This window comes from Triticum aestivum, chromosome 7A (genome assembly GCF_018294505.1).
Source record: "Triticum aestivum cultivar Chinese Spring chromosome 7A, IWGSC CS RefSeq v2.1, whole genome shotgun sequence".
NCBI lineage: Eukaryota > Viridiplantae > Streptophyta > Magnoliopsida > Poales > Poaceae > Triticum > Triticum aestivum.
Genome location: NC_057812.1, coordinates 177988520 through 178060608, shown reverse-complemented (window position 1 = coordinate 178060608; position 72089 = coordinate 177988520). Strand labels below are relative to the sequence as shown.

Below are 72089 nucleotides of genomic sequence, written 5' to 3'. Positions count from 1 at the left end.
GTCAGTCCGGGTTAGTTCCATTCAAATCATACAAGTTAGAGTCCAAAACAAGGGCAAAAGTGTTTGGAAAAGTAGATACGACGGAGACGTATCAACTCCCCCAAGCTTAAACCATTGCTTGTCCTCAAGCAATTCAGTTGACAAACTGAAAGAAAGAAAGAAAAAACTTTTACTAACTCTGTTTGCTCTTGTTGTTGTAACTATGTCAAGCCAGCATTCAAGTTTTCAGCATAGATCATAACTAACCACATTTGCAATAATTCTCAGGTCTCATGATTACTCATATCAATAGCATAATCAACTAGCAAGTCATAATAATAAATCCCGGATGACAACACTTCCTCAAAACAATCATAATATGATATAACAAGATGGTATCTCGCTAGCCCTTTCTGAGACCGGCAAACATAAATGCAGAGCACCTTTAAAGATCAAGGACTGACTAGACATTGTAATTCATGGTAAAAGATATCCAATCATAGTCATACCCAATATAAATTAACAGTGATGAATGCAAATGACAGCTGTGCTCTCCAGCTAGTGCTTTTTAATAAGAGGGTGATGACTCAACATAAAAGTGTTGGGGAACGTAGTAATTTCAAAAAAAATCCTAAGCACACACAAGATCATGGTGATGCATAGCAACGAGAGGGGAGAGTGTGATCTACGTACCCTTGTTGACCGACAGCGGAAGCGTTAGCACAACGCGGTTGGTGTAGTCATACGTCTTCACGGCCTGACCGATCAAGCACCGAAACTACGGCACCTCCGAGTTTTAGCACACGTTCAGCTCGATGACGATCCCCGGACACTGATCCAGCAAAGTGTCGGGGAAGAGTTCCGTCAGCAAGACGGCGTGGTGACGATCTTGATGTTCTACCGTCGCAGGGCATCGCCCTTAACTAGTCTCTGTTTATTCTGCAACTCCCGTTTCAGGTTACTAATCTTAGCAACTAAACTAGTATCAAATACTGAGGGGTTGCTATAAACACTAGTAAAGTACACATCAATATCATGTATATCAAATATACTTATGTTCACTTTGCCATCCTTCTTATCTACCAATCACTTGGGGTAGTTCCGCTTCCAGTGACCAGTCCATTTGCAGTAGAAACACTTAGTCTCAGGCTTAGGACCAGACTTGGGCTTCTTCACTTGAGCAGCAACTTGCTTGTTGTTCTTCTTGAAGTTCCCCTTCTTCCCTCTGCCCTTTTCTTGAAACTAGTGGTCTTGTCTACCATCAACGCTTGATGTTTTTCTCGATTTCTACCTTCGTCCATTTCCGCATTACGAAGAGCTTGGGAATCGTTTCCGTTATCCCTTGCATATCATAGTTCATCACGAAGTTCTACTAACTTGGTGATGGTGACTAGAGAATTCTGTCAATCACTATCTTATCTGGAAGATTAACTCCCACTTGATTCAAGTGATTGTAGTACTCAGACAATCTGAGCACATGCTCACTAGTTGAGCGATTCTCCTCCATCTTTTAGCTATAGAACTTGTTGGAGACTTCATATCTCTCAACTCGGGTATTTGCTTGAAATATTAACTTCAACTCCTGGAACATCTCATATGCTCCATGACGTTCAAAACGTCTTTGAAGTCCCGATTCTAAGCCATTAAGCATGGTGCACTAAACTATCAAGTAGTCATCATATTGAGCTAGCCAAACGTTCATAACGTCTGCATCTGCTCCTGCAATAGGTCCGTCACCTAGCGGTGCATCAAGGACATAATTCTTCTGTGCAGCAATGAGGATAAACCTCAGATCACGGATCCAATCCGCATCATTGCTACTAACATCTTTCAACACAATTTTCTCTAGAAACATATCAAAATAAACACAGGGAAGCAACAACGCGAGCTATTGATCTACAACATAATTTGCAAAATACTACCAGGACTAAGTTCATGATAAATTTAAGTTCAATTAATCATATTACTTAAGAACTCCCACTTAGATAGACATCCCTCTAATCCTCTAAGTGATTACGTGATCCAAATCAACTAAACCATGTCCGATCATCACGTGAGATGGAGTAGTTTCATTGGTGAGCATCACTATGTTGATCATATCTACTATATGATTCATGCTCGACCTTTCGGTCTCCGTGTTCCAAGGCTATATCTGTATATGCTTGGCTCGTCAAGTATAACCTGAGTATTCCGCGTGTGCAACTGTTTTGCACCCGTTGTATTTGAACGTAGAGCCTATCACACCCGATCATCACGTGGTGTCTCAGCACGAAGAACTTTCGCAACGGTGCATACTCACGGAGAACACTTCTTGATAATTAGTGAGAGATCATCTTATAATGCTACCGTCAATCAAAGCAAGATAATATGCATAAAAGATAAACATCACATGCAATCAATATAAGTGATATGATATGGCCACCATCATCTTGTGCTTGTGATCTCCATCTTCGAAGCACCGTCATGATCACCATCGTCACCGGCGCGACACCTTGATCTCCATCGTAGCATCGTTGTCGTCTCGCCAATCTTATGCTTCCACAACTATCGCTACCGCTTAGTGATAAAGTAAAGCATTAAAGCGCGATTGCATTGTATACAATAAAGCGACAACCATATGGCTCCTGCCAGTTGCCGATAACTCGGTTACAAAACATGATCATCTCATACAATAAAATTTAGCATCATGTCTTGACCATATCACATCACAACATGCCCTGAAAAAACAAGTTAGATGTCCTCTACTTTGTCGTTGCAAGTTTTACGTGGCTGCTACGGGCTTAAGCAAGAACCAATCTTACCTACGCATCAAAACCACAACAATAGTTTTTCAAGTTGGTGCTGTTTTAACCTTCGCAAGGATCGAGCATAGCCACACTCGGTTCAACTAAAGTTGGAGAAACTGTCACCCGCTAGCCACCTTTGTGCAAAGCACGTCGGGAGAACCGGTCTCGCGTAAGCGTACGCATAATGTCGGTCTGGGCTGCTTCGTCCAACAATACCGCCGAACCAAAGTATGACATGCTGGTAAGCAGTATGACTTATATCGCCCACAACTCACTTGTGTTCTACTCGTGCATATAACATCAACACATAAAACCTAGGCTCGGATGCCACTGTTGGGGAATGTAGTAATTTCAAAAAATTTCCTACGCACACACAAGATCATGGTGATGCATAGGAACGAGAGGGGAGAGTGTGATCTACGTACCCTTGTAGACCGACAGCGGAAGAGTTAGCACAATGCGGTTGATGTAGTCGTACGTCTTCACGGCCCGACCGATCAAGCACCGAAACTACGACACCTCCGAGTTTTAGCACACTTCAGCTCGATGACGATCCCCGGACTTCGATCCAGCAAAGTGTCGGGGAAGAGTTCCGTCAGCACGACGGCGTGGTGACGATCTTGATGTTCTACCGTCACAGGGCTTCGCCTAAGCACCACTACAATATTATCGAGGATTATGGTGGAAGGGGGCACCGCACACGGCTAAGAAAATGATCACGTGGATCAACTTGTGTGTCTAGGGGTGCCCCCTGCCCCCGTATATAAAGGATCAAGGGGGGGTTGTGGCCGGCCAGGAGGAGGGCGCGCCAGGAGGAGTCCTACTCCCATCGGGAGTAGGATTCCCCCCTTTCCTAGTTGGAATAGGATTCGGGAGGGCGGAAAGAGGAGAGAGAGAAGGAAGGGGGGGGCGCCCCCCTCTCCTTGTCCTATTCGGACTAGGGGGGGAGGGACGCGCGGCCCAGCCCTGGCTACCTCTCCTCTCTTCCACTAAAGCCCACTAAGGCCCATATACCTCCCGGGGGGTTCCGGTAACCTCTCAGTACTCCGGTAAAATCCCGATTTCACCCGGAACACTTCCGATATACAAATATAGGCTTCCAATATATCAATCTTTATGTCTCGACCATTTCGAGACTCCTCGTCATGTCCGTGATCACATCCGGGACTCCGAACAAACTTCGGTACATCAAAATTCATAAACTCATAATATAATTGTCATCGAAACCTTAAGCGTGCGGACCCTACGGGTTCGAGAACAATGTAGACATGACCGAGACACGTCTCCGGTCAATAACCAATAGCGGAACCTGGATGCTCATATTGGCTCCTACATATTCTACGAAGATCTTTTATCAGTCAGACCGCATAACAACATACGTTGTTCCCTTTGTCATCGGTATGTTACTTGCCCGAGATTCGATCGTCGGTATCCTACACCTAGTTCAATCTCGTTACCGACAAGTCTCTTTACTCGTTCCGTAATACATCATCCCGCAACTAACTCATTAGTTGCAATGCTTGCAAGGCTTAAGTGATGTGCATTACCGAGAGGGCCCAGAGATACCTCTCCGACATTCGGAGTGACAAATCCTAATCTCGAAATACGCCAACCCAACAAGTACCTTCGGAGACACCTATAGAGCACCTTTATAATCACCCAGTTACGTTGTGACGTTTGGTAGCACACAAAGTGTTCCTCCGGTAAACAGGAGTTGCATAATCTCATAGTCATAGGAACATGTATAAGTCATGAAGAAAGCAATAGCAACAAACTAAACGATCAAGTGCTAAGCTAACGGAATGGGTCAAGTCAATCAGATCATTCATCTAATGATGTGATCCCATTAATCAAATAACAACTCTTTGTCTATGGTTAGGAAACATAACCATCTTGACTAATGAGCTAGTCAAGTAGAGGCATACTAGTGACACTCTGTTTGTCTATGTATTCACACATGTATTATGTTTCCGGTTAATACAATTCTAGCATGAATAATAAACATTTATCATGATATAAGGAAATAAATAATAACTTTATTATTGCCTCTAGGGCATATTTCCTTCAGTCTCCCACTTGCACTAGAGTCAATAATCTAGTTCACATCGCCATGTGATTCAACACTAAGAGTTCACATCACCATGTGATTAACACCCATAGTTCACATCGTCATGTGACCTATACCCAAAGGGTTTACTGGAGTCAATAATCTAGTTCACATCATTTATGTGATTAACACCCAAAGAGTACTAAGGTGTGATCATGTTTTGCTTGTGAGATAATTTTAGTCAATGGGTCTGTCACATACAGATCCGTAATTATTTTGCGAATTCTATGTCTACAATGCTCTGCACGGAGCTACTCTAGCTAATTGCTCCCACTTTCAATATGTATCCAGATTGAGACTTAAAGTTATCTAGATCAGTGTCAAAACTTGCATCGACGTAACTCTTTACGACGAACCTTTTGTCACCTCCATAATCGAGAAACATATCCTTATTCCACTAAGGATAATTTTGACCGCTGTCCAGTGATCTACTCCAAGATCACTATTGTACTCCCTTGCCAAGATCAGTGTAGGGTATACAATAGATCTGGTACACAGCATGGCATACTTTATAGAACCTATGGCTGAGGCATAGGGAATGACTTTCATTCTCTTTCTATCTTCTGCCGTGGTCGGGCTTTGAGTCTTACTCAATTTTATACCTTGTAACACAGGTAAGAACTCTTTCTCTGACTGTTCCATTTTGAACTACTTCAAAATCTTGTCAAGGTATGTACTCATTGAAAAAACTTATCAAGCGTCTTGATCTATCTCTATAGATCTTGATGCTCAATATGTAAGCAGCTTCACCGAGGTCTTTCTTTGAAAAAAACCTTTCAAACACTCCTTTTTGCCTTGCAGAATAATTCTACATTATTTCCGATCAACAATATGTCATACACATACACTTATCAGAAATGTTGTAGTGCTCCCACTCACTTTCTTGTAAATACAGGCTTCACCGCAAGTCTGTATAAAACTATATGCTTTGATCAACTTATCAAAGCGTATATTCCAACTCCGAGATGCTTGCACCAGTCCATAGATGGATCGCTGGAGCTTGCATATTTTGTTAGCACCTTTAGGATTGACAAAACCTTCTGGTTGCATCATATACAACTCTTCTTTAAATCCATTAAGGAATGTAGTTTTGTTTATCCATTTGCCAGATTTCATAAAAATGCGGCAATTGCTAACATGATTTGGACAGACTTAAGCATCGCTATGAGTGAGAAAATTTCATCGTAGTCAACACCTTGAACTTTTTCAAAAACCTTTTTCGACAAGTCTAGCTTTGTAGAGAGTAACACTACTATCAGCGTCTGTCTTTCTCTTGAAGATCCATTTATTTTCTATGGCTTGCCGATCATCGGGCAAATCCATCAAAGTCCATACTTTGTTCTCATACATGGATCATATCTCAGATTTCATGGCCTCAAACCATTTCGCGGAACCTGGGCTCATCATCGCTTCCTCATAGTTCCCAAGTTCGTCATGGTCTAGTAATATGACTTCCAGAACAGGATTACCGTACCACTCTGGTGTGGATCTCACTCTGGTTTACCTACGAGATTCGGTAGTAACTTGATCTGAAGTTACATGATCATCATCATTAGCTTCCTCACTAATTGGTGTAGTGGTCACAAGAACAGATTTCTGTGATGAACTACTTTCCAATAAGGGAGAAGGTACAATTACCTTATCAAGTTTTCTACTTTCCTCCCACTCACTTCTTTTGAGAGAAACTCCTTCTCTAGAAAGGATCCATTCTTAGCAACGAATGTCTTGCCTTCGGATCTATGATAGAAGGTGTACCCAACAGTCTTCATTGGGTATCCTATGAAGACATATTTCTCCGATTTGGGTTTGAGCTTATAAGGATGAAACTTTTTCACATAAGCATCACAACCCAAAACTTTAAGAAACGACAACTTTGGTTTCTTGCCAAACCATAATTCAGATTGTGTCGTCTCAACGGATTTAGATGGTGCCCTTTTAACGTGAATGCAGCTGTCTCTAATGCATAACCCCAAAATGATAGTGGTAGATCGGTAAGGGACATCATAGATTGCACTATATCCAATAAAGTACGGTTATGACGTTCAGACACACCATTATGCTGTGGTGTTCCAGGTGGCGTGAGTAGTGAAACTATTTCACATTGTTTTAACTGAAGGCCAGACTCGTAACTCAAATATTTTACCTCTGCGATCATATCGTAGAAACTTTTATTTTCTTGTTACGATGATTCTCCACTTCACTCTGAAATTCTTTGAACTTTTCAAATATTTCAGACTTTTGTTTCATTAAGTAGATATACCCATATCTGCTCAAATCATCTGTGAAGGTCAGAAAATAATGATACCCGCCACGAGCCTTAACACTCATCGGATCTCATACATCAGTATGTATTATTTCCAATAAGTCAGTTGCTCGCTCCATAGTTCCAGAGAACGGCGTTTTAGTCATCTTGCCCATGAGGCATGGTTCGCAAGCATCAACTGATTCATAATCAAGTGATTCCAAAAACCCATTAGCATGGAGTTTCTTCATGCGCTTTACACCAATATGACCTAAACGGCAGTGCCACAAATAAGTTGCACTATCATTATTAACTTTGCATCTTTTGGTTTCAATATTATGGTTATGTGTATCACTACGATCGAGATCCAACGAACTATTTTCATTGGGTGTGTAACCATATAAGGTTTTATTCATGTAAACAGAACAACAATTTATTCTCTTACTTAAATGAATAACCGTATTACAATAAACATGATCAAATCATATTCATGCTCAACGCAAACACCAAATAACACTTATTCAGGTTCAACACTAATCCCGAAAGTATAGGGAGTGTGCGATGATGATCATATCAATCTTGGAACCACTTCCAACACACATCGTCACTTCACCCTTAACTAGTCTCTGTTTATTCTGCAACTCCCGTTTCAGGTTACTAATCTTAGCAACTGAACTAGTATCAAATACTGAGGGGTTGCTATAAACACTAGTAAAGTACACATCAATAACATGTATATCAAATATACTTATGTTCACTTTGCCATCCTTCTTATCTGCCAATCACTTGGGGTAGTTCCGCTTCCAGTGACCAGTCCCTTTGCAGTAGAAACACTTAGTCTCAGGCTTAGGACCAGACTTGGGCTTCTTCACTTGAGAAGCAACTTGCTTGTTGTTCTTCTTGAAGTTCCCCTTCTTCCCTCTTCCCTTTTCTTGAAACTAGTGGTCTTGTCTACCATCAACTCTTGATGTTTTTCTCGATTTCTACCTTCGTCAATTTCCGCATTACGAAGACCTTGGGAATCGTTTCCGTTATCCCTTGCATATCATAGTTCATCATGAAGTTCTACTAACTTGGTGATGGTGACTAGAGAATTCTGTCAATCACTATCTTATCTGGAAGATTAACTCCCACTTGATTCAAGTGATTGTAGTACTCAGACAATCTAAGCACATGCTCACTAGTTGAGCGATTCTCCTCCATCTTTTAGCTATAGAACTTGTTGGAGACTTCATATCTCTCAACTTGGGTATTTGCTTGAAATATTAACTTCAACTCCTGGAACATCTCATATGCTCCATGACATTCAAAACGTCTTTGAAGTCCCGATTCTAAGCCATTAAGCATGGTGCACTAAACTATCAAGTAGTCATCATATTGAGCTAGCCAAACGTTCATAACGTCTGCATCTGCTCCTGCAATAGGTCCGTCACCTAGCGGTGCATCAAGGACATAATTCTTCTGTGCAGCAATGAGGATAAACCTCAGATCACGGATCCAATCCACATCATTGCTACTAACATCTTTCAACACAAATTTCTCTAGAAACATATCAAAATAAACACAGGGAAGCAACAACGCGAGCTATTGATCTACACCATAATTTGCAAAATACTACCAGGACTAAGTTCATGATAAATTTAAGTTCAATTAATCATATTACTTAAGAACTCCCACTTAGATAGACATCCCTCTAATCCTCTAAGTGATTACGTGATCCAAATCAACTAAACCATGTCCGATCATCACGTGAGATGGAGTAGTTTCATTGGTGAACATCACTATGTTGATCATATCTACTATATGATTCACGCTCGACCTTTCGGTCTCCGTGTTCCGAGGCCATATCTGTATATGCTTGGCTCGTCAAGTATAACCTGAGTATTCCGCGTGTGCAACTGTTTTGCACCCGTTGTATTTGAACGTAGAGCCTATCACACCCGATCATCACGTGGTGTCTCAGCACGAAGAACTTTCGCAACGGTGCATACTCAGGGAGAACACTTCTTGATAATTAGTGAGAGATCATATTATAATGCTACCGTTAATCAAAGCAAGATAAGAAGCATAAAAGATAAACATCACATGCAATCAATATAAGTGATATGATATGGCCACCATCATCTTGTGCTTGTGATCTCCATCTTCGAAGCACCGTCATGATCACCATCGTCACCGGCGCGACACCTTGATCTCCATCGTAGCATCGTTGTCGTCTCGCCAATCTTATGCTTCCACGACTATCGCTACCGCTTAGTGATAAAGTAAAGCATTACAGCGCGATTGCATTGCATACAATAAAGCGACAACCATATGGCTCCTGCCAGTTGCCGATAACTCAGTTACAAAACATGATCATCTCATACAATAAAATTTAGCATCATGTCTTGACCATATCACATCACAACATGCCCTGCAAAAACAAGTTAGATGTCCTCTACTTTGTTGTTGCTAGTTTTACGTGGCTGCTACGGGCTTAAGCAAGAACCAATCTTACCTACGCATCAAAACCACAACGATAGTTTGTCAAGTTGGTGTTGTTTTAACCTTCGCAAGGACCGAGTGTAGCCACACTCGGTTCAACTAAAGTTGGAGAAACTGTCACCCGCTATCCAACTTTGTGCAAATCACGTCGGGAGAACCGATCCAGCAAAGTGTCAGGAAAGAGTTCCGTCAGCACGACGGCGTGGTGACAATCTTGATGCTCTACCGTCGCAGGGCTTCGCCTAAGCACCGCTACAATATTATCGAGGATTATGGTGGAAGGGGGCACCGCACACGGCTAAGAAAACGATCACGTGGATCGACTTGTGTGTCTAGGGGTGCCCCCTTCCCCCGTATATAAAGGATCAAGGGGGAGTGCGGCCGGCGAGGAGGAGGGCGCGCCAGGAGGAGTCCTACTCCCACCGGGAGTAGGATTCCCCCCCCCCTTTCCTAGTTGGAATAGGATTCGGGAGGGGGGAAAGAGGAGAGAGAGAAGGAAGGGGGCGTCGCCCCCTCTCCTTGTCCTATTCGGACTAGGGAGGGAGGGGCGCGCGGCCCAGCCCTGGCCACCTCTCCTCTCTTCCACTAAAGCCCACTAAGGCCCATATACCTCCCGGGGGGTTCCGGTAACCTCCCGGTACTCACCCGGAACACTTCCGATATCCAAATATAGGCTTCCAATATATCAATCTTTATGTCTCGACCATTTCGAGACTCCTCGTCATGTCCGTGATCACATCCGGGACTCCGAACAAACTTCGGTACATCAAAATGCATAAACTCATAATATAACTGTCATCGAAACCTTAAGCGTGCGGACCCTACGGGTTCGAGAACAATGTAGACATGACCGAGACACGTCTCCGGTCAATAACCAATAGCGGAACCTGGATGCTCATATTGTCTCCTACATATTCTACGAAGATCTTTTATCGGTCAGACCGCATAACAAAATACGTTGTACCCTTTGTCATCGGTATGTTACTTGCCCGAGATTCGAACGTCGGTATCCTACACCTAGTTCAATCTCGTTACCGGCAAGTCTCTTTACTCGTTCTGTAATACATCATCCCGCAAGTAACTCATTAGTTGCAATGCTTGCAAGGCTTAAGTGATGTGCATTACCGAGAGGGCCCAGAGATACCTCTCCGACATTCGGAGTGACAAATCCTAATCTCGAAATACGCCAACCCAACAAGTACCTTCGGAGACACCTGTAGAGCACCTTTATAATCACCCAGTTACATTGTGACGTTTGGTAGCACACAAAGTGTTCCTCCGGTAAACGGGAGTTACATAATCTCATAGTCATAGGAACATGTATAAGTCATGAAGAAAGCAATAGCAACAAACTAAACGATCAAGTGCTAAGCTAACGGAATGGGTCAAGTCAATCAGATCATTCATCTAATGATGTGATCCCATTAATCAAATAACAACTCTTTGTCTATGGTTAGGAAACATAACCATCTTTGATTAATGAGCTAGTCAAGTAGAGGCATACTAGTGACACTCTGTTTGTCTATGTATTCACACATGTATTATGTTTCCAGTTAATACAATTCTAGAGTGAATAATAAACATTTATCATGATATAAGGAAGTAAATAATAACTTTATTATTGCCTCTAGGGCATATTTCCTTCAAAAAGTAAATGGATAGGCCCTTCGCAGAGGGAAGCAGGGATTTGTAGAGGTGCTAGAGCTCGGTTTTGAAATAGAGATAAATTGTATTTTGAGTGGTATACTTTCATTGTCAACGTAACAACTAAGAGATGGTGATATCTTCCATGCTAAACACATTATAGGCGGTTCCCAAACAGAATGGTAAAGTTTATACTCCCCCTCCAACAACAAGCATCAATCCATGGCTTGCTCGAAACAACGAGTGCCTCCAACATACATCAGGTCCTAGGGGGAGTTTTGTTTGCAATTAATTTTGATTTAGTTTGCATAAAGCATGGGACTGGGCATCCCGGTGACCAGCCATTTTCTCGTGAATGAGGAGCGGAGTCCACTCCTCTTGAGAATAACCCGCCTAACACGGAAGATAAGGACAGCCTTGGTTGATACATGAGCTATTCGAGCATACAAAACAGAATGATTATTTGAAGGTTTAGAGTTTGGCACATACAAATTTACTTGGAACGGCAGGTAGATACCGCATATAGGTAGGTATAGTGGACTCATCTGGAATAACTTTGGGGTTTAAGGGATTGGATGCACAAGCAGTATTCCCGCTTAGTACAGGTGAAGGCTAGCAAGAGACTGGGAAGCGACCAGCTAGAGAGCGACAACAGCCATGTACATGCATTAAAATTAATAAATATTGGATGCAAGCATGAGTAGGATATAATCCACCATGAACATAAATATCGTGAAGGCTATGTTGATTTTGTTTCAACTACATGCGTGAACATGTGCCAAGTCAAGTCACTTAAATCATTCAAAGGAGGATACCACCCCATCATACCACATCATAATCATCTCAATAGCATGTTGGCTCACAAGGTAAACCATTATAACTCATAGCTAATCAAGCATGGCACAAGCAACTATGATCTCTAATTGTCATTGCAAACATGTTTATTCATAATAAGCTGAATCAAGAACGAGGGACTCATCATATTTACAAAAACAAAAGAGGTCGAGTTCATACCAGCTTTTCTCATCTCAGTCAGTCCATCATATATCATCATAATTGCCTTTCACTTGCATGACCGAACGGTGTGGATAATAATAAGAGTGCATGTGCATTGGACTAAGCTGGAATCTGCGAGCATTCAATAAACAGGAGAAGACAAGGCAATATGGGCTCCTGGTTAAATCAACAATAATGCATATAAGGGCCACTTCCACAATTTAATTATGGTCTTCTCCTACTAACCCCCAAAGAAAAGAAATAAAACTATTTACACGGGAAAGCTCCCAACAAGCAAAAGAAGAACGGGAAATATTTTTGGGTTTTCTTTTTAATTATTACTACTACAGCAGAAAAATAAACTACTACTAATTTCTTTTGGTTTTTCTTAAGGTTTAACAAACACACAAGAAGAAAGTAGGAAAAAGAAAATAAACTAGCATGGATATTACAGTGAAAAAGTATGAGCACCGACATCTAGCAATGAGTGTGTGTGAGCATAAATGTAATGTCGGTGAGAAATACGTACTCCCCCAAGCTTAGGCTTTGGCCTAAGTTGGTCTATGGCCACGGCTGGCCTGGCGGATATCCGTAATAATAGTTGTTGGGGTCGTACTGTGATGAGGAAGAATAGTTGGGATCATACTGTGATGAAGAAGAAGACTCTGACTGCCACTAGCTGACAGTCATCTCTGGATCCCAAGAATAAACAGATTGTCGTGGAGGCTCATCTTGTGGCTCCTGTTCCGGGGCTGATGCAGGATTCTTGTAAGCTTGGACGGCAGCCCACGTAACGAGGTAGGGTCCTACAAAATTAAACAAAGAAGGAGCAGGCAGGATAATAGTCTCAGGATGATGTTTGTTAAAGAACAATTGATATTTAAGCTCTCCTGCCCTATTCTTAACAATAAAATCATGTGCCACCATACTTTTATGATCTAGATAAACAAGGGGCAGCACCTTTTCTTCCTTCTCAGCATGCCTAATAGGTATGTTAAAATGTGCGGCTAGGCGTGTGGCATAGACGCCTCCAAAGATGAGACCCTTAGTACGGTTCATACTTAACCGTCTAGCAGTAATACCGCCCATACTAAAAGTGTTATCACTGTATAAACCGTGGTGCAGAATAATTATATCATGGATACTAAGGTTTCCACTATTTCCGCGTCCAATTAAACAACGACTAGCAAATAATGCAAAGTAACGTCAAATAGGAAAATGTATGCTAGTGATTCGTGCATCGGAAACCTTTCTAGTTTCTCCTACAGTGATAGTATCAATAAACCCAGCCACATCATCATGATGTGGTTCTTCTCTCTTGCCCTCAAAAGGGATTAAACAAATCTGACAGAAATCATAAAGTGACATCTCCTTATGCTCATCATATAAATGAAACTCCACCGTAGGTGGTGAGTTCCTAGAATGAAAATGAAAGTTTTGCACAAAAGTATTTGTGAGTAAGAGATACTAATCGCATTGGTCGTGGAGGAAAGCGGTGAGGCCTGAATTTTGAGCCAATTCATGAAAATCTTCATAGATACCGGCTGCTCTCAAGAAATCTTCGGAAGGCCATTCACATGCCTGAATCTCCGCGGTGCGCGGCAAATTATACTTAGGCTTCGGTGCCTTTTCCTTCGAGCTTTGGCTCGATGAGCCCCTCAAAAATCTCCTCATTATTTTTCTGAAATAATCTAAAATTCTTAATAACTTCAAATAAAAATGAACCAACTTTAACAATATTGATAGCAACTACTCCTACAAGTGCCTAGAGCCTATATCAAGCATTAGAACTACTTGGAACCATATATATTTGACATGCAAGCTCAAGAACATGGCCACCTATGCAGCACAAATTTGCAAAGAATAAAGCACTAGAAAAAAAACTAATTGGACCAATGGAGGAGTCACATACCAAGGAGCAATCTCCCCAAGCAGTTTTGCGAGAGGTGCTTTGAGCAAGGAGATCGAAAATCACAGCAAAAGTGGCTGGAACTCGTGCTTGAGTTGGTTTTTCGGGTTTGTGTGAGACAGAGGAAGAAGATGGGTGCTGGGATAAGTGGAGGAGGGCCACCATGGGCCCACGAGGCAGGGGGCGCGCCCTATAGGGGGGGGGCCCACCACCCTCGTGGCCAGGTGGCAGCTCCTCCCGCGGTAATTTTTGCACAGTAAATCCTCAAATATTCCCAAAAAAATCATATTAAATTGGCATGTCATTCTGAGGACTTTTATTTTCGGGATATTTTTATATTGCACGGATAAGTCAGGAAACAGACAGAAAAACTATTTTTACTTTATTTCTACTAATTAACAAAACATATAGAGAGGGTACAGAAGGTTGTGCTTCTAATTTCATCCATCTCATGCTCATCAAAAAGAATCCACTAACAAGGTTGATCAAGTCTTGTTAACAAACTCATTCCGATAATCATGAAAACGGAGAAATTTTGAATAGCACTAAGTTACCTCAACGGGGATATGCACATCCCCAATAATAAGAATATCATATTTCTTCTTGACAGTAGGAAGAGGAAATTCAGAACCTCCAAATATAATCGATGAAATTTTTCCAATAGAGTTGATACTATGAACTTGAGGTTGTTTCCTCGAAAAGTGTACCATATTCTCATTACCATTAATATGAAAAGTGACATTGCCTTTATTGCAATCAATAACAGCCCCTGGAGTATTAAGAAAAGGTCTTCCAAGAATAATAGACATACTATCATCCTCGGAAATATCAAGAATAACAAAGTCCGTTAAAATAGTAACGTTTGCAACCACAATAGGCACATCCTCACAAATACCGACAGGTATAGCATTTGATTTATCAGCCATTTGCAAAGATATTTCAGTAGGTGTCAGCTTATTCAAGTCAAGTCTACGATATAAAGAGAGAGGCATAACACTAACACCGGCTCCAAGATCACATAAAGCAGTTTTAATATAATTTCTTTTAATGGAGCAAGGTATAGTAGGTACTCTGGGATCTCCAAGTTTCTTTGGTATTCCACCCTTAAAAGTATAATTAGCAAGCATGGTGGAAATCTCAGCTTCCAGTATCTTTCTTTTATTAGTAATGATATCCTTCATATATTTAGCATAAGGATTTGTTTTGAGCACATCAGTTAATCTCATACGCAAAAAGATAGGCCTAATCATTTCAGCAAACGCTCAAAATCCTCATCATCCTTTTTCTTGGATGGTTTCGGAGGAAAAGGCATGGGTTTCTGAACCCAAGGTTCCCTTTCTTTACCATGTTTCCTAGCAACAAAGTCTCTTTTATAATAACATTGATTCTTTGATTGTGGGTTATCAAGATCAACAGCAGGTTCAATTTCTACATCATTGTCATTACTAGGTTGAGCATCATCATGAACATCATCATTAATATTTTTACTAGGTTCATGTTCATTACCAAATTGTGTTTCAGCATCAGACATAGATATATCATTTGGATTATCAGGTGGTTCAGCAATAGGTTCACTAGAAGTTTGCATAGTTCTATCATTTTTCTTCTTCTTCTTTTTAGAAGAACTAGGAACATCAATATTATTTCTTTGAGAATCTTGCTCGATTCTCTTAGGGTGGCCTTTAGGATACAAAGGTTCTTGAGTCATTCTACTAGTTCTAGTAGCCACTCTAACCGCATAATCATTTTTCTTACTATAGATTTCATCAAGCACTTCTTTTTGAGCCTTAAGTACTTGTCCTACTTGAGTGGTAACCATAGAAGCATGTTTGCTAACAAGTTTAAGCTCACCTTTAATATTAGCCATATAATCACCCAAGCGTCTAATCATATAAGCATTTTCTTTTAATTGTCTACCAAAATAAGCATTGAAGTCGTCTTGCTTAAACATAAAGTTATCAAACTCATCCAAGCACTGACTAGCAATTTTAGTAGGAGGGACTTCAGCTTTATCATATCTATAGAGAGAATTTACCTTTACTACCTGTGTCGGGATATCGGGATCAGGAGGTTCTTCAGTAAATAAAGAATTGAGATCATATGTTTCTTCAACAGGCAGTGAATTAAGACCATGTATTTCTTCAATAGGAGGTAAATTATTAACGTCTTCAGCTTTAATACCTTTTTCTTTCATAGATTTCTTCGCCTCTTGCATATCTTCGGGATAGAGAAATAGAACACCTCTCTTCTTCGGAGTTGGTTTAAGAATAGGTTCAGTAATTGGAGCAGGAGTTGGCTCAGGAGCTGGTTCAGGAGGTGCCCAATTATTTTCATTTGTTAACATATTATTCAATAGAATTTAGCTTCATCCGGTGTTCTTTCCCTAAAAAGAGAACAAGCACAACTATCCAGGTAATCTCTGGAAGCATCGGTTAGTCCATTATAAAAGATATCAAGTATTTCAGGTTTCTTAAGAGGATGATCAGGCAAAGCATTAAGTAACTTGAGAAGCTTCCCCCAAGCTTGTGGGAGACTCTCTTCTTTAATTTGCACGAAGTTGTATATTTCCCTCAAAGCAGCTTGTTTCTTATGAGCAGGGAAATATTTAGCAGAGAAGTAATAAATCATATCCTGGGGACTACACACAAAACCAGGATCAAGAGAATTAAACCACATCTTAGCATCACCCTTTAATGAGAACGGAAATATTTTGAGTATATAAAAGTAACGCGATCTCTCATCATTAGTGAACAGGGCAGCTATATCATTTAACTTAGTAAGATGTGCCACAACAGTTTCAGATTCATAGCCATAAAACAGATCAGATTCAACAAAAGTAATTATATCAGGATCAACAGAGAATTCATAATCCTTATCAGGAACACATATAGGTGAAGTAGCAAAAGCAGGGTCGGGTTTAATTTTATCTCTAAGTGATTCTTTGTTCCATTTAATTAATAACCTCTTAAGCTCATATCTATCTTTGTAAGCTAAAATAGCGACAGAAGATTCCATATCAAAAAGATAACCCTCAGGAATAACAGGCATATTTTCATCATCACTATCATCATCGTATTCAGATTCAATAATTTCTTTTTCTCTAGCCCTAGCAATTTGTTCATCAAGAAATTCACCAAGGGGCACAGTAGTATCAGGCATAGAAGCAGTTTCATCATAAGTATCATGCATAGCAGAAGTGGCATTATCAATAACATGTGACATATCAGAACGAATAGCAGAAGCAGGTGTAGGTGTCGCAAACTTACTCATAACAGAAGGTGAATCAAGTGCAGAGCTAGATGGCAGTTCCTTACCTCCCCTCGTAGTTGAGGGATAGATCTTGGTTTTTGGATCTCTCAAGTTCTTCATAGTGATAAGCAGATATAAATCCCAAGTGACTCAAAGAATAGAGCTATGCTCCCCGGCAACGGCGCCAGAAATTAGTCTTGATAACCCACAAGTATAGGGGATCGCAACAGCTTTCGAGGGTAGAGTATTCAACCCAAATTTATTGATTCAACACAAGGGGAGCCAAAGAATATTCTCAAGTATTAGCAGCTGAGTTGTCAATTCAACCACACCTGGAAACTTAGTATCTGCAGCAAAGTGTTTAGTAGCAAAGTAATATGATAGTGGTGGTAGCGGCAACAAAAGTAAAGACAACAAAAGTAATGTTTTTGGTATTTTGTAGTGATTGTAACAGTAGCGGCGGGAAAGTAAATAAGCGAGAACCAGTATATGGAAAACTCATAGGCACCGGATCAGTGATCGATAATTATGCCGGATGTGGTTCATCATGTAACAGTCATAACATAGAGTGACACGGAACTAGCTCCAATTCATCAATATAATGTAGGCATGTATTCCATATATAGTCATACGTGCTTATGGAAAAGAACTTGCATGACATCTTTTGTCCTACCCTCCCGTGGCAGCGGGGTCCTATTGGAAACTAAGGGATATTAAGGCCTCCTTTTAATAGAGAACCGGAACAAAGCATTAGCACATAGTGAATACATGAACTCCTCAAACTATGGTCATCACCGGGAGTGGTCCCGATTATTGTCACTTCGGGGTTGCCGGATCATAACACATAGTAGGTGACTATAGACTTGCAAGATAGGATCAAGAACTCACATATATTCATGAAAACATAATAGGTTCAGATCTGAAATCGTGGCACTCGGGCCCTAGTGACAAGCATTAAGCATAGCAAAATCATACGTATCACGCACCTGATGCGGTGGAACTCGGTGTCTGTGAGGCACGTCGGTTGCGGCGGCCGACGTTGTCGGTGGACCACCTGGTGCGGTGGACGAGGGCATAGATGAGGTAGCTCCGGTGCGGTGGTGAAGCGCGATCATCGTCTTCGTCGTCGTCGTCCGGCACAGAGGTGGGGAACGGTGGGGAAAGAGACGAGACGAGGGGCGATTCGACGGTTGGCGGCGATTTAGGGATTTGAGCAATATGGGCGCGGAAGGGGACGGTGGAGAAGAGAAATTTTGCAGGGCTGGAATTGGGGCCGCCAGATATTTCAATCCGAAACGTGGAAGCGCAAACTTATATTGTCGTCGTCCTTTTTGGGGGGTGGGTGGCTGGGTGCTAAGCGTCCGTCTGACACACGTGACCACCTCGACAGGACTATGCTTCGGTGCCTTAAGGCACCTGCCTTTGTGTTCATGACATGTGGGCCCAAAAGGTGGCTGGCCCACATGTCAGTGACCCAAAGGCAGTTGCCTTTAAGGCACGGAAGCAGCGTCCACCCCGACACGACCCTGGTCTGCCTAGTGCACCTACATTTGAGAATGCAAACGAATCTTCTTTCATTTGCAAACGAATCTGTATGTATTACCATGCCCGTGTTTTCCTTGCAATAATTAGTCATTCGAAACGAGATACTCCATCCGTTCACTTTTGTAAGTCGTTTCAGACAACTTAAAATGAATTGTTTTGCACATTTTCTGAAATGTCTTCAAGGTCTTATAAAAGTGAATGGAGGGAGTACTATAAATTAATTAATGAGGAGTTATTTGAAAAAAAATTGAAATGGTACCCACGCTAACGTGGATTAGAGTGTGTGTCACATAATTAGTTATTTGAATTAGAGTGTGTGTCACGTAGTTAGTTATTTGAATTAGAGTGTGTGTCACGTAGCGATCTCCAACTCTAATGTGGATTTTGCATTTCACTGTATCCATGCTACTTTTTAATACAAATTCATATGTATATGATGAACACCATGGTAGTGGGAAAACTTTTGGATGGATTCAAACATATGACCTACAAAATAGCACAACAAACTGAGTTAATGTCAACTTTTTGAAACTTAGTATGGCACGAATTCGAAATAATTACCCGTATGCCTGGTCCTCGGTTCAAAACTTACAATGTACATCGAATTGAAACATCGATATTAAGTCTCGTACTATGTACATTCAAATGTTGTTTTTAGCCCCCCCCCCAGCACAAACGCTACATACTTCCTGTATCGGTCAATCTTCCTCTCCTAACCACCTTAGGAAGCTATCAATTTCCAACACAAGTTCATTCTTTCTCTCCATGTTTCGATCTCTAAGTCTCACAACTACACAACCCATTTTTTCACTCTGTTACCAAATGTATTTACCTCACACATCCGCCATTGCACCCCATGCCAAGCTCTCTCTCGCTCCCCCCTCTCCCTCTCACCCTCTCGCGCTAAATACATGCATTGCCTATCTAGCCCCCCAACCTCTCGTGTGCACGCACGTTCTATATCTAGGTCACTCCCTCGAGACTGTCTCACTCTTTCTTCCGCACGGCGGGCCACACTCGCTCAATCTCGCTCTCTTTATCTGAGTCTCATTTAACCTCGTTTTCTTTCACACACAAATGATATATCTCCCTGTTCGGGCCTCGATCAACACACTCTATACTCTCTCACACAGATTGTCTATCTAGGTCAGTCCATCCAAGCCACCGCCACCCTTTCGACCTCATGGTGGGCCACGCTCACTCAATCTCTCTCTCTCTCTCTTCGTATGTCTCGATTGACCTTGCTCTTTCTCAGAAAAAAACGATATATCACCATGTTTGAGCCCAATTCGACCTATTCACATTGTATACTCTCTCACGCACATCGTCTATCTAGGTCACTCTCTCCAACCCGTCTCACTCTTTCGATCGCATGGCGACCCTATGTGATCGGTTGACCTTGCTTCCTCCCACACACAAAATATATCTACACGTCTGTGACTGGATCATCTCTCAAGCTCTATCTTACAGCCCTCACCCTTGCCAAAAAGCTCAATCGGACAATATCTCTCCAGAGCATTATTATTTGTTCAATGAATGTCAGACCACACTCACTTTGTCTCTCTATCTATATGTCTCTCGATTGACCTCGCTTTCTCACACTGTATCTTCCACGCGTTGAAGCTACTACATCTCCATCCCTCACAAAGCCGGAGCTATTTACATTGCGAGGGCCACTCCAACCTTGGATTAATTTGTGTAGGCATTTGTTCCAGTCGGTTTAGATTATATTTTCGTAGCATTCGGCCCACAACTACTCCAAACATTGTTGCAACCCACGCAACTCCCCTAGTTGATTTCCCTCTGGCTCGGTCATCGCTCTCTTCGCACGTCCTTTCTCGCCTTCAACGTCGCACCATGGTATTATTGAAAAAACTATGTTGTTCTCTTTAATATTACAAATAAGCTACAAAACTACACACCGATAGTCCACTTGGAATGGAACAAATTTCGACCCACATATTAAAGTGCTACAAACTACACACCGAGGGGCCCACATGTCATGAAACAAATTTGGACCCATATACAAATTAAAAAATAAAGGACGAGGATCGAACATGCAACCGGGCCTTCAAGCCACACGTCAATAGGCAACATACGTAGAATAGCAATGTTTGTTGTACCCCCTTTGTTCACATAATGTTTTTATATTACCACAACCTAATTAATGGATAACATGTAATATTATTTTTAGTACTATTCGCCTTCACTTACTGGTGGGTTCCATGTGTGCTCTCTCTCTCTTCCCCTTCTGCGTTTAGATGCACGGGCAAACAGGAAGAACTCACGGGCGATGTTGCCGTTGACAATATCTGGACGCGTTCACAAGTCACGGCACCAGTTTCACGTACTAGCAGCACTAGTTAGTGTGTACGTGCAATGCCCGTTAATTTGGAAGTATATTAAGTGCATGCGGATATTAACTACTAGGATATTATTTGTGTATTGTCATGTGATTAGCACTATTTTTGGCATGAAATTAACTGCACGCTAAACGTGTTGAGCGCTCGACATTGAAGCAGTCTAGGTCGTTGGATGACAGGGAATACATGTGGCTTGATGACGTTTTATATTTAATTTGATACGGCTCTAGCAGAACATTCAATCGATCAAACCATACATTTCGTTCAATCTGACCCCGACTTTAAATTGTACGATGGTCGACATAAAATAAACAGAAATGATAAACGTTCGAATTTTAAGCATGGCAATCCGAACATTTTTCATGGCAAATTTAGATTACGCGGCGGCGGCGGCGTCTCGCGGTGGGAAGCGGCTCCTCTGTCGTGCTCTGTGTGTCGTCGGGCCACTGATCGACGGCGACGGTGGCGTCTTGCGCTGTTGTTGGGGTACTCCTGGACGTTGGCCTAGCTTCAAGGAAGGCCAAAATGTTCTGGACTACGGAGCGAGTCAACTGGCGGGAGGAGGCGAGTGGCATTGGTGCAAGGAAGCGGTCGACGGCGGCCATCCATGCCGTAGAGGGGGGCACTGGCACCCGCGCGGGGACATGCACTGTCAACGGCGCGGCGGAGACATTCGTGTGCACGGGCACCGACATGGGCGCGCATCTTAGTGCACGCACAGGCGCATATGCTGGCAGGTGCACGGGCACCGGCACAGGCGTGCGCGTCAGTGCATGCGCAGGCGCATGCGCTGGCAGGTGCACGGGGATGGGCGCTGGCGCAGTCGGGGCGACGGGAGCCGGAACGGGAGCGCGGACAGGCGCGGCGTCTTCCTGCAAGGCCAGTTCAATCTCGTCCCAAAGCACCTTATGTTCATGAAACTCCGGCTGGGTGTCTTCCACAGGAAACTGGAACACTAAGGGCAGACCATCGTGATGCGGCATGGCGTACGTTTAGGTCAGGCTAGTTGGAGGTAGACAACAGGAGAATCGGAGAGGAAGAGAGAGGATTGTAGCGATCCCGGGTAGTGCGGGGTTGATTTTAAACTGCGGCGTCGGCGATATTAAAAGTGGGAGCAGTTGGGACGTCGGTGGGCGGCGGAGCCTGGTCAAAGGGCTCGCCTCCCGGTGAGCCTGCACAGCGGTCTGCTCGCACGCCTCCCTGACATTCGGCGCAGTGGTCTGCTCGCACGCCTCCCGTCGACTCACACGCTTGCTCGGACGGCACCCGCCGATGAGAAGCTGGGATGCGTGGCGGCACGTAAACACCCACGGTTTCAATAGTGAAAGCGTTCGCCTTAATGTGACAGGTCTTTCTTTGTTCCAAAATACCTTGGCTCTTCATTTGTGCAACTTGTCATAAGCAGCTTGTCTCAAATTGAAGAAAAAACTTACGAAGTAATATTTGTGCATATCACGTGACCATGCTTAGTTTCAAGAATTTATGCTCACTTTTGGATTTTCTGAAATTTAAGATCCAGGATTCAAAACAATATCATAACCTGCATCATGCAATAAATTTTCAAGCCGTACATCTGTCATGTTGTATTTCGTAAGAAAGGATTTGGTCACACATTTTGCTTAGTTAGACTTCAGACAAGTTATATATGCAGAGTAAAAGGATAATCCCTCTATACCAGTGCATTGCCTGATATATTAACTCAAGTACTAGGCACGAACAAACGGGCTCAATTCTGTGCTCATCCTGGTGTAGTAGTAGTAGTAGTAGTAGTAGTACTAGGCAATGCAGTTGACGGGTGACCTTGACGAGCGGCGACCGAGCGAATTGAACCGTGGTCGACACGGTAGGTAACGTTGTCTAGTTACTAAAGCATCCCTCCGTTGTTAGTCATTATGGACCGGGGACATGAGGGGAATTTCCTAGGGCTGGAATTCTGGCCGCTAGATATTTCGACTTAAAACGCTGAGGCTCAACTGGTTGGGGTTGCCTAATGTGCGTACCACGCACGCCACCGAAGGACACGAGCCCAGTTTTTTTAGGATCAACACGAGCCAAGGTCTAGCTGGTACGCCGTTGGGTCCTACCATTCGATAATACGTTTAGGGTTGTTTAGATTATATTTGTCCCCACCCTCCCAACCACTGATTGGTTGTGCACCCCCACCCCTCCTCCCTGGGAGAATATCATGTGCCCCCATACCTTAGATGCTATATGCTGATACGAGTTGCTTGGAGCTTGTAGATCTGAGATATAGCAGCTCACATGATGTGTCCTAATATTTTTGCAGGAAACCTTGATGAGTTTGAGAATTGCACACAATTTGTACAAAAACTACTTAGATGCCCTTTGATCCCATATCCAACGACCTCGAAGCTCGTATCACTATAGCATCTAAGATGAAGGAGGACATCATATTCTCCTGTATGTAAGAATATCATGTGCTACCACACCTTAGATGCTTTGGTGATACAAGCTCTTCGGAGGTGTTGGATTTGTGACCCAACACCTCCTCGATGGTTCGAATGGTTTTTTGCAGAAAAGCCCCAAAAGAGTTCGGCCACTGCTTACAAGCACAAAGACTGCTCAGATGCCATTGGATCTCAGATCAAACAACCTCCAAGCTTGTATCACCATAGCATCCAAGCTGCGATAGCACCTTATGTTTTCTCGCACGGGAGAGTATGAGCTGCTCCCGCACCGTAGATTCTATGGTGATACGAGTTCACTGAGATCTAACGGCCCACAGTAGGAGGTTTGAATGTTTTTGCAATATACGGCTGATAGAGTTTGGGAAATGCGCAGAAAGTACAAGTAATACGCATGTGCCATCTGATCACTGATCATACGACCTAGATGCTCATATGACCGTAGCGGGTAATTAAGCTATGGGGAACACCTAATATGAGCACGGGGGAGCCGTTGGATCGAAGATGTAGCGGCACACACGAGGACTGAATGTTTTATTTGCAAAAAAAACTTTGGAGAGTTTGGAAATTGCGCATAATTACAAAGACTACTCCCAAGCCATTGGATCTCACTTCCAACGGTGTAAAAACTCGTATTACCATAGTATCTAAGCTGCGGGTGGATGTGATATTCTATGCTAATATCATTTTTGTTCGTAAACTTGCAAAATATGTGTAACTCGTGCCGTTACTTGTCTAACCGTGCAAAGTGTTTGTTCAAAAAAACCATCCTACACTAAAATATCGGAACAACACACGGGGGTCCCACTTGTCATTAATCAAATTTGGACCTAAAACTAACAAATCTGAAAGACGAGATTCGAACTGGCAACCTGGACTACAAAGCATAAGTCGATAGCCTGAAAAAACAAACAGTTGTTGGCTTTGTCCCATAACTTGATTTTATACAGTACTTGCGTTGAGTAGAGTAGAGGGAGTGCCTCGTCAACACGTGCATGACCGTTGTCTCACTTACTGGGGGTCCCAGGTCTGCGATCTCAATCTCTCTTCTCTCCATCGTCTAACCTTTGCACGGGCACACACGAAGAGCGGCGCTAGCTTGCCGTGGTGTTATTACAACTAAAAAAATCTTGGAAAATAGAAGAATCGCCTAGAACAAGAGACGTTGTGGCTGGTCGAGACGAAGCTAACCACGTCTATCCTCCGTGCCACGTTTGCATGATGAAGCTGTGTGGCTAGTGGGGTGTTTTCGACCGACTGGCTGGGTCCCGAGGTCAAACCATAGGTACTACGTCTGATACAGTATATTTTTACACGCACATTTTTCCTCCGTGCCGAGACGTGGCACACCCTACCGCGTGGTTTCGGGGTCCTCCCGGGTGGTGCACGCATATATTCTTCCTGACGTGGGACGCCCTACCGCGCGTTTTCTGGGTCCTCCTCGGTCGTAGCGCCGAAGCAAGTAAATGAGTCGTCAAATCACGAAAGACCACCTTTCCCGCCGAGTACATCAGTGAAGCACGGTGGCTAGCTAGTTGGGCTAGTTCGACCGATTAGCTAGGCCGCCGCCACATCTGTTTTTTCACCCCTTTTTTATCTACTTGCCGGCAGGTAAATTTAAATATCCACCGCGGTGTTGCTCTGGTGTTTGGGTGCGGCAGGATTTTTAATTTTTTGATTGACTGGAGCAGGCGCGGCAGGATTTTTAATTTTTTGATTGACGGGAGCAGGCGCGGCAGCAATTAGTCACGATGACTCCACCTGTAAAAACCCACTGCTCCCTCCGCCTTCCTGTAGATTGCATTGCCTTTCAGCCGTTTCGCCCCCTTTGCTTCCTCTCCCCATTGCTTATACCTGGTGCCATGGCGGCGCAGCAGATCACGGAGTCCGAGGTGAGGCTCCTGACACAGGAGCTCCATGCCAAGGATGCGGAGCTTAGGGCCAAGGATGTGGAGCTCCGTGAGCTCAAGGAGAAGAGGAGTGCCATGCTCCTCCATTATGTGCGGGAGTTCACGGAGCTTCAAAAGTGGCAGGCGTCCACCACAAAGATGCTCGAGGCGTCGGAGGCGTTGCTGCAGAAAGCGGGAGATACGATAGGCCGTCAGGGGAGCCGGCTGGAGCGCGAGCAGGCCGATCGTGACGAGGTCCAGGATCGCCTCATCCACTTGGTGAACCAAGTGGCCACGCACATGTTGCGGCTGCGCAATGCCTACCGTCGTGCCAGCGCGACGATGTCGGCCGTCAGGCTAAACCCGTTCGACCACCCGGTCGACTTCAATGAGTTGCGGCTTCCTGACCTGGTCTCCTTCTTCACCTATATCTCCGAGGAGCTGAGTCATCTCCGCGCGATGGTGGGTGCTGAGCTGGACAAGGAGGGGTTGCAGGCTGCCGTCGCCGTTGCTGGGCGAATCCTTTCAGGGCTCCATCACCGGAATCCATTCGTGCTTCATATGGTTCATGTTTCGTGGAGCACTGTAGCACCGTACTCTCCGTGCGTTGTGGACCTAGTTCTATTAACATTGATCTCACCGTTCATTCTCGACCAGACAGTCGAAAAAGCGGTACTATGTTACATATAGGAGTAGTTGACATGCGCACAACATCATTTGTTATCGTCATATCTTACTACACTAGCAACAAGATTGTGTAGTACTGACGTATGAACCACTGCACATGCCTAGTCATAGGAGCACTGTGTATGTTCAAGTGGCTGCCGTGTTTCGCACTCCGCCGTCGTAAGAGTGGAAACGCTTGCTGTAATCATTTTTTTCTTCAGAAAAACAATGGACACGCTCTACCGTGCGGATCCTCCTCCAGCCATGCGCTAAATTACTCACTTTCGCTGATGTGTGGGACAGCCAGCACCTGGGTCCACCAGCCATGCACTAAATTACTCCATAGTAGAGTGACGGTAGACTACCCCGATCGTACCGCCGCAGTAATGCCCAATGAGCCGTCAAATCACAAAACCCCCTCCTTTCCAGCAGTAAGTTGGACGGATGAAGCAACCATCATTTTACTCTTCTCTCTCAGCTTCCTCTCTTGAAGAAAACCCTCACTCGCTTCGCTTCTCCCTCGTCTCGTTCCTCCTTTCACTCTTCTCTCTCAGCTTCCTCTCTTGGATGGACACCGGAGCACCGGCCGACGTGATGTCTATGGATCTGGCCAAAACCGTCGAGGCTCATGGTACGAAGAAGCGCAAGCACCCCGCCGAGACTACCGCAGACAAGCTCAAAGCCATCGCCCTGTCCAAGCCCCCCTCTCCGGGATCCCTCATTAAGCAAGTCCAGGTAATGTCTCTTGTTGACGATCTTTTTCTCGATCTTGATCGTGTTTTTTCATCTAACACGTAGTACTAGTACTGGTAGTACAACTTTCTGGGTGATCTTGCATGTGATTTTAGTGTGCCAAATGACGGTTCTAAATTCCTCTTTTGACCAAAACATGCGAGAGGTTGACACTGATTTCTTATAGATTACTTTCAACTACTCCCTCTATCCCAAATTTCTTGTCTTAGATTTGTCTAGATACGGATGTATCTAATACTAAAATGTGACTTGATACATCCATATCTAGACAAATCTAAGACAAGAATTTTGGGACGGAGGGAGTACTTTATGAACATCAATGCTACCTTTTAAGAGGGTATATTTGCCTTAGTAACTTGTGTTATGGATATTGCATGTAATCCCTCTGCTCTCATGCCTTTGAAGACATGTTCTAGTGTCTTTGTTCACTCATTTTTGTGCGTATATGTAGTCATATATGGAGTATAATATCGAAAATCATCTTATATTTCTGAACGCAGGTAGTAATAAAATATGGTTCCTGTTTGAATTAGAACCAGGTCCGCGGTGGAGATGAAGTTCTCAAAGTCATGTCGTGTGAACTGGAAGACCTGATGATGAGTTCTACTGCTGAACTATCCAGTTGCTGTGTCCTTGTCGCCACGTGTCCTGAACTAGTGTTTTTCCTGTAGCATTGTTGTCAGGCGTGTTCTCGAGGCTGTACTTGACCACAACAATTTCCTAGTTGTGCCTTCGATTACGAATGGTGTGGTTCTTGTAAAGCTTCCCAACAAATCTGATGCAGCATGTCTTCATCATCATGTTTATGAGTGGAAAGACCACTCTGTTAGGTTCTCCAAGGTTGACAAGATGGTGATGGTGCATGTAGACATCTCGCATGAAGTCCATGGCCTAGTCAGTTATGCGGGGTTCATCCCGTAGGTCGGAGGCAAGAAATAGTCTGCAGAGTTTAGTTAGTGCAACTTTGCTTGTCTGCAGTAAGTACTATTGTTCAGTACTTGATCTGTGTTTGTGAACCATGTATTGTTTATTAGTACTGCCGCTTTTGGTGTGTGGTCAGTCCTGAGAACGGTCTATGTTAATGTCTGTCCACTCAATTCAGTCTGTATATTTTGAAGTACCCAGATCATATTTTTCATGAGGATGGTTTATCAATTATGGTTACACTCCAATATCTGTATGCATTGTAGGGTTTATCGCACCCACCAGGATTTCCAGTCCCATGGATGTTTGGTCCATATGATTTGTCACGACCTTTGGATTGTCCTGCTTGTGGGAGTAGGCGGGGCCCCTGCATGCCACGCGTAGTTGGACAATCAATCTTCTATTTAGTACTTCAACATAGTGATTTCCTGGTAAGGATTCACTCGTGTCACATCAAGTAAATATTATTGATTTACTGTCTAAATCTTATTAATTTAATGTCATGTTTTCTTTCTTTTCCTGCAATTTTATGATGCAGGTTTTGCCATGTGACATTCATCACAGAATAAACCGTTTGGTTTGCTCTACAATGGCTATTTTTGCAGGTTTCACTTCTTATGTCGTGTCAGTAACGAAGGCACCGTCCATCACTTATATTACTGGAAAAATTTGGATCAGTCTGTTGTCTGAGTACAAGCTGAATCCCTATGATGAACTGCAGTTTGGTTTAACAAAAACACCACAATTAGTCCTTCTCACATTTAAAAGAAATGAAGTAAAAAACTGGATCACCGTCACGGATCCTAGTCAAGTTAGAAAGCTGATCATAGCAGACCAGACACGATCACCGCTGTCTCACACAGATCGAGCACCGGTAGTTGCTCTAGCATTGACAACGGCAGCATCTCAATCTGATCCAGCTGAGGATTGGGCACCGACCGCGTCAGCGGATCAGTCTGATCTATCGAAGGATCGGCCATCGACACCGGCACCTGCTCCGACACCGGCACCAGCTCTAAAAGGAGCACCATCTCCGGCAGCAGCGGCGGCTTCGGCACCTGCACCAACACTTGCACTTGCATCTGCTCCGGCCCGTGCAGTTGCACCTGCAATAGACTGGGCTGCAGTTCGCACTTCATATACCAAAGTCCTTACAAAAACCGACATGTCCACCTTCTTGGTAAGCATTGGCCGCCCAAGTGCTTCGTTCTTTTTTCTTTCCATGTTGTTTCACATGATTCACTGTGTTGATCTAACTGTTTGGGTATGTCTTCTTGTTTGCAAACAGAGAATTCCTAGAGCAACGAGGGAGTCGTTCAACAATCCGGGCGACCGCGGCCAAGTTTCTCTTACCATGCGCAGCCTTGGTGTGAATGAACCTGCTCAATATACCGTAAGTACAAAGGATGGTCGCATGATGATTGATGCTAAAGCATGGTCAACATTCAAATCTAAATCATATCTTGTGGTAAGGGATGATGTCAAAATCGAACTTTCTTGGCAAGGAGAGCTGGTCCAAATCAACTTTGAAATTCTTCAGTAGCAGCACGGAACTGCCGAACTGATCTATCCTCCGAGAGATTTTGATGTAATAATCTGGCATGGTGTGTAACACCCATGATGCGGCTATATCTCCCACGTGTCGGGGCACGACTTAGAGGCATAGCCACATTGTAGGCAATGTCGCAAGAGGGGTAATCTTTATACATCCCATGTACTGAATAAGGAAAGAGGTACATAGTTGGCATACAATCGCCACGCCACACAAAACATAAATATAGCATTACAATCATCCAGATACAATCAAGGTCCGGCTACGAAACCAAAATAAAGACAACCCCAAATGCATAATGTCCCCGATCGCCCCAACTGGGCTCCACTACTGATCGTCTGGAAAGGAAACGTAGTATCGGCCTGAGTCCTCATCGAACTCCCACTTGAGCTCAGTCGTATCTCCTGGAACTGTATCATCGGTCCCTGCATCTGGTTTTGGAAGTAATATGTGAGTCACGGGGACTCGACAATCTCACACCCTCACGATCAAGACTATTTAAGCTTATAGGTAGGGAAAAAGGTATGAGGTGGAACTGCAGCAAGCACTAGCATATATGGTGGCTAACATACGCAAATGAGAGCGAGAAAGGAAAGGCAAGGCACGGTTGAGAAACTATGATCAAGAAGTGATCCTAGAGCAACCTACGTTCAAGCATAACACGAGACCGTGTTCTCTACCCGGACTCCGCCGAAAAGAGACCATCACGGCTACACACGCTGTTGAATCATTTTAATTAAGTTAAGTTTCAGGTTTTCTACAACCGGACATGAACAAATTCCCATCTGCCCATAACCGCGTGCACGGCTTTTGAAAGTTTAAATCCCTGCAGGGGTGTCCCAACTTATCCCATCACAAGCTCTCAGGGTCAACAAAGGATATTCCTTCTCCCAAGACAACCCGATCAGACTCGTAATCCCGGTTACAAGACATCTCGACAATGGTAAAACTAAACCAGCAAAGCCACCCGAATGTGCCGACAAATCCCGATAGGAGCTGCACATATCTCGTTCTCAGGGCACACCAGATGAGCACTCCGTACAACTAAAACCAAACCTCGAGTTTCCCCGAGGGGGTGCTGCAAAGGGCTCTAGTTTGGACCAACACTCAGAGAAGCACTGGCCCGGGGGTTTAAAATAAAGATGACCCTTGAGTCCGCGGAACCCAAGGGGAAAAGAGGCTAGGTGGCGAATGGTAAAACCAAGGTTGGGCCTTGCTGGAGGAGTTTTATTCAAGGCAAACTGTCAAGGGGTTCCCATTATAACCCAACGGTGTAAGGAACACAAAATCAAGGAACATAACACTGGTATGACGGAAGCTAGGGCAGCAAGAGTAGAACAAAACACCAGGCATAAGGCCGAGCCTTCCACCCTTTACCAAGTGTATAGATGCATTAAAGTAGACAAGATATAATAGTGATATCCCAACAATAAACATGTCCCAACAAGGAACAAACTCCAAGCTTCACCTGCAACTAGCAACGCTATAAGAGGGGCTGAGCAAAGCGGTAACATAGCCAAACAACGGTTTGCTAGGACAAGGTGGGTTAGAGGTTTGACATGGCAATATTTGAGGCATGGTAAAGCATGTGGTAGGTATCATAGCATAGGCATAGCAATAGAGCGAGCATCTAGCAAGCAAAGATAGAAGTGATTTCGAGGGGATGGTCATCTTGCCTGCAAAGTTCTCTGAGTTGACGTTAGCTTGATCCTCGTTAGCGTACTCAAAGGGTTCCTCGATCACGTACTCGTCTCCCGGCTCTACCCAAAGCAAGAACACAAGCAAAGGGAGACACAATCAACCACGTCGCAATGCGCAAGCAACATGATGCAAAACATGGCATGACATGCGGGATGTGATATGCAATGCATATGCATGTTTCGGAAAGGAAAGATTGAACCTGGCCTCAACTTGGAAAACCAAGAGTGCCGCCGGAAAGATGAGTTGATTTTGGTTGAAATCGATATAAAGATCACCGGAATCAGATGCACGGTTTGCAAATGGCAAGCACAACAATAATGGCACAAAGCTGCGATTAACAACACGAGGCCATCTAAATGCATCAAGAACAACAAGCTACTTCACTCTAACATAAAAAAAAGCACAGGGCAGTGATCCACTCAAGATGCTTGACAAAAGATGAACACTGAGCTACGGCTAATTCACTCAATAGCAGGTTCAAACAAGCATGGCAAAAGTGCAAAAGATATCAGGTTCACAGACTTAGTGAAATAACCAACATGTCAGGATTTAACATTAGGAAGCAATGTTTAGAGCAAGATAACAATATGCTACAGGAACATATCACCGCAAAGCAAGGCATGACATGAAACTACACAAAGCATAAAACAAAAGTCCCTTACTGACCATAAGCCAAAAGGGATCAGAAAATACAATGGCAACCATGTGAACATAGCAAGTTTCGTTAACAGATTCAGACTTAGCAGAAAACTGGAACATGGCAAAACAGATTCACGTAGGCATGTTTACGAGCTCGATGCACTCACCACAAGGCATTTCATGACAATCTAAGCATACACCCAGCAAGTATACATGGCATAGAAGCTAAACATGGCAAGAACAACCTCATAGCATGCATGGATCAACTACAACAACCTCGGCAAAATTGCTTAACAGGTAAACAATCTATCAGGAACATTTTATAGCAAAAGTAGAGCAAGATTGAGTCATGCTAGGATGCTCCATAATTGCAAGCAAAGACATGGATGGATAGAGCATAACAATATCTCAAAAACATCCTTACTGAACATGCTCAAAAGAGGCATGGATCACTCTATAGCAACAAGAATACATGGCATAAAAATATCATCAGGGTCAAGACTTAGAAGAATTCTAAGTCCCTGAATCAGCAACATTACGAGAGCTACTTTGCATGCTTGTGCTATTCACCACAAAGATCACAAAAATACATGGCATACACCCCTGTAAAGATGGCATGGCATACTATAAAACACATATAGGGCTCAAGTTCATATGAGGCACACATTAAACATGGCAAAAATGACAAATGTCCAACATCTGTTAAGAATCTGAAACTAACATTACATAGCACTCTTCCAACAGCATTTAGGACATCAAGATGAACTCAAATAAATATGGTGCAATGGAATGAAATGAATTACACATCGAGACGAACAATTTGATATGCTACACGCCCAAAATGGAGCCACAGGTGCAAAGTTATGATGCGATGAAGTATGCTAAAAAATTACTAGGACTTCGGGAAAAAAACAAGGTCAACCTCTCTTAGATCTAGGGTTCTTCGTGGGCGCACGAACCGAGGGAACTTCGGCGAGGTGGTGGCTGCTCCGGCGAGGGGAAGGCGAGGGGGAGGCCGGAGAAGGGCGGATCCAGCCCTTCCCCGTCCGGATCCAGCGACGGACGGCGGCTCCAGCCACCTTGGGCAGATCTGGAGGCAAGGCGCCTTGTGGGGGGCGCGGGAGCTGCAGGGGAGCGGGGAGCGGGGCGGCGGAGACGGCGACCTGGGCGGCGGAGGCGGTGATCGGGGCGCGAGGAGGCGGGCGACCCTCGGGCGGCGGCGGCTTCGGGCCGGGAGGGCCCCGCCTGGGCCCTGGCGGGCCGGTGCGGCGGGTGAATCGGGCGACGACACGTGGCGGCGGCGGGCGGACCGGACACGTCCGACCGGCGATTTTTTGTCCGGCGACGTGAGGAGATAGAGAGGTTAGGGTTTCATCCGTGATTTTCGGGGGAGATGCCTTTTTATAGGTAGAGGGAGCTAGGAAGCTCCAAATTGAGCACGATTTTCGGCCACATGATCGTGATCGAACGATCGAGATGATGGAGGGGGTTTTGGGCCACTTTGGAGGGGTGTTGGGCTGCAGCACACACGAGGCCTTTTCGGTTCCTCGGTTAACCGTTGGAGTATCAAATGAAGTCCAAATGGCACGAAACTTGACAGGCGGTCTACCGGTAGTAAACCAAGGCCGCTTGGCAAGTCTCGGTCCAATCCGAATATGTTTAACACCCGCATAAGAAAAGAGACAAAAGGGGACACCAGAGGACATAGGAGCGCCGAAATGCAAAACAGACAGCGGGGGAAAAGCTCGGATGCATGAGACGAACACGTATGCAAATGTGATGCACATGATGACATGATATGAGATGCATGACAAAGACAAAAGCAACACAAAGACAAAAACCCAACAACGAGGAATTTCATAACTTAGTGCCGGAAAAGGCAAGAGTTGGAATACAAATATGGAAGGTTACATATGGGGCGTTACATGGTGAAACAAGTGTCTTGTGTGTATAAGTAGTACGACAGTATTATTTATCACATGGTATATCGTTGATAGAATTGCAACTCTGATTGCTGGTTAGGAACTGTCGTTCGATTTCATTCCAACAGCTGTCGTGCTTTATTCAATTTTGTGTATTTGCCTTGCAACAGCATCTAAAACCAGCGCCGTACCGATCGCTTGCAATATGAAAAGCGCTGAGGTAGAACACATGGGCCCCCAAACATGCAGGGTCGGCCTGCGGCCCAAAGTCCAGAACCGTGAGCCTATTTGAGTATTATATTCTCAGCTGAACCCCCATAAAAAAAGCGGAACCCCCATAATGCCCGTGCGTTGCAGAGCGGCAAGGTGAGCCTGTGATATAAAAGATTTGTATATTTCTTTACAGAGGGAGTATCTCTGTCAAAAAATATATTTATGTGTAACTAGTTACTCCTGTCTTCTACTTCCTTTCACTGATATGTGGGGCAACCGACAATGGGGTCCACGTGCCATATGCACAAATTAGAGTGCACAACTTCACGGTAGACACACCCCGGTCGTAGCACCGCAGTAATGCCCAATGAGCCGTCAAATCACAACCCCCCCTTTCCAGCTTTAGCAGTAAGCTGGACGGACGAAGCGGCAATATTTCACTGGGCCTGAATCCCCTTCTCCCTCGTCTGCTTGTTCAGAGAAAACCCCCTCTCGACGATTGCATAGGGTTTTCTCATGGAGAACCAGGTACGAATTCTTCATCCATCCCTGATAAATCCAAGTCCCTTGGTCGCAGGTAATCCTAGGATGGCAGCCCCCGCCGTTGATGCATTTTTCTTCCTACTGAATCTAGTGTGTTTCATGTGCAGTGCCCAAAGTGCGAGTACCCTACAGGTTTCTGCGCCCTCGGCGAGACGCCACACTTGTTCCTTCTCATCCTAACACATCATTTTGAAACGCGCACAGTATGTTCCTAGAATCCTCTTTTCTATCCGAGAGGGTGGGGTTTTTTTGAACATGTTGTGTTCTCATATTATTTTTCCTACAGTGTATTATTTGCTCTGCCAGAACACATGTACTCAAGATGCTCGGCCTTGCCATAACTGAATACACTAGTTTAATGGTCACAGTGAAGACAAGCCATGGATATAAGTTCCGAGTTGGGTTCATGAACCAAGAAGATCGCTGCTTTTTTTATGGCCGGACTTGGATAAACTTTCTCAAGTGTTACGGACTGAAAATTGGCGCACGAATGCTGATGGAAATAGCAGAACCTGGTCTCATCTTCACTGCGATCTTCCACCCCGACATCGTTCCAATTGTTCATCCATGTTAGTTTTGTATATGGTTCTTGCTTGTTGCCTCGATTACTTCTTAATCCACCTATTCTGTCTAACTAATCACAATTTAACTTTAGAAGTAGCAACGAATCTCTCACGAAGATGCTACTTCTAACTAATATTTTCTTATAATTGGTGGCACGTGTAGGTTTTTTCAGAGTTAAGCAGTCTGCTCGTTTGTTACTCTGTAATAACTCGGCTGTTACTAATGGCACTGAAGTTGACTGGATCGACATCCACAAGTTCCTACACTTTATTGATCGTCTTGAGGTCCTTGTGGGGCGTTTCAATGGTGGAAGGCCACGTGGGATATGTGTGCCACTGCTGCACTCGTTGAACAGGTCCAACTGTGTCCAGAAACTTATAGTATGAGCTATTTTCTGTTATATATGTTGTTCATAAACTATTGCTTATACACAGTTTTACAGCTGTGATCTTCTTGAAACAGGAACTGCCAAGTTCTATTGTTCCTATACAGATGCCTAACCATGGTCGGGTCAGACTTGCGCTTGGTCACAACATGATGTTTATGTCGACCTACTCAATTTCCCTTGGAGGTGAAAAGATACTTATTCATGGGTGGTCTCAAATAATGAAGGCCCGTCCATCTTGGAGAATAGGACAGAAGATTATGTTCATGCTTTTCCATGGCTCTAAAGCGAATATCATGTTTATTGACCACGTTGCGAGATGAAGCCGCTTTTAGAAGGTTGTGGATGCGTGGGGTGGCACCTAGGCCTTGTCCTGGGGCTTGGCGGCCTCACCCTTGGTTAACTGTAGGCCAAGTAGCACTGTTCGAGGCGTGCTTGTATGGTTGAACCTGTATAAGTTCTCATACTGCTTTCAGCTTTGGTTGTTAAGTGCCCCTGCTGGTTTCAGTTAAGGTTGTTAAGTACTCCTGCTGCTTTTACAGTCTGTCGTGTTTCTTCAGTCCTGTCTTCCTCCAGCCGCCAAAACCAAACCAGCGCCGGCAGGGCTGCCTGCTTCCGCCTCCCATGGCTGGCTGCGCCTCAGCGCACGCATCACTGCCCCACCGTCTCCAAAATCGTTAATGCCGACGTCCTCCGCACGCTTTGGTGCGCTCGCCGCGGCGCCGCCCTCTCGTGTTATCAACATGGTCAACAAACAACAGGAATCGGTAGAAGTACGTGGAGAGGATGATAGTAGGGGCCCACCACGTCCGTGTATGGAAAAATAAAATGCTTCCTCCTAGTGTTTTCCTGACATCTGGGACCCACGACATTGTGAGCGTATATAGTCAATAGACAAGAGAACAACACAAGATCGGCTAACACATGGGACGTAGCTACTCAAGCAGTATTTTTTTGTTTGGTATTGTTGAGACGGAGTAGGGTTTGAACTGGGTTGTGGCCCGTCTAGCCCAGGCTTATATTTTATGTTCACCATGTGACCAGCCCAGCTATTTTTCTCTTTATGAAAATGAGCCCAGTTTATTTTTTCTGAAGAATACCCAATCCAGGCCTACTTATTTTTCTATGCCCTGATGGGCTGCAACTCTTTCAAGACGCCTGCAAATCTTGAAAGTAATATGAAATGGGTTGTAAATATAAAAACAGATGACAAATTGGCAATTACTTTATAATTTCTGAATTTTTTCACATTTTCAGATTCCTATTTCACTGGGCATTAACCTAATTTAAATATATCTTCAAAGTACTTTAAATCTGGCTCAACATTTCGGTATTAAAAATAGTTTGGAACCCACAGAAATATGCGAAATTGGCCCTGGCCAACCAAAAAAAACGACTGCAATAAATTGCATAAGAAGTTGCCATGAGCTATATATAAATTATTAAAAAAAAGAGGGAGTGGTCTGACTTGTGGGCCTGTTTAGTTGACGTGTATGCAAGATTTTTTTAGTTATTATATACGTCAACAAACGATTCTAGCAGACGTAACCGTTGGATGTCAATCCAACGGCCGTCGTGTTTCTTCAATCTCTGATCTTCTTGCTCCAGCTGCCAAAGCAGCGCCGGCGGGACCGCCTACTCCCGCCTCCCATGGTCGGCTGTGCTGCCGCGCAGGCCTCAGCGCCCCCTACTACTCCCACCGCTGGCCAGGGCATCCCTCTACTCACCCACACCCCATGTTATTCTGCGGCGACGGCAGCCTCACACCGCAGCCGAACCGGTGAACCCTCGTACCTCTCTGCGCGGGCTTCCACTTCCGCGTCTTCCCCGGCTCCGCGTCGTCCCCTTCCTAGGCCTCGCCGTCATCCACCACCGTGGTGCTCCCGGCGCGGCGTGGTCAATGTGGTTAACGACCGACTTCCATCGGAAGAGTACTGTATGTGGAGAGACTGATAGCTGGGTCCACGGCAGCCGCAAGGAAGTGCCTCCTTATTATGCGGAAAATAATTATTCCTCCACCTGATAGCAGCGAACCACCAGACGGGCCACCAGTATTTCGCGAAAAAAACATTTCCCCCTGACTGCTGGGACCCACAGGACGGGCCACCGTATTTCACGAAAAAAACATTCCCCCCGCTGTCAGCTCGGACCCACCGGAAGTGCCTCCTTAATACGCACAAAAAATGAATACCCCCTGCTACCTGGGACCCACCTTGGTGGGAGGCTGACTTGTGGGCCTACTAAGTTGACTGGGACGGAGGCCTTTGTCAACTTTAGTCAATATATGAATGATTCTAGCTCTAGTGACCGTACGATGTCCATCCAACGGCCGTAGTGCTTCTTCAACCTCTCGTCTTCTTGCTCCAGCCGCCCAAAGCAGCGCCGGTCGTGCCGCCTGCTCCTGCCGCCCGTGGCCGGCTATGATGTCGCGGAGGCCTCACCGCCTCCTACTACTCCCACCGCTGGCCAGGCCATCCCTCTACGCACCCACACCCCCTGTTATTCTGCGGCGATGGCAGCCTCACACCGCGGCCGAACGAGTGAACGCTCATACTCCTCTACGCGTGGGCATCCACTGCCGCATCTTCCCCAGATCCGCGTCGTCCCCTTCCTAGGTCTCGCCGTCATCCACCGCCCTGGTGCTCTCGGTGCGGCGTGGTCAACATGGTCAAGGAATGGCTTCCATCGGACGTGGACTGTACATGGAGAGACTGACAGCTGGGTCCACGGCTGCAGCAAGGAAGTGCCTCCTTATTATGCACAAAATAATGATTCCTCCACCTGACAGCGGGGACCCACCGGACGGGCCACCGTATTTCGCAAAAAAAAACATTTCCCCCTTACTGCTGGGACCCACCAGCTACATTTTCGCACGCAAGGAAGTGTGTCCGGGCAAAAAAACGATTCGCCCCCCTGACTGCTGGGACCCAGCAGCTACATCTTCGCACGCAAGGAAGTGCGTCCGGGCAAAAAAAATGATTCGCCCCCTGACTGCTGGGACCCACCAGCTACATCTTCGCACGTAAGGAAGTGCCTGACAGTCGGGATCCACCTGGTCGAAGCGTACGTAGCGTTGTCATTCTGGTCGCGAACGTGTACGTACATATATACTGGTGGATGTAGAGGCGCAGACGTGTCATAGTAGAGGCGCGTACGTGTCGTAGTAGAGGCGCGCACATAGCATGTACACGTACGTACATCGGCCAGGGTGCAAGAAAGAAAATACGGCCACGTATGTGTACATACGGGCGGGGTCTCGAACGCCTACTCGCGCATACGTACGGCCAGGGCTCGTGTACATGGCTGGGTCGGAACGGAGAAACATCGTCGTCGTCATGTTCATGGGGAGGCAGCATCGTCGTCGTGTTCATGGGGAGGCAATGGAATGCGTCGTGTTCATGGGGAGGCAACGAAATGCGTCGTGTTCATCAGGAGGCAATGGAATGTGTGGGAGCCAACCGGCTGGGTCGGAACGGAATGCGTGATCATGTTCATCGGGAGGGCTTGGATGGAACAGGCAATGGAAACGAGGCCTGGCGTACCGCAAAACGGAGGAAACGGCCTTGTGTTCGACCGGTCACGTTTGAAATGGGATCCTGTTCATCGGGAAGGGTCTGGCGTACCGCAAAATGGAGGAAACGGACCTCCTACGGTCGAAACGGGGGTCCTATTGATCGGGAGGGGTGTGGCGTACCGCAAAACGGACGAAACGGACCTCCTACGGTCGAAACGGGGGTCCTGTTCATCGGGAGGGGTGTGGCATACCGCAAAATGGGACTCCACGGGATATTGTTCATCTCCACCGTCGACCTCCTCCAGCCTCCATGGGCTCCTGTTCATCCAGCCTCGACCGCGCGCTACTCCACCGGCTACTGTTCAACCACCCCTCCACCGTCTACAGTTCATCCAGCCCTCCACACCATGGGGTCCTATTCAACCACCCCTCCACGGGCACCCCTCCACCATCTACTGTTCATCCCGCCCTCCACCACACCACGAGGTCCTGTTCATCCAGAGGCAACGCCACCGCTCACTGTTCATTCAACCCCCCCCCCCCCGCAACACTCACTGTTCATCCCAGAGGCAGCATCGATCGGCTTCAGTTAGCAGCAGTAGCGAAGGAATCGCTCGATCAGGTTCAGTTAACATCCATCGATCGATCGCTCGGGTTCAGTAACGCGTAGCCTGCAGTGCAATCGCTCGGGTTCAGTTAATTAGAGCCCAACGCCTTGCTCGGGTTCAGTTAAGAGCCAACGCCTCGCACACACGCGCGTATGTGTACGAGATAAATGCGCATCGCTCGGTCCTCGACCTCCCACCGTAACCGGGAACTCCCCAAAATTTTCCTCCCCCTCGCTTCTACCACGGTTTTTTTCGTTATGGACGGCCCAAAGAATGTCATGCAGCTGCGTCTCCGACCCGCCCAGGACGAAAAGCCCATTTTCTGTCATAATTTTTTGTCGTAGAAGTAGGAGCCCACCACATCTATGATTATACCGGGTTTTGTCACAATTATCATCATAGAAGTATCATATGTATGACAGAAAAAAAATTCGTTCGGCCCAAAATGTCACGGTTGTGTCTTTTTTTGTAATGCATGTCGCCACCGCCTGCTTACTCCCCTAGGGCCAGGGACAACACCGAAGTGTTATCCTGGAGGACCGCTCCGAAGGGAGGAACCCAGGACGTTGTTCGGGAGGCACCACAAGGCGGGACCTCCACTCCCGGAAACATGGGGGAGCCAATCCCCATGGAGACTGGCAAAGAGGGCCGTATCCAGTTCGGCCCTCAGCCGAATACGATTCCGGAGACCCATATGGCTCCGGAGTCGGGCGAGCAACCCCTTTTGAAGGAGGGAGGTGCGTCGCCTCCACCGGTGGCTCCTGTCCATCCAGGAGCGCCAGATGACCTGATGGGGGCGCTACGAAGCGCCTCCATCGTGGACGAGCACCATATCCTTATGGGTGCGGTGATCGAGAAGGTTCAGTCCGCCAAGAGCGGACTGAATGAAGCCTACAGCAGCCTGTTAACAGGTTTCGAGGTAAGAAAGGGAAAACCCCGTATAGTCCGTAGCCCCTGAGACGATGTCCGGTCTTCGGTGAGGAGAATCGGACAGGGGATCAATCCTTAATTATAAGAGGCTGACTAAATATGTATCGATAAGCAGGCGTCCCTGTTGGCTGTGACCTCGCATACTGCCGAGGTCTCCGAGCTGAAGCGGAGGCCGGAGCGGACCGAGAAGGAGCTCGGCGAGGTTAAGGTTTGGCTCCAGGAGAAGCAAGGTGAGGAACGACTTGCTATATGTTCGGGAAAGGATAAGCTTTGTATATTGACAGCGGTATTGTGATATGTGCAGAAGCCGCGACTAAGGTCGAGGCCCTGAGGAAGGCCCTGGGCGAGGCCGAGGAGCGGGCTGTCCAGCAGCAAGCCGCCCGGGTTAAAGAAGTCCACCAAGAGCTCCAGGATGCGGTGAAAAAATGCGAGGCCTTGGAGCATGATGCGTCGGTTCGAGGGACCCAACTCGCCAAGGCTCGTCAGAGCATGGAGACCGCACGTAATGAGGCCCAGGCTGCCCTCCAGGAGATCCAGGAGGCCAAGAAGATCACGACGGGTAAGGCATTTAAGATGCAAAGCAAGTATGCGGAGAAGCAGTACCTTTTACTAACCCGAGTTCGGAGTTCCCAGGGGCTTTTGCGGATTTACCACGCAGTGTATCAGACGCCACGGAGTTCTATCGAGCCGAAGGAGGGGGTTCTTCAAGAGGCTCTTCTAGTCGTAGTATGCGGCACCAGAGCATCCCGTGTCCTTCACCGATCAGCTGAAACAGCTGGTGGAGTTGCATAGGGTGGCCGAACTAGCCATTAAGGATTTGATAATCCGGCTATGGCCAGCCGAAGCTATGCCTAGTAGCTACTTCGGACTCGTGAGGCGGATGGTGAACGCCTCTCCTCGGCTGGACGTTATCAAGCGCTCCGTCTGTATTGAAGGTGCTCGTATGGCCTTCGTTTGCTGCAAGATGTGGTGGGCGAAGATGAATGCTGTTGAAGTCTCCAGCGGGCCGCCGGAGGTCAAGGAGCACCGCAGACCCGAGCGATATTCCGAGGATGTCGTAGAAGGGTCTCGACTTGTAGCGGCACAATGTTCGCAGGACATTGTATTTGAATAAATGTATGCATGTTGCCTTTGTCTTGTATTATCGGAACAAAGCCAGTTTTTGTAAAGTAATTTTATTATGCTTTGAATTGTTTCCTCCTGTATGGCCGTGTTGTGTGTAATCTGAGGGTTGGCCGGTCGTCGGCTTCTGCCCTCACGTAGATAGTACGGAGGTGTTCGGGATGGAATCTAAACAATCTTGATCCAATTACATGGTCCTTGAAGGAGTTGTTTAGCGCAACGAACAAGGCAATCAGACTTTATGGCTTTAATGCCCTCACTTAGCCATAGGAGTTTTATAATAAAGCATGGGCGCATCCCCTGGTTTAAGCCAGAGTACTGTCAGCATCTGATCGGAAGTGCCGATCTCTCGCGTAACGCGGAAAAAATCTCCAACGATTTGTAACCCTCGAGTAGCTGACCGGCTCTCGCCACATCATGACAATCAGTTTTCGACTCTCTCTAGTGAGGTGCTCGTCTAGTCAAAGCCAGGGCACAATCGCTGTAGTTCTCCCTTTACTACCCTAGCCGATGGAGGAGAACGTAGGGTAGCAAGCACAGGAGCCGGGCAACCCAACTATTGACCAAAGACATGATTCGGAGCCAATGCATATAATGCTAAATTCAGGGTGCCGAACTTATATATAAGAAGTGTTCGGACTGTGTTGCCGTATTGTGGGGCGGTAGGTAGCCCCTGGCGAATATGAAACGTAAAAGAGTGTAGATGCAGCAAATGGGCAGATCGAAATAAAACGAAGTAAGAAGCGAAAACCACAGAAACTGGGCCACGAACCATTTTTATTATAACTGGATGGATACGTCAAGGCGTATCTTGTACAGATGGTGCGAGAAGTATCCGACCATTTAACATGCCGGAATCAATAGGGCGCAGTGTGCGGGTCCTGAGAAATAAGTATGAATACCGTCAAGAAGAACGTATAAAGGTTACCCTACACACCTGTGTTGCTTGCCTCCGTTGTATTTCAGTCCTTCTAAAGGACTTGACATCAGGCCCGCGGGAAAAGGTGCCCAAAACAAGAAAAAGAAGTAAAAGTATGTGTGTCCGGGATCGGTCTAGCTGAATTGTAGACCCCGGGTTATGTCGTGCCTCCATCGATGTCCATGGAATTTTGAGTGCATAATTTTGTACGCGTGGTACGAATGCCACTACCTCATTGGGGCTGGGACGGAGGCCGAATTGCTAGTCAAGCTCTTGACGAGCCGCGCTGTCCTGTTGTACTATAGTCCGGACCCTCTTGATGGTGTCCAGGGGCTCGGCAGCTGGATTATAATGCTGCTTGAGAAGGCCGTTTGGTATTTCTGCTGCTAGGGCGGCGGTTTGCTCCTCTATTCGGAGGGAGTGTTCCGTATTGCCATTGACTGTTATGAACGCCGCATGGACCGGGCATCTTGAGCTTGAGATAAGCATAGTGTGGCACTACATTAAATCTAGCAAACGCGGTTCGTCCGAGCAGTGCGTGGTAGCCGCTGTGGAAGGGGACGATATCGAAGATTAACTCTTCGCTTTGGAAGTTGTCCGGAGAACCGAAGACCACCTCCAGCGTGATTGAGCCCGTACAGCGAGCCTCTACACCTGGTATGACTCCTTTAAAGGTAGTCTTTGTTGGTTTGATTCGTGAGAGATTAATGCCCATCTTCCGTACTGTATCCTGGTATAGCAGGTTGAGTCTGCTTCCACCATCCATCAGGACTCGTGTTAGGTGGAATCCGTTGATGATTGGGTCAAGGACCAGTGCGGCCGAACCGCCATGGCGGATACTAGTCGGATGATCTCGTCGATCGAAGGTGATCAGAAATGACGACCATGGATTGAACTTTGGGGTGATTGGCTCTATCGCATAGACGTCCCTGAGTGCTCGTGTGCGCTCCTTTCCGGGGATGTGTGTGGCATATATCATGTTCACCGTTTTGACTTGGGGGGGGGGTATTTCTTCTGTCCCCCGGTCTTCGGCTGCCGGGGCTCTTCATCCTCGTCCTCACTTTGTGATCCCTTTTCTTTATTTTCGGCATTTAACTTGCCAGCCTGCTTGAAGACCCAACAATCCCTGTTGGTATGATTGGCTTGCTTATCCGGGGTGCCGTGAATTTGGCATGGACGGTCGAGTATGCGGTCCAGGCTGGAAGGTCCTTCGTTGTTTCTTTTGTAGGGTTTCTTCCATTGGCCGGACTTGGAGCCACTGAATCCGGTGTTGACTGTGGTGTCCTCAGTGTTGTTGCCATTGCTTCTGCGTTTGTGTCCATTGCACCGGAGCTTGCCGGTGTTGTTCTTGGCCTCGGTGGGGCCTGCCTCGCTGGCTGTGTTTTTGCTACGAGCCAACCAGCTGTCCTCGCCTGCGCAAAAGCGGGTCATGAGTGTCGTAAGGGCTGCCATTGACTTCGGCTTTTCTTGTCCGAGGTGGCGTGCTAGCCATTCGTCATGAATTCTGTGTTTGAAGGCTGCTAGGGCCTTGGCATCCGGACAGTCAACGATCTGGTTCTTTTTGGTTAGGAACCTAGTCCAGAATTTTCTGGCTGATTCTCCGGGTTGTTGAACTATGTGGCTTAGGTCATCAGCATCTGGTGGCCGAACATAAGTTCCTTGGAAGTTGTCGAGGAAAGCCTCTTCCAAGTCCTCCCAGCTGCCGATGGAGTTCTCAGACAGGCTATTTAACCAGTGCCGAGCTGGTCCTTTGAGTTTTAATGGGAGGTATTTGATGGCGTGGAGGTCGTCTCCTCGGGCCATGTGGATGTGGAGAATGGAATCCCCGATCCATACTGCAGGATCGGTTGTGCCGTCGTATGATTCGATATTGACGGGCTTGAACCCCTCGGGGAATTCATGATCCAGTACTTCATCTGTGAAGCAGAGCGGGTGTGCGGCGCCTCTATATCGGGCCGCATCGTGGCGGAGCTCTGATGGAGTCCGTTTGCGGCATTCGTCCCGAGCGTGGTTAGGTTTGTCACGTCCGAATAGGTAGCTGTCATCGTGCTTCGAGGCACGTCCTCGCGATCCGTAGATCGATATTGTGTGTCCTGCTTTACTGTCCAGAGTCTGTCGGAGGTCGTACATATGACTCTAGACTCTTCCGTCCCTATTTTGGCGGGGTGGTGGGGTGGTCTGCTGTTCGACCCGAGTTGCCGCTTTATCCCGACCGCGGGGTGGCCGTTCAGCCGCCCTGTCCCGACCACGTGGTGGTCGGTCCGCACTACGCGAGGGAGATATGTGCTCTGGCGCCTCCTCATCGAATTGAGGTAGCAGTCTGTGTTTTGGGTAGCTCTTGGCTGGGCGGTTGAGGTCGTATTCCTCGGCTGTCGGGACATCAGTCCATCTGTCGACGAGCAGGTCTTGTTCAGCTTGAAGCTGATGTTGTTTCTTTTTCAGGCTCCTTGCCGTGGCTATGAGCTGAAGCTTAAAGCGCTCCTGCTCGAGAGGATCCTCAGGCACGATGAAGTCTTTGTTGCCAAGGCTTGTCTCCTCCTCGGAGGGTGGACAGTAACTATCATCTTTCGAGTCATCTTCTATGGCCTGTTCGTCAGGGTTGTCTTGCCCGCTGTCGTGTTCCTGTTAGGATGTAGCCCCGATAGGGTCTTCATTGTTTTCGGCGTCGCCCGGAGTACTATTTTCTCCGGTGCCAGTGTTGTCGTCCTTTGAGCGGCGAAGCTTGGGGCGGCGTTTGGGCCGCTGGCGCTTGGACTGTATCTCGGAGGTTTTATTCGCATCTGGCTCTTCTTTGTCGTCGCCAGATCCTTTAGGTGTATCAACCATGTACATGTCGTACGAAGAGGTAGCCGTCCAACGTCCAGTGAATGGCGAGTCTTGGCCTTGCTCCTTGTCGGCATCGTCGTCCATACCGTCGATGTCTTCGGAGCCATAGTCAAGCACGTCGGTTAAGTCATCGACGGTGGCTATGAAGTGGGCGACGGGTGGGAAGCAAGATTCCTCATCATCTGTCTCTAGCTCGAGCCGGACATAGTTCGGCTGCGAGTCCTTCTCCAAGGACAAATTCTTTAATGATTTTAGCACATCACCCAAAGGCGAGTGCTGGAAAACGTCAGCGGCGCTGAACTCGAAGATCGATAACCGATCTAGCTCGGTGTCCACGGGTGTACACAGTCCGGAACTTATAGCCGGAGACGAGTCCGAAGTTCCATTAAAGCGAATATTGCAGGGCCTCGAGTCCATGTGCGGCTCCAACGCCGCGGACTCTGCGGCCTCGGATGGCTCGATCTGCTTCGGCTCTAAGGTCGTTGCAGCCGCAGGAACCATCTCCTGGGTGTGATCCGATGACAGACTTAAGTCACGTTCATCGGGATGAGGGGGAGCGATCGCCACGGGTTCAAATCCCTCGAAGATCAAGTCTTTATGGATATCCACGACGTAGTTCAAGCTTACGAATCTGACCTGATGGCCAGTGGCATAGCTGTCAATCTACTCCAGATGGCCAAGTGAGTTGACCCGCAGTACGAAGACGCCAAATACGGAGATCTATCCGGGGACAAAGGTTCCTCTTTGGACAACGTCATTATTGACGATTGAAGGGGGCATCGAACCTTTTGTCGACGGCATAGTGGAACTCTCAATGAAAGCACCAATGTCGGTGTCAAAACCGGCGAATCTCGGGTAGGGGGTCCCGAACTGTGCGTCTAGGATCGATGGTAACAGGAGACGGGGACATGTTTACCCAGGTTCGGGCCCTCTCTATGGAGGTCCTACTTCCTGCTTGATTGATCTTGATGAATATGAATATTACAAGAGTTGATCTACCACGAGATCATAATGGCTAAACCCTAGAAGTCTAGCCTATGTGGGTATGGTAATGAGTATATGTATTTGGCCTTTCCGGACTATCCCCTTCGGTTTAGACACCGAGGGGATCTAGGGTTTACAAGGAGTCGGTTACATAAAAAGGAATCTTCGGTCGCCAAGCTTGCCTTCCACGCCAAGTAGAGTCCAATCCAGACACGGTGCAGTCTTCGGCCTTCATGTATTCGCAGCCCATCAGTCCGGCCCATGGATAACAGGCCGGACGCCCAAGGACCCCTTAGTCCAGGACTCCCTCACCCCCTCATATATATAGGTTGGAGGGAGGAGAGGCAGCCAAGGGGGCGCCCCAAGTAGGAGGAATCCTACTTGGGCGCCTCCCAATTCGGCCTCCCCCTTCCATATTTATCCGGAGGGGGAAGGAAGGAGGAGGGAGGAGAGAAGGAAGGGGGAGGCCGAATTGCTCCCCTTCATTTCTCTCTTCCCCTCTTTCCTTCCCCCCTTATTTCGGCCTACATGGGGCGCACCAGCCCCCTAGGGGCTGGTCTGTCCCCTTCTTGGCCCATTAGGCCCATGTAGTTGCTGGGGGGATGTTCGAAACCCCTTCCGGTGACTCGATATGTACACGGTACCTCCGGAACACTTTCGGTGTCCGAAAATCATCGTCCAATATATGAATCTTTACTTCTCGACCATTTCGAGACTCCTCGGTCATCAAATCACATAACTCATATAATACAAAATCGTCATCGAACGTTAAGTGTGCAGACCCTACGGGTTCGGGAACTATGTAGACATGAGCGAGACACCTCTCCGGTCAATAACCAACAGTAGAACCTGGATGCTCATATTGGTTCCCACATATTCTACGAAGATCTTTATCAGTCGTACAGTAATGACAACATACATTATTCCCTTTGTCATTAGTATGTTACTTGCCCGAGATTCGATCGTCGGTATCTTCATACCTAGTTCAATCTCGTTACCGGCAAGTCTCTTTACTCGTTCTGTAATACATCATCCCGTAACTAACTCATTAGTCACATTGCTTGCAAGGCTTATCATGATGTGTATTACCGAGAGGGCCCAGAGTTACCTCTCCGATACTCGGAGTGACAAATCCTAATCTCGATCTATGCTAACCCAACAAACACCTTTGGAAATACCTGTAGAGCATCTTTATAATCACCCAGCTACGTTGTGACGTTTGATAGCACACAAGGCATTCCTCCGGTATCCGGGAGTTGCATAATCTCATAGTCGAAAGAATATGTATTTGACATGAAGAAAGCAATAGCAATAAAACTGAACGATCAATATGCTAAGCTAACGGATGAGTCTTGTCCGTCACATCATTCTTCTAATGATGTGATCCGCTTCATCAAATGACAACACATGTCCATGGCTAGGAAACTTAACCATCTTTGATTAACGAGCTAGTCTAATAGAGGCTTACTAGGGACACGGTGTTTTGTCTATGTATCCACACATGTATCAAGTTTCCGGTTAATATAATTTTAGCATGAATAATAAACATTTATTATATTCTAGTTTGAGATGGAGTTGATTTTTATAAAAAAAATAAATCATAAAAAATGTTTGAGGATCGTGTCCAGGTAAACCTAGGCATGGGAGCCCAACCTTACGAATTGAACCCGAAGCCGGCACCGGAACCAACTCAAATATATTGTTTCTACAAAAATAAATATATTCATATACCAAAAATGATTTAAAATAATTTCCTTTTATAAATACAAAAATGTGCACTATCTCTTTATTTGGATTGGGCCGGGTCGGGCTCAGGCTTTGGGTTCACAGCCCGACCCAACACATGCCCAGGCTAGTCCAGGGTTGGGCCTGTTTGAGCTTGGATGGAAATGCTCCAGGGCCCGAAACATAGAAACCCAAAAGAAAGGCAACAAGACGAGCGAGCAGCAGTGTACCAGCATTGTCTCAAAAAAAAAAAAAACAGTGTACCAGCAATACCAGAGGCGGCAGCCATAGCACAGCAGCGAGCTCCACCACCACCTCCACCACCACCACACTGTTGTCTCTTCCACTTCCACTCTCTCTCCCTCGGCCTCTGATCTCTGCCCCTCTTCTTTTCTTGCCTTTTTTTGGCGGAGAGCGAGAAGTGCAGGTCCCCCCAAAAGAGGTCTGGATCCTTTGGTGTTTTCTCAACCTTCTTTACCTGTCCTCAAATGGCCGCCTCCTCCCCCTCCCCCTCCTCACATCCCCCCTAGCCCCCCACCTCCCCCATCTCCCCTGCCAGCTCTGCCCGCTTCTTGGCTCTTTGCTCCACGAGAGGAGCACGCGATGGACGCCAGTGCGGCGTCGGCGGCGGGCGCGAGGGGCGTGGCGGCGCTCCTCGTCGCCGCCCTCCTGCTCGGCGCCCCCGTCTCCGCGTCGGCCGCGTCCTCGTACCCCGCAAGTGAGCGAGCTCGGTTCTTGGTTTTTCAAGTTTTTTGCTTTGGTTTTCTTGCGGCTGACTGATTGGTGCCCGCCGGCGGCAGAGGTTCTGGGCGGGCTCCTGACCAGCACGGCGACGGCGGTGGCCAAGAAGCTCTGGTCGCTCAAATCGACCGCCAGGACGGGTAATCGGTGCGTTTCTTTCCCGGGGTTTCCGCGTTTCGGTTTCTTATAAACGGAATCTTTCTGTCGGCAGCGACGGCGGCGGCGGCGGCGGCGTCCGGGAGGTCGATGGTGAAGTACGAGGGCGGGTACGCGGTGGAGACGGTGTTCGACGGCAGCAATCTGGGGATCGAGCCGCACTCCGTCGAGCTCACCCCCGCCGGCGACCTGCTCCTGCTCGACTCCATGAACAGCAACCTCTACAGGGTCCAGCTGCCGCTGTCCCGATGTGAGCATGCCCCCATACTCCCAACTGCTTCTTGATGTCCTTTTTCAGGTTTTGCTGTCATCTTGGTAGTGCTCAGTCATCATGGGTTTCTACTAAATATGTCTGTTAACTAAGTTTGGGTGGTTGGTCAGGGGTGATGTGTGATGGTTGCATGCTAAATTTTGAGGGCTTTGGTCAGGCATGTTTCTTGATTGAGATATGTTTGTTAGTTTATACGTACTAGTTTGCAATTATGAGTTCCTGATGAGATAGTGATGTGTTACGAGCCTGGTCACTTTCACTTCCCTTGTTCAGAAGTTGAAGACACACGACAAGTATTTGCCTGAAAGTTTTGTAGCGAAATATAGTATGAATTGTCGGCCACAATTATTATCAAAATCTTCCATGTCTGATGTGAAGATCTGTGATTCCAACTTTGGTATATTCTGTTCTAAAGTGATGAAGTCGCGTCTTTTCTCTATAGTAGCTACTGTTCAGCTCATATACTATTTCCCTTGCATCTCTTGAAAATGGTTCAAACCATGCAGATAGCAGGCCGAAGCTTGTCGCTGGTTCGCTTGAAGGATTATCTGGTCATGTTGATGGGAGGCTCCGAGAGGCCAAGCTGAACCACCCTAAGGGATTTACAGTTGATGACAGGGGCAACATTTATGTTGCAGACGCTATGAACATGGCAATAAGAAAGATCAGTGATACAGGTAAGCTAAAATGTCTTATTGTAGGGTCTGTTCACATTATATTTGTAATGTATGGTCCCTAGCATCCCATGTTTGCTCTTTGTTTTTGATTGAGCTTCTGTGGTACTTTTTCTTAGCACTTGTGTCCAAAAGTTGCATTTGGGATAAGTTAAGCTGTAAGAGTGGATGCGGAGATCAAACACACAGGCTTAAATGTTATAACATGTAATGTATCTAAAATCTAATTATGGGTAGTTGAATTACATAGTTATAATTTAGATTATAGATTATCCCATTCTTAAAATTTCATGATATTGAAAAGCTGTGGGAGAAATCAGTAGTCCGTGATACATAATTGATCATTCAGATTGTATGTGTTTTGAGTGTGTTGAATTAAACAAAGGAGTTTTATGCGCAAAGCATCTATATATTTTTACATTAAATATCCTATGTCATTGATATGATTGCTTCGAGTTTGCCCAGCCATTTTAACTTCACAGTTTCTACTTTTCAAATTGTTTTTATGTACAGATCTTTGGGCTTTATTCAGTTTGGCTGCAGATAAATTTTTTTTGTGGGGCTTCAGGGAACATCTAGAATAAATGTCCTGAACTCGTTATGAATTTGTAAGTGGTAATGAAGAGACTCATGACAGGGTGAGCAATAATGTGTAGGGGTCACAACCATTGCTGGGGGGAAATCAATGAGAGGTGGGCACATGGATGGACCCAGCGACGATGCAAAATTTTCAACCGATTTTGAAATCCGCTATATCAGCAGTAGCTGCTCCCTCTTGGTCATTGACAGAGGAAACCAAGCAATTCGGGAGATCCCACTCCAGCCTGATGACTGTGAATATCAGGATGAAGCTGGTTTCCCTCTAGGTACTATTTCACCACAGAGTACTGTTCTTGTCTGAAGCCATACTATCATGAATTCGCTGCTCACAAGGAAGTTCCACTAAAACCACAATCACTAATTACTTCAGTTTAAATGCTTACAGGTGTTGCCTTGCTTTTTGCTGCTGGTTTCTTTGGTTACATGCTTGCGTTGCTCCAGCGCCGTGTTTTAGGAATGGTCTCAGCAACAGAGGTAATTTTGCCGAACTGTTTTTGTTATTCTGAGGAAAACATCATGCACACTTGCTGGCAGCAAGGGTTGGTAATGGTAACTAGGGCAGGGCCTATACTGGACCATGTTTCTACAGGTCTCATGAATACGTTACAGTCAGCCTTGGGTCACGTAGATGTGGCGTCCATCGTCCTTTTGCCACAGCCTGTTCACTCATTCATCAGTGGTGCTATGAATTCACTTTATTAACCCTCAAGAGCGAGCCTAGCTAGATCATTACTAAAGTAAAAGACGGAGTCCATGCATATTCTTCAAAACTACTTATTTTATGCAGCAAATTTACAGTGACCTTCTTGGCAACTGAAATTTCAACCATGCAGGAACCTCAGATGCCTCCAAGACCAAGCAATGCAAGCATCCCTCCGTATCAGCCATACCAACCATACCAGCAGCCATTCAAGCCTTCGTTTCGCCCGCCGCTGATCCCGAATGAAGACGAAGCTGGGAAACATGAAGCTGAAGAGGGATTCTTCACCTCAGTGGGCAAGCTCATGGGAGGAGCAAAATCATCCGTGGCAGACATGTTCTCCCGAAAGAAGCGCCCGGCAAGACAGCACCATCAGCACCACCAGCAGCCAAGAGGTAGCCATTGGCCAGTGCAAGAAAGCTACGCCATCCCGCACGAGGAGACGCCTCCGCCGCTGGACTCGAGAGGGCCAACCCCTCAGAAGAACTACGGCTTTGTGACGACGGAGCCTGAGAAGGCTCACCACGTCCGGCACGGGCAGCCCTATCTCGGCGGCTGGGATGCACGCGGCCCTCATCATCAGCAGCAAGTGTATCCCCACCACCAGCAACAGCAGCAGCACAGACAGCAGCTGGAGCAGCAGGTGTACCGGCAGCAGCAGCAGCACAGGCAGCCGCCGGAGCAGCAGGCGTACCACCTGCAGCAGCACCAGCACCAGCAGAGGCGGCAGCCGGAGCAGCAGATGTACCAGCTGCAGCAGCACAGGCAGTACTCCTCCGGGCCGCAGACGTTCTACGAGCAGAGCTGCGAGACGACGAACGAGGTGGTGTTCGGCGCGGTGCAGGAGGTGGACAGCAAGCGGCGCATGGTGGAGATCAAGGCGGTGAACTACGGCGACACCTTCTACGAGCAGTACGGGATGCGCTACCGCAACAACTACATCGGCTACAACAGCAACAACTACTGACTGACTGACGATCCACCCTTCCATTTACATTGTCCTTCTTCGTTTCTATTGCTCTTTTGCTTTTTGTCAGTAGTACATGGTCGGTTAGATTTACCGCTAGTTCTTAAGTCCCTTGTCTTCTTGGTTCCTCGAGGGCTCAAGGAATGTAATGCAACGGGAGGAAAAGAGGAAGTAGAAATTGGTAGTCTCATGCCTTGCTTAGATTGTGCAATGGGAAAGCTGGGGTTTTGGTATTGTACACTGATGAATGGTGATCACAGATTTCTGGCCTTCTTTATGTATGTATAGCACTCAAGTCTCAGCTGCTCTGGTGAGTAGTATGGTATGGGCTTGACTGGTCTTGGTGATACATTCCTAGCATGGCTGGGTGACTACCAAGTACCAGTTCCAGGCCACTTGACTCCATTCTGACTTCCCTAAAAAAAGACTGTCCAACTAGAAGAAATCTTATTACAATAATTGAAATTAGCTAGCACATGAGTCGCTTTGTTACACGAGCGATAACAATGCATACAGACAACCTTCCCGATAGAAGAAGCAACATCCACATCCGAGAGAGTTTGCGAGTATTAGACCATCACGCATTGCCAAAGCTTCAGTGGTAATAGCATCTGCCGCATGATCAATAACTTTGCACTGAGCGGCAAGGAAATTACCTTTTTCATCTCGGATAATCGCTGATGTTGCTCCTGATCCCTCGTCAGCAAAGAAAGCTACATCAACATTCAATTTCATAGACCTAGGGCCAGGTTTAACCCACCTCCTTTCCATGTCTCCACTCGGTTTATAATTAACTTCCTGAAAATTGTTTGTAATTGCCAAGACTGACATATGCCATTACATGGGGGGTGAAGGGTTACCATCATGTGTGTGTTGACGTCTAATCCACCGTAAGAACCAACAGCCCACCACAAATACTTGCTTGATGTTCAAATTTGGTTTAATTGGCAGTGGCTTATTTTGCATCAAAAGGAGGTGCTCCATGATCACGGACCCAGATTTATCTATTTCCTTTGCCTCTTCCATCAAATCTGCAATGCCCAGGTCACTCCAGAGCTCTTTTGCGTGATCACAATCAAACAAGAGGTGTCGAATGTCCTCTGCATCTTGATGGCAGATTGGACATGCCCCATCTGAACCAATGTGCCTATTAGTCAAGATTGACTTTAGCGGGATAATTCCATGAAGAATGCGCCAACAAAAAATCTGAACCTTCCGTGGAACTTTGATCTTCCACATTGTACTCCATATTTTTGGTGTATTTGACCCCCCGGGCCGAGCCAATACATTTGCACGGGCATGAAAAGTTTTAGTCCATTGTATCTGATATGCAGATTTTACTGTAAAGTAACCTCTATGATCCGGATTCCATGCAATGAAGTCGTCAAACGATCCATAATTCAGCGGAATTTGTAGTATCCTTCGAACATCTATTGTGTTTAATATGCTTTTGATCAAATCCTCATCCCACTCTCCTGAAGTTGGATCAATAAGATCATTGACCGAGGATAACACAGTTTGTCCACGCCTTGTGATCACTTTCCGGTCCTCACTCGATGGGATCCAGGGGTCCCTTCAAATGTTAACATTTGCGCCAGTCCCCTATCCTCCATATGTACCCCAACTTAAAAGTTTCTAGGCCCTTCATTATGCTTTGCCATGTAAATGACGCACCACTCTTCAAGGTAGCTTCAAGTAAACTTCCATTGGAGAAATATTTAGCTTTCAGAACTCATGCACACAAGGACTACGGGTTAGTAATCAACCGCCAACATTGCTTCGAGAGCATCGCAAGGTTGAACGAATAGAGGTCTCGAAACCCCATGCCCCCCTCGCATTTAGGGTAACAAAGTTTCCACCAAGTATACCAATGCATTCTTTTGTGTTCTTCATCATCTCCCCACCAAAATTGTGCAATCAAATCTGTAATATCCTTACAAAGGCTTTTGGGCAAGCTAAAAACAGACATAGCAAAAACTGGTATGGCCTCAGCTACTGACTTGAGTAGAATCTCTTTACCTCCAATCGATAATTGCTTTTCCATCCACCCTTTCAATTTCTCCTTAATTCTGTCATAGAAGTGTCTGAAGCAATCACTCCTGTCAGCCCCAACCATAGCCGAGAGTCCCAAGTATTTATCTGATAGGGCTTCAGTGTCAATATGTAACTCCTGACAAACTTCTGTTCTAGAAACAACTGGAGTGTTAGGACTGAAAAACACACTGGATTTAGCCAAACTCACCATTTGTCTTGAGCTTTCATAGTAGGCTTCTAGTACATGCTGTAAGGAAGCTGCATTTAAAATGTTTGCCTTCATGAGAATTAGAGAATCATCAGCGAATAAAAGGGGTGATACTGATGGTGCACTTCTGCACACTCTAATCCCCTCAATGCCACCAGCTTCTTCAAACTGCAATAGACTAGAAAGACCCTCTGCACACAAGAGAAAAAGATACGGGGATAGGGGATCCCCCTGCCTAATCCCCCTACTCGGAGTAAACACATCCGTCTCCTGGGAATTGAACCTCACTTTATAATTAACAGTGCTGATGCATGCCATCATCAGTTGGATCCATTGTTCATGGAATCCCAATTTCACCATCATATCATGCAAAAAGGACCACTCCACTCTGTCATATGCTTTGTGCATGTCCAATTTAACTGCACATAATCCTGTCCTGCCAGATCTAGTGTTCTTTATTTTATGAACACATTCATATGCTATAAGGATATTATCAGTGATCATCCTACCAGGCACGAAAGCACTTTGCATAGGGGAAATTATCCCAGGCAAAAAAAAATTTAAACGCAAAGCTAGCATTTTCGAGATAATCTTGTAAAGAACATTACAAAGACTTATAGGACGAAATTGGGTTACCAATTCAGGGTTGTCAATCTTGGGAATCATGACTATCGTTGTGTCATTCCATTCACTCGGAATTTGTCTTGTATTAATGGCTGCCAATACCTCCTGGGTGACCTCATCCCCTAATATGTGCCAATATTTTTTGAAAAAAACTGCATGTAGTCCATCTGGCCCTGGTGCCTTTAAATCACCAATACTAAACACCGTTTTTTTAACATCCTCAGCCGAGAAAGGAGCCATCAAAAAGTTATTCATCTGATCGGTGACTTTGTGTTGTACTTTCTTCAAAACATTTGGATTTGTCTGCTGCACCTCAGATGTGAATAAATGAGAGAAGTAATTCTGTATATGGGAATTAAGCTCCGGCATGCCTTCCATCCAGTTACCACCATCATCCTTCAACTTCTTCACATAATTCTTTTTTCTCCTAGCAGACGCAAAAGCCTGAAAAAACGCAGTATTACGGTCACCACTTTTTAGCCAGGTTGCTCGAGATTTTTGCCTCATTTCTATTTCCTCAATTTCCAGCAGAAACTCAATCAATTCCGCCAGCTCTTTTCTCTTAGTTTCATTATCGTCATTCAACGGTCCAGCCATGATTTTCTCAAACTCCCTCTGTGCCTTACGTAACCTTTTCTTCGGTTTTTTAAGGACTCGTTGGTCCCAATCATGAAATTGGTCATGCATTTTATTTAATTTTTTATAGATGCTTCCACAACTGGGATCAGAACCTACTTTCTCCCAAGCCTGCATGACTGTTTCATGGAAGCTCTCCTCTCGCAACCATCTTTGCTTCAAATCGTCTCGAATGTACAGTCTGTCCAGCCGTATTTCCTTGAGCATAGTATTCAGTATCCGCACACAGCGGGCGGTGATCTGAATGGTTGTAGTCCATGTTCTCTAATGATGCATCTGGAAGCATAGCAGACCATGCCTCGTTCGCCAAACCTCTGTCCAGTCTCTCTCTTATCCTTCCACGATACCATGTGAAAGTGTCTCCTGTATGGCCGATATCATGCAATTCACAATCATCTATTGCTTGTTGGAATGCCTGCATGTACTGGATTGGTCTTGGATTACCTCCCTCCTTTTCATGAAGATATTGTATCTCATTCAAGTCACCAATCAGTAGCCACGACAAGGTATTATTTTGGTACAGTTGACGCATACGATTCCATGTCAGATGTTTATTTTCCCATCTGAATTCCCCATACATCCCAGTCAAGCGCCAAAACTCATTATTATTTCCTTCAATTTTAACATCAATGAACATATAGGATCTAAAGCAAGCCTATGAACCTTTACATTATTATTCCAAAAAAGCAATAAATTAAACCTCCTTTCCTCCCATCACCCGGACATACTAATTTTTGGTCCATCCTGAGCCTTCCACGCAGACATTCAGCCGAATCAAGGCGCGTCTCCGACAAAAACAGCACCTCGGGGTTGCATCTTCGCTGGACATCCAGCAAAGCACGAATCGCCGGGGCATTCTCAAGTCCCCGACAATTCCAGGCTAAGAGTTTCATTGCGTCCGGTCATCCTCCTCGTGGGAGGACGCATCACGCATGGATGAAAAGAAATGGATCCGACTAAGGTCCGAGGGTATGATTCAAATAAATGGACCCGGAAAAGAATAGGACTTGTAGTACTACCCAAAATCAAGAATCACAATCAGCACGGAATCTATCCTCTACATTTTCAGCACCGCATCATGATCGGATTGACGCAAATTTTCAGAAAATGAAAGCAAACGGGAACGCCAAGTTTCAGATAACTGACGGGAAACTGAACTGGACACATAGTCGGATTCAGATAAGGAAATTGGACGCGTCCTCCATCGCGTAGTGCAGCGTCTTTAAATACCAGCACAGACCAACCGCGCGTACCACAACACCTTCCCGATCCCGTAGACAAACCTCTCCCAAATCCCAGTCGCCCGCCCGCCCTTTCGTAGCTTGAACCCTAGCGGCAGATCGGGCAGCCGCCGGCCGGGATGGAGGGGCTCGACGTCGACGACGTCTTCCACCACTACCGGCTGAGCCCTACGGAAGTGGACGCCGTCACCTACTACCTGCCACGCCTCCTCTCCGGCGAGACGCTGCATGCCGCCGACAAGCTCATCCACCGCGTCGAAATCTCCGGCTGCGAGCCCAAGGATCTGGCCGCCCGGTACGCGCCCGTGCCGCAGGCCGTGAGCAGCGGCGACCGGTTCTTCTTCACCACGTGCAAGAGCAAGAACGGGAGCAAGCTCCAGAGCGTGCGCGGCGCCGGCACCGGCACCTGGACCATCCAGAAGACCACCGAGATTTGCCACGCGGGAGTCAAGGTGGGCGAGGTCAAGAACCTGTCTTTCAAGAAGAAGGGAAAGTCCACTGGCTGGGTCATGGAGGAATACCGATGCCTGCTGCCGGAGGCCACCGTCAGCGACGGGGTCAAGGTGTTCTGCAGAATGCACTTGGCTCAGCATGCTCCTGACGCGGCCCGCCAGGAATCGGCCGCGTACAAGCTTCAGCAACAGCAACCAGAGGCTGTGACCCCGTGCACGCACGCGCAGAAGAGGCCAGCGCCCGCCGCCGCCGCCGATCCTCATCCGCCGCGCCCGGAGAAGAGGATGCGCGGTGCCGTCCCGGTCCCGGCACCTGCCACACCGTCGTTCTTGATGTATGATGAGGTAGCCAGAGCATCATCCGAGTCCACTACAGTATCCAACCACTCTGACGTTGCTCAAGCTCCTGAGATTTCCTCCCGGTCACATGTGCTGGAGTCTGTCAAGCATTACAGCCAACAACAGATTGTTCCCGAGGCTGGCTCAAGCATTGCAAGGAGCTCATCTGAAGAGGATGTCTTTGAGCCATTGGAGCCTATTTCCAATTTGCCGGATGGGGAGGCAGATGGTTTTGATATCGAGGCAGATGGTTTTGATCTTGAAGAACTAATGAGAATGATGGAAGACGACCCAATTGAACTTGAGCCGATCACTGTAGCCAACACTGGCATGGAGATGGGCCAACAGGAACCTCTGTACCTGGATGCCTTGGACCAAGGCGTGCTGGAGGGCATGCTGCAGTCCGATGACCCTTACCCAATGTGGAGATCAGAGGATCGGGCCATGCACAACCCTGCCTTCCATGATGCTGACAATGAGAAGAGGTACAATGCTGCGTCGGATCTTGACGCTCCATCGCTACAGGGACAGGACCACTTGTCCAAACCGCGGCCGTGCTCCTTCGATCCATTTGAAGAAGCGTGGAAGGCCGAAGAGGCGCTCGAGAAGGAGAAGAGGTGCAATGCCGCGGCCAATCTTCACGCTGGAGGGCACAGCAACTTCTTCTCGCCTGCAAGTGTCTATTAAATCCGATGTTGAACCTCTTTTCAAAGTGTATACGAGGATACTCACTGGCTGATGTATTAGTTCGTCCATGTACGATCGCCACGGATGTACCTCTGAGCAATTTGCTCCACTTGTTCATGCAAGCTAGTAAAACTGTTGTTGTTCTTCTTGCTCCCGTGATGGATTTTCTGAACCTTGCACTCGCTCCTGCACCAGTACTTCTTCGGCTCTGTTTCCTGTGATGGACCATGTTAAAACTGCTCTTATTTTTTGTTTTATTAGGCTCAGATAAGCAGCTATGATCTGGGCAACCGTAGGTAAGTAGTAGGAGTAACTACGTTTGTAAATCAAAACTGTTTCACTGATCTTGATAATCTGCAGAACAACTGCAAGTTCATAAGTTGCAGAGCAGATTCAAGTTGTGGCAAAAAAAAATTGTTCTGTCTATTTACAGTATGGAGTAAACAGTTATTACAGTGTCAATGTTGATGATTTACAGTGTGGAGTAGTCATATTTTTCCTTGAAATCTAAGTGCAATTTGTCTCTACAAGCTAACTGAATTTTACAGTATCTAAGTGGTCTCTAAATTCTGCAGTATTTATGCTCATGACTTACTGAACTATGTTATGTTTCTTAACAGTGCCTTGATCTAAAATAGTTGCATTTTAGCTCCATAGTTCTGTGTAATTTACGCCTTGATTTTCTGGCATCTCTGAATTTTGTTGTTCCTGTGCTTGCTACTCCTTAATTCACACATGTACAGGAAGAACATGAGACTAAATTGAGCCTAACCCTCCAATGTTATATGTTTTGAACTCCTTTCTGAATTCCCTTTTGTTATTTTACCTCAAACAAGTACCCAGGTTTATAAAGATCTAGTGAGCATTACCAATGTTGGAGAGGGAGTGATCTGAACAGGTTTATGTGACCCATCTTTATTAACTTTTCTCTCTAACCTTTTTTACAGTACAAATGATAATAGTTTACATTGCCAATGTAGTAGTTGTCTTTTTAGTGCAAACTCTGTACTTGTCGATCATTTAAGTCTGAACTTTTCTGACAGTTCCGGACTTTCTTTATGCATGAATCCCATGATTTAGTTGTATTTTTTACTGGTATACATGAAGGCGATATGAAATGCTTGACTTTGATCCAAAAGCTATACGCGAAGATCTTAAATAACCGCAATGGCAATGCCGTCTTATAATATGAAAGGCCTACGTGTAAGTGTATCACGCCTACTGAAGCAGTGTAGCTTTCTTCAGTTAACTGTTGAAGATTCAGACAAAACGCGCGAGTCATCCAATCCCAACTGTAGCGTTACCGCGTAGTAACTGTTCCGTTTCACTCCGTTGCCGGGGACAGCACACCTACTTAACAGCCGGGTTGTGGCTGGCTATTCATTCATGCTTATTCTCCAAGTTTGCCTATCTGGCTATGAACACACATACACTATACACACTATAGTTCCTCTTTTATAGTAATACATCCAGATTCAGGCCTGATTTCCTCATTTGATCTCTTGATTTGATCGATTGCTAGCGCCTCAACCCATTCGGGCCTGACAAAGTAGCAAGTGGAGCAAGGTTTTCATACAGGGATTCAGAAGTACAATCATAAAAAAGTACGTTTGGACACAAACAAAACCTTATTGTGTTTTAACATAACCCACATTTTCAAATTTGAACTTGGATGGGAAAATTACGCCCTGCAGTTCAAAAGAGTGAAGGGACGTTGATATTTTGCACCATAATTAGTCATTAATTTTCATCATTGAAATACCCGCAAAAAACTTTCATCATTAACCTACTGAAGGGACTGTTTTGTGGATTTAAATAAACTGCCTGCAGTACATAAAAGTTATATCAGCTTACATGCAAAAAAGGTTAAATCTCTATTTCATGAATAAATTAATATTTTCCTCAAGCAAAAACCTAAATAACCAGTTCTAAGTTTAGCTGAAACTTTAATTGAGTTACTGAGTCGCTTGTTGTTCTGTTCATAGCTTTTAAACCGCTTAACCTATTTCAGCAAATAAACACTTCTCAGATATCTACAGAGAATTCCATACAAATTTATTTAAGGTGACTGAGACTAAAACTGTCTCTAACTTGGTCGAGCACAGGTAAATAACCTTCAATCATGTTTACTTAATAGAGCCTCATACATGTAAGTTGGTGCTTGTGCAGTCTGCTAATTTGTTGTCCCATTGTCAGATACTAAGTACTAGCTGGGAACTTTGCAATGTTTACTCCAGGAAAATGGAATGTCCAAAGCTTCTTTCTTGATTAGTTACTTGCTTTGCCTTAAAGACAGGCCCCATCTATGTCCCAAGTTTTATTTTTGTATGAATTTCATATTCCCTGGAATATGAGAATACACCGTCCTGATAGACCAGTGGACCAACACATTTCCATGGGATTTTAGAAAAATATATGTGAATTTGCATACATTTTCTAAATTTCTGTCTTTTCTTATCCATGCTCCCCTGTAGATAAATAGTAGGCTCAACAGAAATGAATGTTCACTTGTGTTCAAATTTCAAGGAAGTGTGCTTCACGCTTCGGTTTCTGCAATATGTTTTAGAGTATATGATTTAATGTTCCTACTTTTCCAGTTATAAATTTATTGGCATCGAAGTAGAGCTTACCGAAAAAGGCTTTCGCCCTGCTTTATAAATAAAGCAACCACCAAGCACAGAGTATCAGGTAACAAGAGAACACACAACACACCAACACAACGCCACCACAGACAAGGTCCAGCACTCACACACAGACCAACACACACAGACCCAAGTTTCGCTGTGGGCACAGCATAACAAACCCAACACAGACACACAACGAAACGCCCCTAGACGGCGGTGGCGGCGGCGAGAAGACGACAAACTAATCTGGTTCTGGTGGTGGCGGGGGAAGCGGTGGAGCCAACCGGAGAGCCATCGCGCGAAGCTGGGTGATGATGGAGGTGATGGCGTCTCTCTCCCTGGGGCGGCTAAGCGGCCGCCAAAGCTGCAAATAACCAAACCATTTGAACAAAGCGTCAGTAGCACGACGAAGAGGAATACGCTGAATCACAAGTTTATTCCTAACAGCCCACAACGTCCAGGCAAGAACCCCAATGGCCAGGCACCTAATGTGGCGCAACACGGGGGGGGGGGGGATCGCCTGGAGTTCGGCAAAGAAAGAGAGCAGGGAAGTTGTTATGGTCCCAGCTTCCACCCATAATCTCGTGGAAACAGCTCCATAGGAACTACGCGGACACGTAGGTGAAAAAGATATGGTTCGAATCTTCTTCAGGCCCACAGAGCGGGCAACGCCCATCACTAGGGCCATTGCGCTTCCGAACCTCTACGCCAGATGGGAGGCGGTCGCGAATCCATTGCCACAAGAAGATCCTAATTTTTAGGGGAAGGCGAATCTCCCAAATGGAGGAGAGCGCCTCATGGCCGAGCGAGGGGGCGATGGCCCGGTAGAGTGATTTGGTGGAGAATTGCCCAGACGGCTCGAGGTGCCAGCTGGCGCGGTCATCGTCTGTCACGAGATCAGGCTCATGGAGTGCAATACAGTCAAGAAACTCCTGCCAGTCTGCATTCTCAGCCGGTCCAAAAGGTCTCCGGAACGCAAGCCGCCCTAAGTCACCAATGGCGGTCGCTACGGAGATCTGCGGGGCAACCGCTGTTGGGGATCGTAGCAGAAATTTAAAATTTTCTACGCATCACCAAGATCAATCTATGGAGTAATCTAGCAACGAGGGGAAGGAGAGTGCATCTACATACCCTTGTAGATCGCTAAGCGGAAGCGTTGCAAGAACGCGGATGAAGGAGTCGTACTCGTAGCGATTCAGATCGCGGTTGATTCCGATCTAAGCGCCGAACCACGGCGCCTCCGCGTTCAACACACGTGCAGCCCGGTGACGTCTCCTACGCCTTGATCCAGCAAGGGGAGAAGGAGAGGTTGGGAAGTCTCCATCCAGCAGCAGCACGACGACATGGTGGTGAAGGAGGAGCGTGGCAATCCTGCAGGGCTTCGCCAAGCACCGCGGGAGAAGAGGAGGACTTGGGAGAGGGGAAGGGCTGCGCCAGAACTTGGGTGCGGCTGCCCTCCCACCCCTCACATATATATAGGGGCAAGGGAGAGGGGGGCCGGCCCCCTCAGATCCAATCTGAGGAGGGGGCGGTGGCCAGGGGGGTTGCCTTGCCCCCCAAGGCAAGGGGGCGCCCCCCCTTTAGGGTTCCCCCAAACCCTAGGCACATGGGCCTTAGGGAGGAAGGCGCCCAGCCCACTAAGGGGCTGGTCCCTCTCCACACACAGCCCATAGGGCCCTCCGGGGCAGGTGGACCCTCCCGGTGGACCCCCGGAACCCCTCTGGTGGTCCCGGTACAATACCGGTAACCCCCGAATTATTCCGGTGACCGTATGATGACTTCCCATATATAAATCTTTACCTCCGGACCATCTCGGAACTCCTCGTGACGTCCGGGATCTCATCCGGGACTCCGAACAACATTCGATGACCACGTACATACTTTCCCTATAACCCTAGCGTCATCGAACCTTAAGTGTGTAGACCCTACGGTTTCGGGAGTCATGCAGACATGGCCGGGACAACTCTCTGGTCAATAACCAACAGTGGGATCTGGGTACCCATGTTGACTCCTACATGTTCCACGATGATCTCATCGGATGAACCACGATGTCAAGGATTCAATCAATCCCGTATACAATTCCCTTTGTCTAGCGGTACGATACTTGCCCGAGATTCGATCGTCGGTATCCCGATACCTTGTTCAATCTCGTTACCGGCAAGTCTCTTTACTCGTTCCGTAACACATCATCCCGTGATCAAATCCTTGGTCACATTGTGCATATTATGATGATGTCCTACCGAGTGGGCCCAGAGATACCTCTCCGTTTACACGGAGTGACAAATCCCAGTCTTGATTCGTGCCAACCCAACAGACACTTTCGGAGATACCTGTAGTGAACCTTTATAGCCACCCAGTTATGTTGTGACGTTTGGCACACTCAAAGCACTCCTACGGTATCCGGGAGTTGCACAATCTCATGGTCTAAGGAAATGATACTTGACATTAGAAAAGCTTTAGCATACGAACTACACGATCTTGTGCTAGGCTTAGGATTGGGTCTTGTCCATCACATCATTCTCCTAATGATGTGATCCCATTATCAACGACATCCAATGCCCATGGTCAGGAAACCGTAACCATCTATTGATCAACGAGCTAGTCAACTAGAGGCTTACTAGGGATATGGTGTTGTCTATGTATCCACACATGTATCTGAATTTCCTATCAATACAATTCTAGCATGGATAACAAACGATTATCATGAACAAGGAAATATAATAATAACCAATTTATTATTGCCTCTAGGGCATATTTCCAACAGTCTCCCACTTGCACTAGAGTCAATAATCTAGTTCACATCGCCATGTGATTAACACTCACAGGTCACATCGCCATGTGGCCAACATCCAAGAGTCTACTAGACTCAATGATCTAGTTCACATCACTATGTGATAAACACTCAAAGAGTTCTGGGTTTGATCATGTTATGCTTGTGAGAGAGGTTGTAGTCAGCGGGTCTTGCCATATTCAGATCCCTGTGTATTTCGCAAAACTTTATGTCATATCGTAGATGCTGCTACACGTTCCACTTGGAGCTATTCCAAATTGTTGCTCCATTATACGTATCCAATATCTCTACTCAGAGCTATCCGGATAGGTGTTAAGCTTGCCTCGACGTAACTCTTTACGTTGAACTCTTTATCATCTCCATAACCGAGAAACATTTCCTTATTCCTCTAAGGATAATTTCGACCCTATCTGGTGATCCTCTCCTAGATCACCTTTGTATCCTCTTGCCAGACATGTGGCAAGGCACACATCAGGTGCGGTACTTCAGCATGGCATACCGTATAGAGCCTATGACAAAAGCATAGGGGACGACCTTCGTCCTTCCTCTTTCTTCTGTCGTGGTCAAGCTTTGAGTCTTACTCAACTTCACACCTTACAACTCAGGTAAGAACCCCTTCTTTGACTGATCTATTTCGAACTCCTTCAAAAACATGTCAAGGTGTGCGTTCTTTGAAAGTATCATCAGGTGTTTTGATCTATCTCTATAGATCTTGATGCCCAATATGTAAGCAGCTTTATCCAGGTCTTCCTTTGAAAAACACTCTTCAAACAACCGTTTATGCTTCCCAGAAATTCTATATTATTTCGGATCAACAATATGTCATCCACATATACTTATCAGAAATGTTGTAGTGCTCCCACTCACTTTCTTGTAAATACAAGTTTCTAGCAAACATTGTATAAACCTAAAAGCTTTGATCACTCCATCAAAGCATATATTTCGACTCCGAGATGCTTGCTCTAGTCCATAGAAGGATCGTTGGAGCCAGCATACCTTTTAGCATCCTTAGGATCGATAAAACCTTTTATTGTATCACATACAACTTTTTCTTACGAAAACTGGTAAGAAAACTTGCTTTGACATCCATCTGTTAGATTTCATAATCGAAAAATACAGCTAATGCTAACATGATTCCGACGGACTTAAGCATCGCTACGGGTGAGAAATTCTCATCGTAGTCAACTCCTTGAACTTGTGAAAAGACTCTTTCCCACAAGTCGAGCTTCATAGACGGTAACATTACCGCCCACGTCCGTCTTCTTCTTAAAGATCCATTTATCTCAATGGCTTGCCGATCATCGGGCAAGTCCACCAAAGTCCATACTTTGTTCTGATTACCTCGGATTTCATAGCTTCTAACCATTTGTCGGAATACGGGTCCACCATCGCTTATCCATAGCTCGTAGGTTCATTGTTGTCTAACAACATGATATCTAAGACAGGATTACCGTACCACTCAGGAGTAGTACATATCCTTGTCGACCTACGAGGTTCGATAGCAACTTGATCCGAAGCTTCATGATCACTATCATTAACTTCCTCTTCAACAGACGTAGGCGCCACAGAAAACATCTTTCTGTGTTGCATCACTCTCTGGTTGAAGTAAAGGTTTGACAACCTCATCAAGTTCTATCTTCCTCCCACTCAATTCTTTCGAGAGAAACTCCTTCTCGAGAAAGGACCCGTTCTTAGCGACAAACAATTTGCCCTCAGATCTGAGACAGAAGGTATACCCAACTGTCACCTTTGGGTATCCTATGAAGATGTGTTTGTCCGCTTTGGGTTCGAGCTTCTCCGGCTGAAGCCTTAAGCATCGCAGCCCCAAACATTAAGAAATGACAACTTTGGTTTCTCGCCAAACCAATGTTCATACGACGTCGTCTCAACGGACTTAGATGGTGTCCTATCTAAAGTGAATGCAGCTGTCTCTAACACATAACCTCAAAATGAAAACGGTAGATTGGTAAGAGACATCATAGATCGCACCATATCTCATAGGGTTCTATTACGACGTCTGGACACACCATTACCATGTGGTGTTCCAGGTGGCTTCAACTGTGAAACAATTCCACAATGTCTTAAGTGATTGCCAAACTCACAGCTCAGAAAATCCCCTTTTGATCAGATCGTACGAACATGATCTTATTCTTATGATGATTCTTAACTTCACTCTGAAATCGCTTGAACTTTTCAAACGTTTCAGACTTGTGCTTCATTAAGTAGATATACCTATATCTACCCAAATCGTTAGTGAAGATGAGAAAATAGCGATATCCACTGCATGCTTCAATTCCCATTGGATCACACGCATCAGCATGCATGATTTCCAACAAGTCACTTGCCCGTTTCATTGTACCTGAAAACGGGGTCTTAGTCATCCTGCCCATGAGGCATGACTCGCATGTGTCAAGCGATTTAAAATCAAGTGACTCCAAACATCCATCGACATGGAGTTTCTTCATGCATCTTACGCCAATATGACCTAAGTGGCAGTGCCACAAGAAAGTGGTACTATCATTATTAACTCTACATCTTTTGGCGTGAACATGTGTATCACCACGACCGAGATTCAATGAACCATTCACATAGGGTGCATGACCATGAAAGGTATTATTCATGTAAACAGAATAACCATTATTCTCTAATTTAAATGAATAACCGTATTGCAATGAACATGATCTAATTATATTCATGCTCAACGTAGACACCTGATAACATTTATCTAGGTTCAATACTAATCCCGAAGGCAGATGGAGTGTGCGATGGTGATCTCATCAACTTTGGGAGTGAATAGCAAAAAACTACCACATTACGGGCTATCGTTCCGGAAAACTACCGCTTTTTTTTATTTTTTCAAAAAACTACCACAAAAGTGGATGGCTGTTCCAAAAAACTCAAGTGGCTGAACGGTTAAGTTTTAACTGGGGTTATGACATGTGGGGCCCACCCGTCAGGATTTTGTCGGCCACAGTGCTCACGGCGCGCGGGTGACGGCCGTTAGGGCGCATGGGCCGTCCCGACCAGGTCAAAACGGATCCTGCCCTCACTCTGTCTCCCTCTCGCTCACTCACTCTCTCCCCCTCACTCTCACTCTCCCCCCTCGCTCTGTTTCCCCTGGCCGAGCTCTCCATCGTCGCTGACCACCTCAGTTCCTCATCGCCGGCCAGGATGCCTTCTTGGAATGATGGGGATGAGAGCTCCGACGACAGCATGGGGGGAAACCTGATGGACATGGAGTACTTTGTAAGCCTCATCCTCCTCCTCTCTGTCATTATCTAGGGTCAGGATTGAATCGATTTGGGAATGAGGGTTGATGAGCTGTATATTTGTATGGATGGATTCGTTTGGTTTGGTTATCTATTAGTTTTGATCTAGGGTATGGATGGCACTGTGATGTCTGATCTGACCTTGACCAAGGCAAAGCTTGACTCAAGTTGAACTAGTTGATGCATTGGTTCTGATCTACCTTTTACTGCATGTAGGACACACCTGACACCATCCCTGAGCCACTCTGGTGTGGTGCTCCCATGGAGGAAGTTGCCAAGTGTACTCTGCATGATATGAAGCCTAGGAAGTGTGTTGCTTTTGAAGGTGCTAAGACTGGGAGGAGGTTCTATGGATGCCCTGTTCAGGTGAGTAATTGAGTATGCTGGGTGGATTCAGTTATGCCTAGTGGATTCAGTTATGCCCAGTGGTTACTGAATTTGTACATTAACTCTGTTTGAACTGAATTTAGTACTGAATTTATGGTTACATGTCCTCCTTGTGTGCCAACCCTCTTTTTGAATTGAAGTTAGAACTGAATTTATGCATTTTCTGAAGTATGTGTTCTCTGATCAAACTACAGGGAGGTGTGAATTGTGGTGTAGTTCAGTGGGTTGATCCTGCCTGGCCTGATGTACTTAAGAACTGCCTCATCAAGTTGTGGGAAATGTTCCATGAGCAAAACCTTGGAAGGTAGTCTTGGAGTCTCCCCATCTGATGTACTTAAGGTCCTTGCACAACTGCTCATGTGCATCAGGTACCTTTGGGTCATACCATTTCCTCTCTTTCTTCTTCTTCAATCTTCTCTTCCTTCCAGAAGGTAGTCTTGGAGTCTCCCCATCCGAGTCAGAAATGCCCACATCACCAGGGAAGCAATACTCATCAGCTTCAGGTACAAAATCTTGAAACTTTGGGATCTCTGGCTGATTGTGAGCTCTGGAAGTTGGACCAGGATTTGCTGCTGCTCTTCTCACAGGCTTGAGTTTCTCAGGCCTGCATTTTTCCACAACTATTTCCTCTCCACTGTCAGCCTCTTTCTCCTCCTGCCAAAACTCTGAAACATCACTGTCACCTTCAAACTGTGGTCTGTCTTCTATAGCATCTCTTTCTTCTTCATTTCCAATATTTTCTTCACCTCTCTTCCAAGCCTTGTAAGACATCTTTATCCCTCTATAGTCACCCCTATCAATCTCAAAGTCTGAGGATGATTTGTCAATATCATCATCCTCTTGACCAGCAGCCTGTCCATCATCATCTCCACCATTAGCTTCTGAAATGTTGAAGTTACAGCTTTGCTGTGTGTTCAAATTAACTTCAAGAGGGTGGACCACTCCATCTTGTGACAGACTTAACACAAAACCAGGACCCCCCACTGGACTGCCTATTGGAATTTGTTCTTCACAAACATTGTGAGCCCTATTACATTCAACATATCTATCTTCATTTGCCTTGGAAACAATGATATTGAGCATTGTGAAATCTGAGTGGTCTATCATTTCTTCAACTGCATCTTGACTGTCCAGAAGAAATAAACCTTCCTGTCCAATCCCTTGTTCTTTTACCCAGTACATCTAGTCATCTGACCCATAGCCTTCAGTCTCAGTAAGTGCTATCAAGTTCAGAAATGTGATGTCTGAAACAGAAAACCTCCTTTCCATATTATCTCTGCCCTGGAAATGCAGACTAACCTCCGAAACTTCATCATCCAGCCTGCATTACACAATATGTTATTTGAAAAGCCCAACTAACTAAGTGTTTTTGCTACAAAAATTCAGTGCACACTAACTATAAAGTACAGTAAGGAATCTGAATCCAACAAATGCTTCTCTGAATCCACCATGCATTTCTACTAAATCTAACTAATCCTTCAGTGCTAAGTGATACTGTTGCATCCAAAACATGCCACAGAGTGTTTGCTCAACTATTATTCAGTGCATGTTCATGTTCTAAGATGAATCACAGCAGCATCAACCTAGGGTTTGGTCAAAAAACTAACTAAATTATGCTATGTTGTTTGAAATGAACAAGCAGAAATGCAGAAACTGTTGAAGGAGCTCATAAGAGGAAAAAAACTTACTCCACCCCTCCAAATGCAGAGGCCCAGTGCTGGGAGTTGGCCGGATCTGCCTGCACAGCCCTAGCAAGAGACCTCGCTGCTCTATACTCAAGCGAGAACTGGCAATCATTAGGCAACGGCGGTGTAGCTTGTGTCGTAGGAGCCTGCATTAGAGCTGCAGCCTATGGTGTCCACTGCGGCGACGGCGCCGCCGGCTGGGTTGCGAAGCTACCGCTCCCCAGCCAGTTATCAACCTCTGAGAACTCGCCGCCTCCATCCCCCCTTCCACCTCCACCCGTTGAATGGCCGCCATCGCCTAGTTTCGCCGCCGCCGCCGCCATCGGAGAGGGAGGCGCGCACGAGAGAGAGGGAGACAGAGAGGGGGAAGACAGAGTGAGGGCGGGCCGGATCCATTTGACCTGGTCGGGACGGCCCGTGCGCCCTAACGGCCGTCACCCGCGCGCCGTGAGCACTGTTGCCGACAAAACCCTGACGGGCGGGCCCCACATGTCATAACCCCAGTTAAAACTTAACCGTTCGGCCACTTGGGTTCTTTGGAACAGCCAGCCACTTTTGTGGTAGTTTTTTGAAAAATTAAAAAAGCGGTAGTTTTCCGGAACGATAGCCCGTAATGTGGTAGTTTTTTTCTATTCACTCCAACTTTGGAAACACTTACAACACACATCGTCACCTCGCCCTTAGCCAGTCTCCGTTTAGTCCGTAGCTTTTGCTTCAAGTCACCAATAATGGCAACTGAACCGGTATCCAATACCCAGGTGCTACTAGGAGTACTAGTGAGGTACACATTAATAACACATATATACTTTGTTGAAGTTGCCAGCCTTCTTATCGACCATGCATTTGGGGTAATTCCGCTACTAGTGACCGTTCCCCTTACAATGGAAGCACTTAGTCTCGGGTTTGGGTTCAACCTTGGGTTCCTTCACTTGAGCGGCAACTGGTTTGCCATCCATATGAAGTTTCCCTTCTAGCCCTTACCCTTCTTGAAACCAGTGGTCTTGTTAAACCATCAACACTTGATGCTCCTTCTTGATTTCTACCTTTTGCGGTCTTAAGCACCGCGAACAGCTCCGGGATCAACTACATCCCTTGCATGTCATAGTTCATCACGAAGATCTAGTAGCTTAGTGATAGTGGCTAGAGAACTCTATCAATCACTATCTTATCTTGAAGTTTAACTCCCACTTGATTTAAGTGATTGTAGCACCCAGACATTCTAAGCACATGCTCACTAGCTGAGCTATTCTCCTCCATCTTGTTGGCAAAAGAACTTGTCAGAGGTCTCATACCTCTCAACACGGGCATGAGCCTGAAATCCCAATTTCAGCTCTTGGAACATCTCATATGTTCTATGGCGTTCAAAACGTCATTGGAATCCCAATTCTAAGCCGTAAAGTATGGTGCACTAAACTATCAAGTAGTCATCAGGATGTGTCTGTCAGGTGTTCACAACATACACAGACGATGTTGTAGGGGTTTGTACATCGAGTGGTGCATCAAAGACGTAAGCCTTCTGTGTAGCAGTGAGGACACTCCTCGGACTACGGACCTAGTCCGCATCATTGCTTACAATATCTTTCAACTTAATCTTTCTCTAGGAACATATTGAAACAGGGAGCTACAACGTGAGCTATTTATCTACAACATATTTGCGAAGACAATTTAGACTATGTTCATGATAATTGAGTTCATCTAATCAAATTATTTAATGAACTCCCACTCAGATAGACATCCCTCTAGTCATCTAAGTGAAACATGATCCGAATCGACTAGGCCGTGTCCGATCATCACGTGAGACGGACTATTCATCAACGGTGAACATCTCATGTTGATCGTATCTTCTATATGACTCATGTTCGACCTTTCGATCTTCCGTGTTCCAAGGCCATGTCTGTACATGCTAGGCTCGTCAAGTCAACCTAAGTGTTTCACATGTGTCCCGAGGCCATGTCTGTACATGCTAGGCTCGTCAACACCCGTTGTATTCGAACGTTAGAATCTATCACACCCGATCATCACGTGGTGCTTCGAAACAACGAACCTTCACAACGGTGCACAGTTAGGGGAACACTTTTCTTGAAATTTTAGTGAGGGATCATCTTATTTAAGCTACCGTCTTTCTAAGCAAATAAGATGTAAAACATGATAAACATCACATGCAATCAAATAGTGACATGCAATCCCTAAAGTGCCCGAAGGATGGCCGCCAGTGCATCGACAACCATGTTAAACAAGAACGGGAAGAAGGGGTCGCCCTGGCGCACCCCAAAAAACATGGGGAAGAATGGGCCGATCTCCCCATTAATGTTCACCGCGGTGCGGCCTGATGATACCATCTGCATCACTCTGGTCACCCACCTATCGTCGAAGCCCTTCCGGAGCAGACATTCCCGAAGGAAGGTCCAGCTGACCGTGTCATAGGCCTTGCGGAAATCCAGTTTCAGGAAGACCGCCTTGAGGTGTTTGGCGTGCACCTCATGGAGAGCTTCGTGGAACACCAAGACTCCATCAAGGATATAGCGGCCCTGGATGAAGGCCGACTGGTCAGGCTGAGTGATCCGGTCGGTAATAGGGGCCACCCTAATGGCGTACCCCTTCGCGAGGATGCGGAAGATGACATTAATCACCGTAAGCGGTCGAAATGGCGGATGTCTGAGGCTCCCGTCACTTTAGGGATGAGAGTGATTACCCCATAGTTCAGTCGGGCGAGGTCAATGGACCCAACCAGGAACTCGTCAAATAGGGCCATCACCTCAGGTTTGATGACCTCCCAGAAGGTCTGGAATAACTTCACTGGGAGGCCATCCGGACCGGGAGCAGAGGAAGGGTTCATGCCCTTAATTGCCTCCCACACTTCCGCCTCTGAGAATGGGGTCGTGAGGGCCGCGTTA

At 46.1% G+C, this 72089-nt stretch overlaps 2 protein-coding genes across 2 annotated transcripts; both read left to right on the top strand.

The window, feature by feature from the left end:
* Nucleotides 1-48611: 48611 nt before the first annotated feature.
* On the top strand, nucleotides 48612-52519 carry LOC123150357 (uncharacterized). The gene is made up of 7 exons (XM_044570224.1): nucleotides 48612-48827; nucleotides 48910-48990; nucleotides 49062-49256; nucleotides 49784-49954; nucleotides 50608-50817; nucleotides 50937-51025; nucleotides 51385-52519. Exons 1-7 carry the CDS (start codon nucleotides 48713-48715, stop codon nucleotides 52216-52218), a joined length of 1695 nt encoding a protein of 564 aa, XP_044426159.1. The 5' UTR covers nucleotides 48612-48712; the 3' UTR covers nucleotides 52219-52519.
* A 4474-nt stretch (nucleotides 52520-56993) lies between these two features.
* Nucleotides 56994-58507, top strand: LOC123154172 (protein NTM1-like 9). Its single transcript, XM_044572958.1, has one exon. It carries the CDS (start codon nucleotides 57081-57083, stop codon nucleotides 58437-58439), a length of 1359 nt encoding a protein of 452 aa, XP_044428893.1. The 5' UTR covers nucleotides 56994-57080; the 3' UTR covers nucleotides 58440-58507.
* The last annotated feature ends 13582 nt before the right edge of the window (nucleotides 58508-72089 follow it).

What these genes read in the sequence shown, in the direction of transcription:
- LOC123154172 (XM_044572958.1), top strand. Translation starts at nt 57,081, where the DNA reads ATGGAGGGGCTCGACGTCGACGACGTCTTCCACCACTACCGGCTGAGC.
- LOC123150357 (XM_044570224.1), top strand. Translation starts at nt 48,713, where the DNA reads ATGGACGCCAGTGCGGCGTCGGCGGCGGGCGCGAGGGGCGTGGCGGCG. An exon ending in AAGAAAGATCAGTGATACAG is followed by an intron (nt 49,955 to 50,607) that starts GTAAGCTAAAAT and finishes AATAATGTGTAG; the next exon opens with GGGTCACAACCATTGCTGGG. An exon ending in TGAAGCTGGTTTCCCTCTAG is followed by an intron (nt 50,818 to 50,936) that starts GTACTATTTCAC and finishes AAATGCTTACAG; the next exon opens with GTGTTGCCTTGCTTTTTGCT.